At 33.1% G+C, this 52,661-nt stretch overlaps 1 protein-coding gene and 1 long non-coding RNA gene across 6 annotated transcripts; both read right to left on the bottom strand.

Annotated features, from left to right (window-relative positions):
- Positions 1-9,692: 9,692 nt before the first annotated feature.
- LOC127708079 (ras GTPase-activating protein-binding protein 2-like) lies at positions 9,693-42,880 on the bottom strand. 4 transcript variants are annotated; one of them, XM_052212884.1, is made up of 12 exons: positions 42,837-42,880; positions 34,998-35,113; positions 34,332-34,413; positions 25,468-25,569; positions 24,922-25,105; positions 23,447-23,531; positions 22,429-22,613; positions 21,560-21,746; positions 17,281-17,453; positions 15,162-15,235; positions 14,154-14,213; positions 9,693-12,076 (listed from the first exon to the last, which is right to left on the bottom strand). In XM_052212884.1, the coding sequence occupies exons 2-12, from the start codon at positions 35,090-35,092 to the stop codon at positions 11,837-11,839; spliced, it is 1,467 nt and encodes a 488-aa protein (XP_052068844.1). In that variant the 5' UTR covers positions 35,093-35,113; positions 42,837-42,880; the 3' UTR covers positions 9,693-11,836. The 4 variants fall into 4 exon arrangements, with proteins under 4 accessions (XP_052068844.1, XP_052068847.1, XP_052068846.1 ...); XM_052212887.1 differs by having other exon boundaries at positions 15,177-15,235; XM_052212886.1 differs by having other exon boundaries at positions 21,560-21,743.
- LOC127708081 (uncharacterized) lies at positions 26,214-30,932 on the bottom strand. 2 transcript variants are annotated; one of them, XR_007985144.1, is made up of 2 exons: positions 28,285-30,932; positions 26,214-28,122 (listed from the first exon to the last, which is right to left on the bottom strand). It is a non-coding gene; the product is annotated as an uncharacterized LOC127708081 (long non-coding RNA). The 2 variants fall into 2 exon arrangements; XR_007985145.1 differs by having other exon boundaries at positions 28,446-30,932.
- Positions 42,881-52,661: the final 9,781 nt, after the last annotated feature.

Raw genomic sequence — 52,661 nt, 5'->3', positions numbered from 1 at the left:
TGATGAGAAAAGCTCACTTGGCCTTTTATGCAAGGTGAGCTAAAAACAAGACATTGTCTATTACTTCTAATCCCAAAAGGCCAATATTAGCTATTGCAATCATTTTGAGTCTGATTTCTTCTGCTTGTAAAATGTTACAAAAATTCTTCCCTATAACCAATTTCAGCCAGACTTGACCTACATGATCCTTATGGTATCTAGTAAATAGTTTGGAATTAATTGTTCCTAAAACAACAAAATGATCACCAATACAATAAGAATAAAAATACCAAAAGACTGAACAGAATCCTTCAATGATAAAGAAGTTATTGCCCTTAAATTACGATTTTTAACCAATATTGGCATTAAAGATATAAAAAGAAAGAGAATAGTGTTAATGTCTATGACACAGCAACCGTTACTGCATTACAATTGGTATCTGAGAAACAGACTGCAGATCGAAAACTTAATGTTGACCAATGAATCATGAAAAGGAGGTCAAGATAAGCTGAATCCTGTCAGACAGACATTAACATTATTATATATAATTAATATTAATTAAATATAGTTGACCTCACGATTGCTTATAATATTTGTAAAGGAACTTACATGTATAAGTGACTAATGAACTATGAAAATGAGGTTAAAGTCTAACAAAACCTGTCAATCTGACATGTTATCCTTATAATCGGTTTATATATCTAATGTTGTTGGCTTATTACTTTATTATCGGAAAAAAACGAGCCTTATCAGGAAAACATAACTCTCACCAATGAACAATGAAAATTTTGCCAAAAAATGAAAAAATAAAAATGTCAACAACAAAAAAATAAATAAATAAAATGTAAAAAAAAAAAAAATATAAAAAATAAATAAATTTGAGGACAAAAATTTGTAATTTTTTTTAAAAAAATAAAAAAAATTTTGATTTCCCGAAAATTCAAAAGAACAAATTTTTTTTCCTGAATTTCCCAAAAATAAAGAAAAAAAGTATTTGACAATACGCAGCAACATCAACGTTAACAAAATGTTACACTGGAAATTTTTCATTAGCATTTTTCAATTTTACATCCCGGTTTAAAAACAAGAGTGCACACGCTGAAATGTCTCGCCTTCTTTACTGACCATTGATTTTATGTTGATAGTCCTAAATATAAAGCTTTACTAAAAGTATCACAAAAACTTAACATGATCTAAGAAAATGAGATCAAGGTCAGATAAACCAAACCGGAAATACATGTACACCTTACAATCATTCAATACACCAAATATAGTTGACCTATTGCTTATAGTTTCTAAGAAACAGACTTAAACAAGAAAACTAAACATTGACCAATGAACCATAAAAATAATGTCAAGGTCAGATGAACCATGCCAGACAGACATGTACACCTTACAATCAATCTATGCATTAAATATAGTTGACCTATTGCTTATAGTATCAAAGAAACAAACTTAACCATGAAAACTTAACATTGACCAATGAACCATGAAAATAAGGTCAAGGTCAGATGAACCATGCTAGGCAGGCATGTACAGCTAACAATTCTTCCATACAACAAATATAGTTGACCTATTGCTTATAGTTTAAGAAAAACAGACCAAAACACAAAAACTTAACACTGAGCAATGAACCTTGAAAATAAGGTCAAGGTCAAATCAAACCTGCGTGACTGACATATAGATCATAAAATATTTCCATACACCAAATATAGTTGAACTATTGCATATAGTATTAGAAAAAAAGACCAAAACTCAAAAACTTAACTTTGACCACTGAACCATGAAAATGAGGTCAAGGTCAGATGACACCTGCCAGCTAGACATGTACACCTTACAATCATTCCATACACCAAATATAGTAGACCTATTGCATACAGTATAAGAAAAACAGACCAAAACACAAAAACTTAACTATAACCACTGAACCATGAAAATGAGGTCAAGGTCAGATGACACCTGCCAGTTGGACATGTACACCTTACAGTCCTTCCATACACCGAATATACTAGACCTATTGCTTATAGTATCTGAGGGATGGACTTGACCACCAAAACTTAACCTTGTTCACTGATCCATGAAATGAGGTCGAGGTCAAGTGAAAACTGTTTGACGGGCATGAGGACCTTGCAAAGTACGCACATACAAAATATAGTTATCCTATTACTTATAAGAGATAATTCAACATTACAAAAAATCTTAACTTTTTTTTTCAAGTAGTCACTGAACCATGAAAATGAGGTCAAGGATATTGGACATGTTATTGACGGAAACTTCGCAACATGAGGCATCCGTATACAAAGTATGAAGCATCCAGATCTTCCACCTTCTAAAATATAAAGCTTTTAAGAAGTTAGCTAACGCCGCCGCCGCCGGATCACTATCCTTATGTCGAGCTTTCTGCGACAAAAGTCGCAGGCTCGACAATGAGTAAAGGAATTGTTCATAAGAAATAAAATCCTTATCTTGGTGTAATCAGGGGTGTGCCTCAGGGTGTATGAATTTTCAACAACGGTGTAAAATTCTGTACACTCCTGATTACATCAAGATAACTAATAATATCGAGGTAAATGCCAAACGTAGTTGACCTTATATTAATAGCATCTGTATAGCAATACGTGACGGCCGGTGCCACAAAATCGGGAGCAGGACATATACAAAGATATACCAGGCTTATAACTGTGTACGCCAGTCGTGTTTAGTCTACAAAAGACTCGTCAGTGACGCTCGAACCAACAAATTTACGAAGTAGAAGAGCATGAAGGAACCGAAAATCCGAATGGTTTTGCCAAATACAGCTTTATAACAAATACAGCTTATACGCCTGTCCCAAGTCAGGAGCCTCTGGCCTTTGTTAGTCTTGTATCATTTTTAATTTTAGTTTCTTGTGTATAATTTGGAGTTTAGTATGACGTCCATTATCACTGAACTAGTATACATATTTGTTTAGGGGCCAGCTGAAGGACGCCTCCGGGTGCGGGAGTTTCTCGCTGCATTGAAGACCCATTGGTGGCCTTCGGCTGTTGTCTGCTCTTTGGTCGAGTTGTTGTCTCTTTGACACATTCCCCATTTCCATTCTCAATTTTATTATAGGTGATTCTTTGGTTTTCTATGTTGTTTGATGTACTGATGTTTGTCTTTTTTTTTTAGCCATGGCGTTGTCAGTTTATTTTCAACTTATGAGTTGAACGTTCCTTTGGTATCTTTCGCCTCTCTTAATATATTCCTTGCCAAGTAATAAATAAATAAGATTTGAGACTAGTATGTCGGCAATAATCTTATTTTTCTCTGTCCATATTGAAGTTATTGCCATTTTAGATCTAAAAGGATGATGTATATGATGTGTTAGTCTTTTTGGATTATTGGGTCTGAGGACACATTGTCCTTTGATTTTCGTTGTCAAATAGAGTCCTTAGAGTGGACAGTGTATTATAACTTGCAAATTTTTTCATACACCTTACAAATTTCTTTCTTTATATAGATGCATAAAAAATTAAGATGAAGGTTGAAATAATATGCAAAAAAAAATGGGGCATGAATTTTTAGATAAAGTAGGGATCCAGTTTGAAAAAGATACTAAGTTCCAAAGTCGGGAAAATGATAAAAAAAAAATCCTCAAATAATTCCATGATAGCAGGTGCACAACTTTAATATATAGGTTTTAGGGATCTGTGTTGAAAACTGTAGGAGTTGATTACACAAAACTTGTACCCTCTTTCGTAAATTTTCCTGAAGAAAGACGTAAAAACCCCAGTCTGGAAGAAAATATTTCATCAAACAATTCCATAATAGCATGTGTACAACTTCAACATATGTGCAATCTTCCTGTGCAGTTTCAGGGATCTAGCTCGGAGACTGTAGGAGTTGATTAGACAACTTAGGTACCAACTTTTCCCCGCTCGCCCGCCCTGATATCACCATACTATAATCCAGTTTTAAACTTCGTTCAACCCGGTCAAAAACGCTTCATTGTGACTGTTAGGCGAAGTGACGTTTGACTTATGATTTTAATATTTTTTGGTGGGGAGACGAGATGATTGTTTAAATATTTTTATCCCGATTTTTATGCAAATTAATAATATGACCATGGCACTGATAAACAAGAAAAAAAAATATTCGCCGTCATTTCAATTTCAAATTCTACTACTTAGTGACCTCCGTCATCAAATTGAACATTATTTCACAGGAGGATAACTTACAAGACACACATTTATCTTATGCAAATTAAAAATATAAAAAATAAATTTTACAAATGTACAATATGTTTGATGTGAATAGCTAAATTTAAAACTGATGTTTGGAGATGTTTATCAGGTAATTAGTACCACTCCAGTCGGTTATTGTTCTAGGGGGAGATTAGTCTTTTCTGTATGTCTTGTTTGTTTCGTTTGTGGAAATAATTTGTTGTTCTTAGGTATTGCAACTTTTTCATGTTCTTTTTTATATAGCATTACCAATTGTGAGTCTTTTCTTCTGTCAGAGAGGCTGCACCATTCAAGGTGGTTTAACATGTTACCAATGCTTCCGGGGTTTCTATATTGAAAGTCTGTGTCTTGTTGTAAGTACGGGCCCCAAACTGAACAAGCATACTCTATTGTATAACTAGGGACTTGTATGCCTGTTCTCTAATAGATGTTGAGATTATGTTCAGGTTCCTCCTTAGAAAGCCTAGTGTGCTATTCGCTTTTTTGCCTATTTTATTTATGTATTTATCCCTTACACCCAGCTATTTTGCTGTTTATACGGGTTATAAAGAGTGATCATGTAATGAGTAATTAAATGATTGATTTTTTTTATATCTGGTAACTGAAATAACATTACTTTTCTGGGTGGAATGCCATTTTCCACGTAGTTTCCCAGTGTTCCTCAATATCTTATTGCATTATAGATACATCAGAATTTAATTTAATTGCGAAATAAACTATGGTGTCGTCTGCAAATTGAACCCAGTAGAAAAGCTGCAAGTGTTTTCCGGAAAAATCATGAAAAAGATGAAGAGCATTCAGACTCCTCGGAGCCTCTAATTTTAGATGTAAATCCAAATAACTGTATATAAGCCTTTTTGTTACATATCCTCTTAATGGTTAAACCATTGTAAATGGTCATGTAGATTCGTGACTATGAAAATCCATGCATCAATATTCGAACAGATTTTTGGCAGCTCTTTTGGTTTCGTGGAGTAGATTGGTTAATTGATTTATTGTCGCTTGCTTAACATACAGTGGCAATTATTTCAAGCATATTCAGGACGATCATGGAGTAAAAAATTCGTAAGGGTTCCGCGGAACCCAGTGTCTCGCCTACTTTTGTTGTTAGTCGCAGGCTCAACAAAAATGAGGAAAAAATCATTAAAAATTTTCCTCTGGATGTAAGAAGCTTCTGTCCAATTTTGGTAAAAATCCAGGATGGTTTATGAATCTAATAAATGTTTTAAAAACTTTAACTGCAAACTGTATGTAATGTTAACTGGACGAAAATCTAAGTCCATTTATAAGTAATATACGGAAAAACAGGAAATAAATTTTTACAAAATTTCCTTCTAGATACTAGCTTTTGATCATAAACAAGCTGCTGTCCAAGTTTGGTACAAATCCAGGATAGTTTAAGAAAGTTATTAAAATTTTTAAAACTTTAACCACAGAGTGAATGTAATGTTAACTAAGTCCATGTATAAGTAAAATACGGATAAACAGGATTTTTTTTTTACAAAATTTACTTCTGGATACTATCTTTTGATCATAAACAAGCTTCTGTCAAAGTTTGGTAGAAATCCAGGATAGTTTAAGAAAGTTATTAAAATTTCAAAAACTTTCACAGAGTGAATATTTGTGGACGACGACGACGGAATGTAGGATCGCTATGTCTCGCTTTTGCGACAAAAGTCGCAGGCTCGACAAAAATCGTACATATTTTATAAATAAAGTTTTTATCAAATTGGATTAGATATTTTTCATTTTATCATTTCTGAAAAGGGCTTTGGTGTCTTTACAATTAGGGTTTAACAAATAATGTTATTTTATTTTTATTTAGTTTTCTCATGGTGTACGTTTTCCTTTGCACATATCCTTACAATAAATTTCCATACACAATATTGACAACATATCATGCATAATGGTTAGGTGCCCAGTCTAATTGAGATTTGCCAAACCAATTATGACTGTGCTTAGAGTAACTATGCACTCCGTACAAAAAAATCTAGTCCAAATATAGACTGCCTATTACTTATAGTAACTGAAAAGATCAAATAAGCAGGAAAATCTTTGGACTTTTTTCTCAGTGAACCATGAGAATGAGGACAAAAATAAAAAAAAAGTCAGGCATAAACTTTACAAGTCAGTAAAAAAAATATGAATCATGTTGCACTTCTACCTTCTGAAATATGAAGCCCTATACCTCTGTACAAAACTTTTACCTTTTCACGTCACTTATTAGCATCCGTGTCTCTCCCTCTAATTTTCAACAAATATAAATCTTGTTGGTATTCTCAGTGAAAATTAGTGACCGGCTGGACAAAACATTATATGGAATGTGTATGCTCAACATCTTAATATTGACTATTGCATTTTTTAAATTCCTGCAGCAGTCTTTGACCTTTCAGAATACCAATAGGTCAAAGCTATATTTCATTCATTCATTTATTTAAACTAGGCGACTGTTTAGCTCATTTGAAAAGAAAGGTTGCATTAAGTTCAATTTATAAATGTAGATCAGTAAAATAATAAAATGCTCCACTGGGCGCAGATTGATACGACCGCAGAGGTCGAACCCTGAACAGTTGGGGCAAGTATGGACACAACATTCAAGCTTGATACAGCACTGAATTTGGATTGTGATTAAATATTTGACACAGCATAGGTTTCTGACACAGAATGAATGTGGTCTAAGAACTTAAAATTTTTTAATTTACCTATTCAAACCATATCATTATTATTTGATTTTATATATAAATCAGAAATAACCAATTTAAAATGGAAAATTTTAAAGAAGAAAAAAATCCCTCCCCTAAATTATTTGAACCCCCTTATGATTCATCACCCCCAAACTCAATCCCAGCCTTCCCTTTGTGGTATGGTACCTTGCAGTACAATTTCAGAGAGATCCATACACTTGAACACAAGTTATTGTCTGGAAACTAGAAAAATGCTTGTTTTAGGCCCCTTTTTGGCCCCAAATTCCCAAACGTTTAGGGCAATTACCCCCAAAATCAATCCCAGCCTTCCCTTTGTGGTATGGTACCTTGCAGTACAATTTCAGAGATCCATACACTTGAACACAAGTTATTGTCTGGAAACTAGAAAAATGCTATTTTTGGCCCCTTATTCCTAAACGTTTTGGGCAATTACCCCCAAACTCAATTCCAGCTTTCCCTTTGCGATATGGAACCTTGTAGTTCAATTTCAGAAAGATCCATACACTTACACACAAGTTATTATCATGAAACTAGAAAAATGCTTGTTTTTTGCCCCTTTTTTGGCCCCTAATTCCTAAAATTTTGAGGCAATTACCCCCAAAATCAATCCCAGCATTCCCTTTGTGATATGGAACCTTGTGGTACAATGTCAGAGAGATCCATACACTAACACACAAGTTATGTCTGGAAGTTACAAAAATGCTTATTTTTGGCCCCTTTTTCCATAACTGTTGGTACCATAACCCCCAAAATCAATCCCAACCTTCCTTTTGTGGTATTGAACCTTATGGTAAAATTTCATAGAGATCCATTCACTTAAACTAAAGTAGAGTGCGAAAACCAACGTGTCTTCGGACGACGACGACGCCAACGTCATACCAATATACGACCCAAAATCTTTTAATTTTTGCGGTCGTATAAAAATGTCCTTACCATATATATATATGTATTATACCAATCCAGTCAGATTTTACACAATTTCTTCACAATTAGCAGGAAGGCCTATTACCTTACCTTTACATTTTTTATACTGAACCTACCAGTCTTTGGTCCCAATTTTTGAGTATCATTGACATTGCCATGTTGTTCCCAAACTCACTGGTGATCTTTTTCGTATTGTATGTGACTATATTCAAGTTTGTAATCCAAAGCCAGATTTTTGGTTTACCATACAGCAATGTGTTTCTTCTCCAATTTCAGAAACTGTGACCTTGGTCTTGGTTGTAATTGACCTAAAAGTCAATTATTCCTCTGCTTTGAAAGTTACCATATATCCAGATTAAAGGTTATAAGCTTTTTTAGTAACTGTGACCTTCACCTTCACAAATCTGATCACAAATTGACAAGTCATCTGACTTTCATTACATGTCACTATAGTCAAACCTGTATATGAAGGTCACCCTCAAACCAGAGAAAATTGACATAAGATGCAGTAATACTAATGCATTTTGAACCTCAATTCAAAGGACACCTTAGTATTACTACATATGGAAAAGAGAAAGTGACCTGCCAAGACAGGTCTTTGTTTAATAGATGTGACCTTGACAGCTGGTTTGACTGTATATCTACATCAGATTCCAATCTCAAATAAGGAACTCCAGTATTGTATTCATCTATTCAAAACTTTGACTGACAAACTGATTGAAGGACATACCCAAACTTCCTTATTGCATGGAGTGCAATGAAAATGAAACAACTTGCTTTGACAAATTAATATACAAACAGGAAATAGTATAAATAGCATTTGTGCATTTCAAGAATGTTTAAAAATGTTTCAAAGTTGAAACAAACTGATTCGTTAATATTGTATCCAATGGCTTGTCAGACTGCAGCAAATCAGCAATATCTGTAGTGTAGGTGCAACAATTCTCATAAATTGCACCAGCACAAGTTCCCTGGATTTTAAACTTCAGTTGGAGAATTGTTATTAGTAGTTCATCAAATGTCAAGTCTGATGAAGGGCCAGATTGACTTCAATTTGATGTATTTTAATATTGCCACTTGCACGTGCTAAACAATCAGCATAACTTCTTTTGTCTCATTTGATTATTTGAGGAATACGTCCTTACAGAATTGTTTTTTTTTTTTTTTCTCTTAAACATATTTGTTTTAATAAAATTTAAAACAAATTTTAGAAAAAGCTTTTAATTAGCTAACCAAGACAAAATTTTATTAGGTACTGAAAATTGTGATTTACTTGAAATTAAGGCAACATGATACACTTCATCTGATTACAATTGGTAATACATGTAATATCAATTCATCCATAATAAATGTTCATGTACACAAGAGCTATTTTGAGTTCTTCAGCACACGCACTACTAGCTATGTTGGATTTTAGTTCTTTCGTAGAAGTGCAAGACAAAATTCATCTTATTACATTTTACATCATGAATGGATGGATTTTAAAAGAAAATAAACCATGTTTTGTACTTAACTGACATTCACAGCTGATTTTTTTAATGTTCTGACTTACAAGGTACATGTAACAGCTTGCAGGAAGACATGTCCTCCAACAAGAACACATTCTAATCCAAGGAGATCAGTTTTACTGTTACTCTTTAATGCTGCTTGCTTAGTTGAGATTTATAAAATACCAATTTTTGAGTCTTTTCATTTGACCCAGCCAGGGATCAATCCAATGTCCTGGTGTATTCAAGGTGATCATGCTACCACAAGGCCATTAGATACTTAGTGCTATATGGTATTGTGTGGGCATGTATTTACACTAATTTCATTGTGATTCAAAAATAACTGTACAAGTCTTAAGAATATATTTATATATATAAAGAAAACACAGTCATAAAAATCCTAGGAATTTTTCAGTTTTATTTTGAAAACATGTGCAGGGAGACAATACAAATGAAACTTTACAAGTAAACTTGGAACCTATGATGTCATCTGTACATACAATCACAAAGCAGCTATACTGCTGCCATATGTTTATCATTTTATCTAGAGCAATAAGCTATTAACACCACTTAACTAGTTCTCAAAATTAAAATGCAAATATATCACTAAATGCAAGTTGACACCGTCCAAATCTTTAATTTGACTGAAAATTTAAATTGGTAATTGTTTCATAATCACATTTTTAAACTAGAATTAATTGAAAATTTTGCAGTGGTTTATTTGAATTTTTATCAATATGAAACTTCATATTTTCAGACAAATAGGAAGTCAACGCAAACTTCTGATCTTTAATCTACATGTACATGGCTAAATTTGTAAGTTTTCACAGAAAAATAGTATTAAATCCAAATAAAAATTGTAAGATGTTAAAAATCTACTGCTCTAGATAAATACTATATATATTCATTAAATAATGAGATTTTCAACATGAAAGACTAATGGCATCTGTTTGTTAAACGTAAAAAATATTGTTCCATTTATTGTTTGAAGTCTTTGGCAAACACTGGTATCAGAAATAGCTTATTTACTGGTAGCACTATGTTACTATCGTAAGTTTTGAGTCTCATAAATAATTTGGGACTGAATATCACACACAGCTACCCTGCTGATAGATGTACAAAACATAAAAAATAGTTATAGGATTCCTGATAGGTACCCCAGTATGTAAAGTAGAACAGAACAAACAAAAACTATTGAGCCAGATTAAGCAATAAACCCGGTACACCCAACCCTGCACGTGTTGGGACTAGACAACCAGGAATGTAGCCATTTATACAATAATAAATTACAATAGGTATTAAAATACTGTGAACAGTTAATGATTATTTACAAGTGATGTTAGATGGAGGTCAACAACTACAGTTTTATCCAAAGTACCAAAATTATGTCTTCACGCAAGCCACAGGCCCTACAACCAAAAGTTCTAAAATTTCTATCGGCCTAAAAGAATTTCTATTTTAGACCAATAGAATCTGTACAATTTTTTTAAATGAGCATCAGGCCTGTTGCTGCAGGTGTTAATGGAGACAACTGCTTAATGTGTGAAAAATACAGTCATAGGTTTAAACCTTAAAAATATACACATTAGTATGACTATTTGGTTTAACGTGATATGGAATACATTTTGTTATCTGAACTAAATTAATATAAAAGATGAAAACTGTCTACCATAAACTTTTCATTCATAAAATAAATCAGAACAATATGAATATGGATCTGTTTTAATCTTTTTTATCTCATGTTCTGATATCACTGTATTTCATTATCACAATGCACATAGAACTGTACTATTCACATAACATTTTGAGTATTTTACAGTAAACTGCTAAAACCAAGAGCTATATAACAATTCTATTACTATAAACATAAATTATTGCTACATAAATCACAGGACCTACTCTTCTGATGTTAAATAAAACAGTCATCAGCTGTTCACAGAATTTTTGACCCAATTTCTAGTCCTTTTCTGTTGTAAACAAGATATGAACAACCCATGATTCACTGAATATAAAATTTTGCATAGTTCTTGCTCTGCTATTGAAAAAACTAAACAAAATTGCAACTGAAATTTTTTCATAAAAAATGAACAAATAAATATAAAATAGAACAACAGAGAAAAGGATTTACGACAATCTTGATTTACACTTCAATGTCTGCATTGAATACACTTTCAGCTAGTCATACTCTTAGAACACTTAGAAAATATGCAATTCTGTAAAAACAAAATAAATGATGGCATTACCAATGTTTCTTCACCAACTGAGACCCGTTCTGTGTATGTACAATAAGTCAATAAATTGGATATAACATTGATGAGACCATTTACAGGAATGATATAAATATATAAAGTCAAGGTCATGGGAACCCCAGCCCAACATTATCATTACAATAATGCATCTTCACGATTCTATAAATAAACACAACCAGTCACAAATATTATGACTAATCACACATTAATGTGTAATTTTACTATGTTTTTGTGTGTTGTCAGAATTGCATACCTTCTGTAAGCACCAATGGACAAATTACAAAAGTTCATCGCCTAGGGCCTGACATACCCCCTCTACCCCCCATGCTGCCTCTGTCTGACCTAGGACCAGGCCCAGGTCCACCTCCACTGCCTCGTATACCACCACGTCCCCCACTACCAAAGCTAGTTCCTCTTCCTCCACCCATTCCTCCTCGTGGTGGACCTCCTCTTCCACCTCCTGGAGCTCCTCCTCTTGGCTTCTTTTCTTCTACATTAAGTCTGTGTTCACCATTATATTTGATTGGCTATGTAACAAAATATATATTACAATTAGGACTCCACTATATTTGACATGCATTTAAGCTTATTTCAATTGTAATAGTTATATTGGCACCCACCAATTGAACCAGTCAGTCTCGTTACCTTTAGTCCCAATATTTGTTATACTAATAACTGCATCCTAAATGATCAAACATATCATAATAAACAGCTGCACCATGAGCGCATAATATGCCTGTCGTCTTGTGTGTGAATTTTTATGCAATAAGCATAAATAGTTTCTGACATACGGCGTGACATGCGAAAACCCCCTTTTTTTTTTTACAAAAAACTCAATATCTCTAAAATAAAATTTTGAATCAAAACCAAAAAGTATACAGATCTTTAGATTAATATAACTAAGAAGTGTGTAAAATTTTAAGCAATAATCATAAATCGTTTTTGAGATACGGCGCGACATGTGAAAACCCCCCTTTTAAAAAAAATTAAAAAAATCAATATCTCAAAAATAAAATTTTGAATCAAAACCAAAAAGTATACAGATCTTTAGATTAATATAACTAAGAAGTGTGTAAAATTTAAAGCAAAAATCATAAACTGTTTTTGAGATACGGCGCAACATGTGAAAAACCCCTCCCCCTTTTTTAACAAAATACTCAATATCTCTAAAATAAAATTTTGAATCATCACCAAAAAGTATACAGATCTTAAGATTAATATAACTAAGAAGTGTGTAAAGTTTTAAGCAATAATCATAAATTGTTTTTGAGATATGGCGCGACGTGAAAAAAAACACACACCTGTTTTAGTTACTAAGTCCCGTAACTCAAAAAGATTTAATCTTATTTTCACCAAAAAGTATACAGATCGTTTGACCATCATAAGAAACAACTATGTTAAGTTTCATGAAATTTGGATAAGTCATTCTCAAGTTACGGTGCGACATGTTTACGCCGGACAGACAGACGGACGGACACCGGACATTTGTATAACAAAATACGTCCCGTCAAAAATTGACAGGCGTATTAAAACTGCTTGTACCTTACATCTTTATAAACACAACCTCCAAGGTTTCTACATTTCCTGGTGTTACATTTGATTTTTTAAAAAAACAAGGCACTTGTGAGTACTGAGGTAGAAAAGATTGCTTTCAGTTTGCAATGTGAGAACAGATATTAAATCAAACATGACATTGTAATTAAGGGTCCCCATTAAGAAATCTAGGGGAGTTATTTTTAGGATTTCTCCCATGAAATTCATCTATTTTCAAGGATAGTATCACAACACAAAGAAGGGAGAAACCATCAGTTACTTCTGACCGGAAGAGTTTGGAAAATTCTACAAAAATTTGTGAAAGAGATGCCACTCTAGCTAGTTTTTGCTAATGGAATTGAGAAAATTGCAATTATATCAAAAGACCAAGTTCACATGCTACCTGTTTATCATTAACCTTCCTATAATAATGAAAAACAACCACAAGAATCATGTTTCAATATCTTAAATACTTTGGATTCATTATTATTAGTGGGATACCAATTTTCAGGGATTTCGTGGGTACAGGTAAACCATGAATCTTAAATGTTCAACGAATTACAAATATGCTAAATATATGCAGACTTTGGGAAACCATGCAATCAAATATCCACGAAAATGCAAGTTTTCCTCAATCTGCAGTTTCAAGGCATTCTCAAGGATTTCCCCCCTTTTCTTGGAAAAATTCAATGGAACAGATTGAAGAATTTTCTGCAATTTTTATTTATTACAATGATAGCCGAAAATTGTGTGATTTTACTATGGATAGAATCTAAAGGAATATACCCACAAAAGAGGCGTGTCCAATATAGCTAACCAGCTGGTGGAATTAGACAAGAGCATTTTCTATCCAAACAACTAATATGCTCATTTTATAAATGTTCTTAAAATTATCAAAACTATTTTACTGGTGTGCTCATGAACTTGAATATATTGAAAACCAACTAATTGCCCAGATTTTTTTTCAAATGTGAATTTCTTCAGTAAATTCAAGAAAATGCAATATTTTTTCATGTTGAAAAATGTTGTGTTTTATATTTTGATATTGAAAACTTTACGTATATTACCTACCTTTTGACTAAGAATACTTTGAACTGGCTCTGGACTATCAAATATCACAAATCCAAAATTCTATAATAATCATAAAAATAGTTAACTGGTCTGAAAATCTAATATATCAATAATTTACAACTAACTCAAGCATTTTAAAACAAAATAGAATAGCCACTAGCTTCTTTATTCTCACATAAAACTCTTAATAGCAATTGAATTAATTATCTTTTAAATTGATCACTTCAAAAGAAAGTTCATTAAAATCAATCAATCAGAAAAAAAAAAAAATAATAAAATCAATCAATCAGAAAAAAAAAATATATTAAAATCAACAGAGAAAAATAAATGTAGCAATCAATAATACTAAAATAAGGTCATATAACATTAAATTCCTGGATCTCAAGGTCTCTTGTATCTCGTTTTCTAACAATTTTTTGGTAATGAAAAATCTTGTATTTTTTTTTACCATACTGACAACAATTATTTTTCAAAATCAAGACTTCCATTGTTTTTGTGGATTCAAATAAAAGAGTCATTTATTGCTGTAAGATCCTGAATTCACATAAAAACTGGAAAAAAAATCCTCAATAAGACTGGAGAATGGAAGCTCAAGAACATCAAAATTCAGACCTCATATGATATACAATTAAAGAGAACTAGTGTTATCCACTACTGTGAAATTCCAACAAGCAGTTTTGAATGTAATTTACACGCCAGGGATACTTATTTCATGATACGGTGGTACCTGAGAACCAGATCGTTTACTGTATATGACCTGATACATATATGATGATGATGATGATGATGAATGAATGGACTGAAGGGAAGTGGTAGAAAATAAAAAGCAAAATGATCAGATATTCATTCTTTCAACATCTAATATAGCAAATACTTTGGACCAATTTCTCTACTATTTCCATTTTAATATTTGTATGACACACATTGTATGCCATGCATCAGAACACCATTGTATAAAGGCTGGGATGGACTGGGCTGGAGGTAATGAAGTATAATAATGTGATGTACCTTCTGGTTACTTACAGGAAGTTTTCCACCACTACTTTTGGTATTAATTCGTAATTCAACAACATGACCGAATTCTGAAACAATAATAAGAGTTATCTACTAAATAAACAATGAATAAATAGTATCAAAGCATTTAGTTTGTAATGCTAAATCTAAATGTGAAATCTTAAAAATAAAAGATGAACTTTCAAGACAACTGATGAGTAATTCAATGTTTGTGTGGAGGAAAAGGAAAAGAGATTGAGAGAGGCATTTACAAAATGTATAATAACCCAAACCATGAATAATATTAATTTTTACAATTCTATAAAATTCTTTAAAGATTTTGCAAGAAAAACACAACCATCTACCAATTGATAAGGCACCCCATATAACAATTCTGGACCAGCCTTTTAGCAGGTTCATTATAATCTGATCATATTTATATCTCACAAAGAATGCAAGTTCATAGAAACTTCTGACTGGATCATATACACCATTTCTATAATACAATTATTTCTGTTTTGCTATCTTGATTCTTTTTGTTGTGTTTTTTTAAACAAATAGAGTGTAGACAGACTGACAAAAAACTACTGTATTCAGGCTTGTAAAGTCCACACTGATTTATTGTCCGTACCCCCCTTTTCGTCACGTGAATTAAAGAAAAAAACTTTTTGTTACAGCTTGGAAAAGTTGTATGAAACTCTGGTAATTTCAAATCGTGTGTGATTGTTTATAACCTGTTTTCCATCATAAAGTAGAAGTTGAAAATGCTTGTAAATGATTCAAAAAAGGCAAAATCATGAATAAACAATTGGGAAAGTAGTATTTCGGATTAACTGGAAGTTCGTATAGCACGTGTAAATTGAAATTACAGTGAGAGTGTGCTAAAAATCTGTACTTCATAGTTATAACTAGAATACAACTTTGAAACTAAAACAGTTCCGTTCACAGAACGAATAACCGATATCGTTTTGTAGTTTATACATTGTAATGAAATAAGCAGGTTCCTGGCTGTTTTATATACTTTTTTCATTCCGGTAAATACAAGCGGATTCAAGTTTATGGTATGCAATGCTATGAAAAGAAACGAGTACTTTGTAATGAAGCATTTAATTTTGATATTTATCAGTTAATATTGGGTTTTGAATTAAAATTGCATATCATTATGGATTGGGTAAATTACTAGTTTTGAAAATTATAAGGGTGTCCATTACATTTTCAATAACAAACATGGCAGTATGTAAACAAATCTCGCGAAATTGAGTTATTCTCTTATTTCGTGCTTATCATACCTTATAATCTGCATCCCTGCCTGGCAAAATTAATTTCGGAGAAAAAAAAAAACGTGACTATACAAGCCTGGTATGATTCAATGTAATTTATACATATGTAGATAATGAACAGTATATAAAATAAATATCTACAGTTATTATGTATAGATTCTATCTATCTATAATTGTTTTTAAGATACTAGGCATTAATGCAAAAAAATGGTAAAAAGTGTCATTATAGGGCAATAACTCTAATAAGGAGTCATCCGATGATTTTGGTCATGTTGACTTATTTACAGATCTTGTCTTGCTGATAATTTTTGCTCTTTAAAAATTCTGTCTATTATAGTTTTCGAGATAATAGGCAAAAATTTTTAAAAATGGTAAAATTTGTCTTTTAAGGGCTATAACTCCTATAACACGTCATCTAGCAGTTTAGACATATACATATTGACAAATTATCATATGTAAGAGCTCAACATTCTGCACATTTCTGCCTCTGTCAGATTTTCTCTATTTATAGCAGTTTTCGAAATGATAGGACAAACTTGCATTTTACCCCTATGTTCTATTTGATCTGACTTTTGTGCTAATAAGCATTGTGAATAAGTATCATAATATTTGGTTGAGGCAAATTTAAGTTAGAGAACGGAAACCAATTTCCGGATGTACAGACGTACAAGGGTAACACTTAATGCCTCCTCCGATGCGACGAGAAATAAATATCCTCCCCTCCACGTCATATCTAAGTGGAAGGGATTTAAAATCTATGATTATATAAATCTGACATCAGTATCTTGACAAAATAATAAAGATTCTGATTCTGTATACAACACTTGCAAAGTTAGGAAAAGAACTGAACTTACTTGTAAAAAAATCCTCTAATTCTTTTTCAGTAATATTATGCGGTAAGTTTCCAACAAACAATTGATGACTGTCTGGAAAACGAGATCTTTGACGCCCACTTTGACTATCACTGTCACCATCATCACGTGACATGCTGACTCTTTCCCTTTCTCTTGGTCGATTATCTCTAGGCCTGAAAAATTATAGTTAAATTTCCTTTTTATTCCTTGATTTCAAGATATATGAGTAAGCAATATAATACTTTTGTCAATTTGTTTTAAAATACACAAAAATTTCTTCAAATGACATATATCCTAAAATCAAATCATTTAATGATAACTTGAGCTATCAGACTCTGTTCCAAGCCAAGGTGTTATTCTTTCTTATTATCAGACACAAGAACTCATTATTTGGCTTTTTGCTTGTTTCTCAAATCGCATAACTTTATCATACAATCATTTATAAATGACAGCTGTTCTTTTCTTCATTTAAATTGTTGAGTAATGACTACACTTCATAAAACAAAATAATTATATTTTTAAACTGAGCCAGTTATTAGCTAGCTAAAAATGATGGGTGCAGCTCCCCTCTCCTCTTATAGTCCTTGCCCTATCCATTTATGTTTCTGATGAAAATTAAACACTTCTTAATGAAAAAACAATCATTTGAATTATTGGAAAAATCTTTATAGCACTGAATATCATTAATTCTGAAAAATACATACAATTTTATATTTCTTTTTATCTTTAAACATAATAAAAGTGCCCCTTTTCAGACAAAAATAAAATGCTCCGCTGGGGCGCAGCTTGATACGACCGTAGAGGTCGAACCCTGAACAGTTGGGGCAAGTATGGACACAACATTCAAGCTTGATACAGCACTGAATTTGGATTGTAATTAAATATTTGACACAGCATAGGTTTCTCACACAGAATGAAAGTAGTCTAAGAACTTAAAATTTTTTAATTTACCTATTCAAACCATATCATTATTATTTGCTTTTATATATAAATCAGAAATAACCAATTTAAAATGGAAAATTTTAAAGAAAAAAAATGAAAAAAAAATCCCCCCCCCAAATTTTTTGAAACCTCCTTATGATTCATCACCCCCAAACTCAATCCCAGCCTTCCCTTTGTGGTATGGTACCTTGCAGTACAATTTCAGAGAGATCCATACACTAGAACACAAATTATTGTCTGGAAACTAGAAAAATGCTTGGGTTTTTTGTACCTTTTTGGCCCCAAATTCCTAAAAGTTTAGGGCAATTACCGCCAAACTCAAACCAAGCTTTCCCTTTGTGATATGGAACCTTGCAGTACAATTTCATAAAGATCCATACACTTACACACAAGTTATTGTCATGAAACTAGAAAAATGCTTGTTTTTTTGCCCCTTTATGGCCCCTAATTCCTAACATTTTGAGACAATTACCCCCAAAAACAATCCCAGCCTTCCCTTTGTGGTATGGTACCTTGCAGTACAATTTCAGAGAGATCCATACACTTGAACACAAGTTATTGTCTGGAAACTAGAAAAATGCTTATTTTTGGCCCCTTATTCCTAAACGTTTTGGGCAAGTACCCCCAAACTCAATTCCAGCTTTCCCTTTGTGATATGGAACCTTGTAGTACAATTTCATAAATATCCATACACTTACACACAAGTTATTGTCATGAAACTAGAAAAATGCTTGTTTTTTGCCCCCATAATTCCTAAAATTTGGAGGCAATTACCCCCAAAATCAATCCCAGCATTCAAACCCTCAATCAGCATCATTTAACAGTAATATCTAAAAATGGAAATTACATAATAAAGGTATTAAAATAGAAAATGACATCATAGTCATGGCTAAAAATAAACAAAATCCTTAATCAGCAACATTTTACAGTAATATCTAAAAATAAAATTCCTTTGTAACCATAAAAGCCCATTTAAATACATCATGACAGATATTAAAATAGAAAATGACATCATAGTCATGGCTAAACATAGCAAAAACCTTAATCAGCATCATTTAACAGTAATATCTAAAAATAAAAATTTCTTTGCAACCATAAAAGTAAAATAGAAAATGACATCATAATCATAGCTAAAAATAAACAAAAATTTTTTTTATTACCAAATTTTAAATGGAGTTTATTAAACTAAAACAATAAATTTGCAACCATAAAACCCCATTTAAACACATCATAAAAGTATTAAATAATTCAACTACATCATAAGGCTATAAAAATAGAAAATGACTTCATAGTCAAGGCTAAAGGTAAACAAAAAACCTTCATCAGCAAAATTTTATATTGGCAAATTTCCAATGAAGTTTATTATACTAAAATTGTTGGCAAATTTCCAATGCATTTATTAACAATAAAGTTATTGGCAAATTTCCAATTTACATAATTTAAAAGCAGTGTAAGTGAGATATTTAAATGAGTTTGAATTACCAACCTTACACTGCTTTTAAATAATGTTTTGTACTTATTTGTCTATTAACCTGGAAACCCTTGTTTTTTCACCTTTTTTTCCCTTATTATTTAAAGGTTTGAGCCATAACCCTACCCCAAAGCCAATTCTTAAATTCCAATGTAACCTAAATTTACAATATACATAACTTCAATTTAAGTTTTTGATAAAATCAAACCACATCATTATTATTTGCTTTTATATCTAAATCAGAAATAATTAACCAACTTTAAGTGGAAAATTTTCACACATCACGCCCCCCCAAACTCAATCCCAGCCTTCAGTTTGTGGTATGGTACCTTGCAGTACAATTTCACAGAGATCCAATTACTTAAACACAATTAATTGTTGGAAACTAAAAAAAAATGCTTATTTTTAACCCCTTTTTTAGCCCCTTATTCCTAAACATTTGAGCAATTATCCCCCAAACTCAATTCCAACTTTCTCTTTGTGATCAGAATTAACCAACTTAAAATGGAAAATTTTAAAGAAAAAAAAAGGAAAAAAAATCCCCCCCCCCAAATTTGTTTACCCACTTCCCTTTGTGGTATGGTACCTTTAAGTACAATTTCAGAGAAATCCATACACTTGAACACAAGTTAATGTCTGGAAACTAAAAAAATGCTTATTTTTGCCCCCTTTTTTGGCCACTTATTAATAAATGTTTTGGGCAAACATTTTACAATAATATTTAAAACTGAAATTAATTTGTAACCTTAAAATTAAATAGAAAATGACATCATAGTCATAGCTAAAAATAAACAAACTATTGGTAAATTTCCAATATAAAATTGGCAAATTTCCAATGAAGTTTATTATACTAAAATAATTGGCAAATTTCCAATTTACATAATTCAAACATAGTGCAGGTGAGATATTTAAATGAGTTTGAATTACCAACCTTACACTGCTTTTAAATAATGTTCTTTACTCAATTATTTGTCTATTAAAATGGAAACCCTAGTTTTTTAACCTTTTTTCCCCTTATTCCTTAAACGAAAAAAAATAATTACCTCTTTTTTGACCCCCCCCCCCCCTATGATTCATCACCCCCCCCTTCCCCCCCAAACCAAGCTCAATAACAGCCTTGCCTTTGTGGTATGGTACCTTGTAATACAATTTTAGAGAGATCCATACACTTGAACACAAGTTATTGTCTAGAAACTAAAAAATGCTTATTTTTTACCCCTTTTTAGGCCCCTTATTACTAAACGTTTTGGGCAATTACCACAAAACTCATTTCCAGCTTTCCCTTTGCGAAATGGAACCTTGTAGTAAAATTTCAGAAAGATCCATACACTTACACACAAGTTATTGTCATGAAACTAGAAAAATGCTTGTTTTTTGCCCCCTTTTGGCCCCTTATTCCTAAAATTTCGAGGAAATTAACCCCAAAATCAATCCCATCATCGACCCTTTGTGATATGGAATCTTGTAGTACAATGTCAAAGAGATCCATACAATAACACACAAGTAATGTCTGGAAGTTACAAAAATGCTTATTTTCGGCCCCTTTTTGGCCCCTAATTATTTAACTGTTGGTACCATAACCCCCAAAATCAATCCCCACCTTCCTATTGTGGTATTGAACCTTATGGTAAAATTTCATAGAGATCCATTCACTTAAACTAAAGTTAGAGTGCGAAAACCATTGTGTATTCGGACGACGACGCCGCCGGACGACGACGACGACGCCGACGCCAACATCATACCAATATACGACCACAAAATTTTTTTGCGGTCGTATAAAAACTCAAATGTGCCCTTCATCCTAAAACTGTGCCCCTCTATCACTAAATCCTAGCTAGAACACTGTGAACCCAATAAAATTTCTACCTTGTTTGTCTCTGTGGTTGTGGTGCTGAACCAGGTGCCGTTGATCCAATGTCTGTCTTCATCTCCTGTCTGTTTGGTAGAGACTGTGGAACTTTACCAAATGGAGGGGATGTAGTATTAGCTGGTACAGAGCTTGACGTAGCATTCTTACTGGCAATACCAGCCCAGGAGAAAGTCTTCTGTTCTGCTAACCAAAATATTTGAAATTAAGTACAAATATTTCAACTGACAGTGCTATCATTGGAAAGGCGGGAAGGTGTTGTTTAAGGATTAAGATCATCAAATTTCTTTATCTTCCATAAATACTATTTATAAAACAACTGGTATAAAAACATTGTATAAAGCATTAGAAGGCATTACAATGAATTGTCTTTCTTTTTTAATAATTGTAGTTAGTTCAACTACAACTATGGACAAAGGAAGATAACACCAATTTTAAATCTTAATTTAACAATGGTATTGATACTTTGAGAACAGATACATGCCATACATGACTTTTTTATGGTTAAACACATACACATCATTTAGCAACTTGAATATAATTGAAATTATATTTTGAAACGTTCATGAATATGATGTATAGAAGGTTGTGCTCAATGCATTATTTTTTTTATCTAAAAAGAGACAGAAATGTTTAAAGCCCCTTATTTAGTATTGCTTGGAAAAAGTTCTAAGGTAATTTAATTTGGCCTTTGTATGTTGATGGACATCTGAGGGATAGTCATTTGCACAAATGTATATTCTCTTTTGAGAGTAGTAAAACTGCCATCTGGTTTCAAAAATAAGCTATTTTGTTATACTCCTAGACAGGAAGAAAACAGAAATATGTAGAAGTTAAACAACATGACAATGAAAGAAGATGTTTATACCCATAAATTGGATGGTCATTTGACCGGATTGTTCAGGTTCTACTTCTTCTGTCTGTGTTTCTATTGTTTCCTCTTCCTTCAGGTCAAATATTTCCTCTGTTTGTGTGTTAATTGGTTCTTCTTTCACTTCTTCCTCTTCAGGAGAAGGTGATGGGGTATCAACTCGATCATCATGTGTACCATTGCTGAAATAAAAAAAATAGGGCATATAAAAATTTATTTTTAAATTCTGTTCATTGCCCAAGATGCTTCTAAAGCTTTTGCTTTCAATGTTTTACAACAACAAAATTAGAATTGTGTGCTTATCTTTTAGGGTAGGAGAAACTGTTGGCCAAATAGACAAATAACCATAATCAATTATCATAAATGGATATATATATATATATATGTTGTACATCATAAATACTTCATCACAAACCCACATAAGAAGAATTACTGAGGGGACAGGAACTCGTATACTGTCGCAATTGAAATGCTTGGATATTGATGTAGCTGCTTTCAAAATCTCTGAAATGTTTCATTAGTATTTATTTTGAAACAAAACTTATCAAAAAGCACATCATTAGGTGTTGATGAAAACTAATATAGTAAATGATGGAGGAAAAATAATGCCTACATTTGGACTCCCGCAATGTTCATTTGACGTGAAAACTTTGTCAGGACTATTCCATCAAAATGGATGTTGGATGGAAGGAAGTGCCATTTAATTTTGGACATGGGTCATACATGGTTGTATATTTATTTGATGTATGTAAAGATATTCCTAAAAAGTATGTTGGTTATGGTGTGTATTTGGTGTCTATTCCTACCTCCCACATCTATTTCATGGAATATCCCTCGGCACTTCTCATCGTCTTTTTGTTATACGATCATTTAACATAATTTAGTTAATTTTGTTGTCGCAGAACTTGTTTCTTCTGTGTGCCTTTTTTCTTTTGTAAAGGTAGAAACTGTTACTAGATAAAACAATATAATTTGAACTCCTGTTATTCATATACAAAATCCTTTCATTAATTACCTCAACTGTGGACTGGCATCATAGAACTGTTGTACAGGTTCCTGACCGTGATCCTGGTTTAGATCAACTGGATCTAAGTCAGAATCTATAATAAAAATTAACAATCAATTTAAGACGATATCTATGCACATACACTATACATTTGTAGGAGTATTCTTAACATTTTGGAAAAACTTTGAAATTGAAAAATTCTGTGATTAAGGAAAGGAAATTAATTTTTGTTGGATCTAATGTCCAATTAAACATACAGGCTTAATAAACATATACGTGTTCTGAAAGTAGCCTAAAAATATTTCATAACAAACATAAACTGTTAACACAGAGATATGTCTCGCTTATCGGCATAAAATTCAGAAAAAGACAATCTGATGGACAGCAACATTGCTTGTTAATTCAGTCACTGGACCATGATCTAGTGGGCAGGGCCTGAAAATGGTCAACAAACTGAGATGTACAGACAAAAATGTAACTTTATAGAAAATATCGTTGTTTATTATAAATAGTTCCTATCAATATAACTTAAGCAGAAAAACTTAACATTGAAAATTGCTAATTGATTCAAAGTCACTGGACTATGACAAAGGGGGCAGGGCCTCAAAATGTCATCAAACTGATATGAACTGATAGTAATGCAACTTCATACAAAATAAAATTGATCTATCACAAGCAGATCCTATCAAACTAACTAAAGCAGAATATTTAACATTGAAAATTGCTAATTAATTCAAAGTCACTGGACCTTGTCCTAGGGGGCAGGGCCTCAAAATAGTCATCAAACTGATATGTACTGATAGTAATGCGACCTCATATAAAATATCATTGATCTATCACGAGTAGATCCTATCAAACTAACTTAAGCAGAAAACTTCCCAACATTGAAAATTGCTAATTAATTCAAAGTCACTGGACCATGTCCTGGGGGCAGGGCCTCAAAATAGTCATCAAACTAATATGTACTGATAGTAATGCGACTTCATACAAAATATCATTGATCTATCACAAGTAGATCCTATCGAACTAACTTAAGTAGAAAACTTAACAATTGTTGACGCCAGAGCCAGAGGAAAAGCAATCCCTGTCTCGCTTTCCGTGACTAAAGTGGCGTTGCAGGCGAGACTAAAAATTGTTGCTTAAACAAATTCTTATAAAATGACTGAAATATAACAATCATTGTGAAGGCAACAACAGACTGACAACTGTTGATTGTATCAAGATGACTGCCATTTTGGATTTTAAAGAAAGTTTTCAGTCAAAATAAGTCCTTTGACGTTGTCTCTTCACTCAAAAACATAGTTCTCAATAGATAACCTATTCATCAGATCAGCCTGCTGATTTCAGAAATGACAACCATTTTAAACTTGAAATTGCCTATGTGCCCATAAAAATATGCACCCATAGACCATTAATAAATGCTGATTTTTTCTCATCACCTTAATCAATAGATATCCTTACTTCTTTAAGGAAATATTACTAACCAATTTCATCACCAAGACCCTCTTCAAGATTTTCCATATCACTATCATTATCATGGAATACTTCATCCTGGTACCGGAAAATATCATTATGAACATAATATTTCTTTGGTGACTGTGGTGCAAGAACAAATGTCTGCATGAATCTTCTCATTGGCTGACCGCTATTTGACAGCTCTCCTGTAACCTGAATTATATGAAAGATCTTATTCCATATTCAAAATTAGATCTATAATTAAAGAGTATTTCTATAATGCATTAACATTCAAATATCCCTCAAAAATAAATATTATCTTTGATACATAAAAATTAGTATCTATCTACCATCTTTTTTATTATAAAATTATTTTAGAGTACAGAGGAAAAGGATAAATTTAAACTCCCCACAAAAATGGTGACCACTATCATAACTATTTATATTCATGATAAACAGGTGATTGACTGTGGCCATTGAAATCAAATTAAAAGAACAAAACCTCTGGTCTGAATCCATAGAAAAGCTGACAAAAGATAGAACTGGAGTTCTCAGTGTCAATTAAAACTACTAACCTGGACAACAACTGCATTACCAACAGTAGCTTGGCTGTCAACCTGTCGGATCTTGGCATGGCAATCTCTGAAGTTTAGAGACATAATCTTTTTGTGTATTTCCTGGAGAAAAAAAATTACATATAGTGGGAATTTTAATGCAAGAGAAGAAATTTTCTCCTCATCTTGTAAATTTGTGTCTTCAATATTTAACAAGTTCTGAAAGAGGACATTTTACACTATTCTAGTAATAAAAAGGACTCTCAGCTCAATATTAAATATATCAAAGTGCTTGTGAGCATTGAAGCATAAGGATTGCTTTCACTTTGAAATGTGAATTAAAAGTTTAACATTGAATTTAGTAAAGCTGAATAATACGCATTTAGACAAAATTCTTAATTGGGAGTTATCATCCTTTGTTCATAATTCTAGCTTCTATTGGAGCAGATTGATTGTAGCCATGCCATATTTTTAAGGTGGACCCCTAATATGAGGCAGGTGCTACCGGATTAGCTCAGGAAGATTATTGTATTTTTTTACAAGTCAACTTGGCATGTTTGTTTAACTTGTAATAATGTTTTGATAAAATTCCTGAGAAATATGAATAAAATGCTTCGCTGGGCGCAGCTTGATACGACCGCAGAGGTCGAACCCTGAACAGTTGGGGCAAGTATGGACACAACATTCAAGCTTGATACAGCTCTGAATTTGGATTGTGATTAAATATTTGACACAGCATAGGTTTCTGACACAGAAAGAATGTGGTCTAAGAACTTCAATTTTTTTAATTTACCTATTATGGTCCAATGTCCAAAATCAAAATACATGGTTAGATTCAGCATATCAAAGAACCCCATATATTCAATTTTTGTTGAAATCAAACAAAGTTTAATTTTGGACCCCAACTTGGACCAACTTGAAAACTGGTCCCATAATCAAAAATCTAAACACATGTTTAGATTCAGCATATCAAAGTACCCCAAGAATTCAATTTTTGTTAAAATCAAACTAAGTTTAATTTTGGACCCTTTGGACCTTAATGTAGACCAATTTAAAAAACGGGACCCAAAATTAAAAATCTAAAAACACGGTTAGATTTGGCATATCAAAGAACCCCAATAATTCAATTTTTGATGAAATCAAACAAAGTTTAATTTTGGACCCTTTTGACCTCAATATGAACCAATTTGATAGCAGGCCCACAAAATAAATAAAATGCTCCGCTGGGGCGCAGCTTGATACGACCGCAGAGGTCGAACCCTGAACAGTTGGGGCAAGTATGGACACAACATTCAAGCTTGATACAGCACTGAATTTGGATTGTAATTAAATATTTGACACAGCATAGGTTTCTGACACAGAATGAAAGTGGTCTAAGAACTTAAAAATTTTCAATTTACCTATTCATACATGTGATGGACTGTGAAACTCAGATCAGGAGATTGGGAAATTTTGGTCAGGAGATTAGGACTCAGATCAGGAGGTTTTTAATCGACATTAATTTTGTTGTAAATGTAACCGTGTGCTGTAAAAATGGTCTTTTAAAGTGTGTTTTCTTCAACTTTCCAACCAATTTATTATGTTTATAGTACCCTTATAAAGTTTCTCCATCTTTATATTCTACATGTTCAATCTAACATTGTTTTTTTCCAGTATGTTCTTTAAATTTTTTACTTCATATTCTATAAAACAATCATTGCAACCAGAACATTTGTTTAGCTGTCTGCAAATAGTTTTTATTTTTTTTTTTTTCTCTTACAAATAGTTTATATTTGCAAACTCAGAAATTCATTCTATCTGTAAAGTTAGGGTCATAGTTATTATATAAATTTCAATTTAAGCCTTAAAAGGAAGTATAGAATCCTCAAATAATTTTCAAATTATTATTTTTTTATTTGTCCTAAGACATTTAAAATCATTTAATAACCATCCTTTTATGATTATTTGTTCAATTTATATTTTATTTATATTCTTTTAAAAATTTTCATTATTAAAAGGAAAGTAACTTAAAACAGGATAAATCAAGGGAAGTAACCCAATAAATACACAGTTTTTGTTACACAACGGCAGTTAGCCTGAGGTAAAAATCGTTGCTTACCAGTATGTTTGACACCCAAGCTGACAAGTGAAGCCATATAATTATGCATGTTAATTGATTTACAGGTAAAATATAACTTCAGGTAATGTCAGTTACACCAGATGCCTGAGATGTTATGTTGGGCAGAAATTTTTCATTCATGAAAAATTTCATACACGGGATTTTTTCAACGGGAGGGGGGGAGGAGACCCCTGAAAACGGGATTATTGTACTCCCGTCGGGAGGTTCACATGTATGCCTATTCAAACCATATCATTATTATTTGCTTTTATATATAAATCAGAAATAACCAATTTAAAATGGAAAATGTTCAAGAAAAAAAAGGAAAAAAAAAATCCCCCCCCCCAATTTTTTGAACCCCCTTATGATTCATCGCCCCCAAACTCAATCCCAGCTTTCCCTTTGTGGTATGGTACCTTGCAGTACAATTTCAGAGAGATTCATACACTTGAACACAAGTTATTGTCTGGAAACTAGAAAAATGCTTGTTTTTTGGCCCCTTTTTGGCCCCAAATTCCTAAACGTTTAGGGCAATTACCCCCAAACTCAATTCCAGCTTTCCCTTTGTGATATGGAACCTTGCAGTACAATTTCATAAAGATCCATACACTTACACACAAGTTATTGTCCTGAAACTAGAAAAATGCTTGTTTTTTTTGCCCTTTTATGGCCCCTAATTACTAAAATTTTGAGGGAAAACCCCCAAAATCAATCCCAGCCTTCCCTTTGTGATATGGAACCTTGTAGTACAATTTCATAAAGATCCATACACTTACAAACAAGTTATTGTCATGAAACTAGAAAAATGCTTGTTTTTTGCCCCTTTTTGGCCCCTAATTCCTAATATTTGGAGGAAATTACCCCAAAAATCAATCCCAGTATTCCCTTTGTGATATGGAACCTTGTAGTACAATTTCATAAAGATCCATACACTTACAAACAAGTTATTGTCATGAAACTAGAAAAATGCTTGTTTTTTGCCCCTTTTTGGCCCCTAATTCCTAAAATTTGGAGACAATTACCCCCAAAATCAATCCCAGCATTCCCTTTGTGATATGGAACCTTGTGGTACAATGTCAGAGAGATCCATACACTTACACACAAGTTATGTCTGGAAGTTACAAAAATGCTTATTTTTGGCCCCTTTTGGCCCCTAATTCCTTAACTGTTAGTACCATAACCCCCAAAATCAATCCCCACCTTCCTTTTGTGGTATTGAACCTTATGGTAAAATTTCAATGAGATCCATTCACTTAAACTAAAGTTAGAGTGCGAAAACTAATGTGTATTCGGACGACGACGACAACGTCATACCAATATACGACCACAAAAAATTTTTTGAGGTCGTATAAAAATCTAAATACATGGTAAGATTCAGCATATCAAAGAACCCCATATATTCAATTTTTGTTGAAATCAAACAAAGTTTAATTTTGGACCCCAATTTGGACCAACTTGAAAACTGGGCCAAAAATCTAAATTCTAAATACATGTTTAGATTCAGCATATCAAAGAACCCCATATATTCAATTTTTGTTGAAATCAAACAAAGTTTAATTTTGGACCCCAACTTGGACCAACTTGAAAACTGGTCCCATAATCAAAAATCTAAACACATGTTTAGATTCAGCATATCAAAGAACCCCAAAAATTCAATTTTTGTTAAAATCAAACTAAGTTTAATTTTGGACCCTTTGGACATTAATGTAGACCAATTTAAAAAACGGGACCCAAAATTAAAAATCTAAATACACGGTTAGATTTGGCATATCAAAGAACCCCAATAATTAAATTTTTGATGAAATCAAACAAAGTTTAATTTTGGACCCTTTTGACCTCAATATGAACCAATTTGATAGCGGGCACACAAATAAAAAATCTAAATACATGGTTAGATTCAGCATATCAAAGAACCCCATATATTCAATTTTTGTTGAAATCAAACAAAGTTTAATTTTGGACCCCAATTTGGACCAACTTGAAAACTGGGCCAAAAATCTAAAATCTAAACACATGTTTAGATTCAGCATATCAAAGAACCCCATATATTCAATTTTTGTTGAAATCAAACAAAGTTTAATTTTGGACCCCAACTTGGACCAACTTGAAAACTGGGCCCATAATCAAAAATCTAAACACATGTTTAGATTCAGCATATCAAAGTACCCCAAGAATTCAATTTTTGTTAAAATCAAACTAAGTTTAATTTTGGACCCTTTGGACCTTAATGTAGACCAATTTAAAAATGGGACCCAAAATTAAAAATCTAAATACACGGTTAGATTTGGCATATCAAAGAACCCCAATAATTCAATTTTTGATGAAATCAAACAAAGTTTAATTTTGGACCCTTTTGACCTCAATATGAACCAATTTGATAGCGGGTCCACAAATAAAAAATCTAAATACATGGTTAGATTCAGCATATCAAAGAACCCCAAGAATTCAATTTTTGATGAAATCAAACAAAGTTTAATTTTGGACCCTTTTGACCTCAATGTGGACAAAGTTGATAACGGGGCCCAAAAATCAAAAATCTAAATACATGGTTAGATTCAGCATATCAAAGAACCCCATATATTCAATTTTTGTTGAAATCAAACAAAGTTTAATTTTGGACCCCGATTTGGACCAACTTGAAAACTGGGCCCATAATCAAAAATCTAAATACATGTTTAGATTCAGCATATCAAAGTACCCTAAAAATTCAATTTTTGTTAAAATCAAACTAAGTTTAATTTTGGACCCTTTTGACCTTAATGTAGACCAATTTGAAAACTGAACCAAAAATTAAGAATCTAAATACACGGTTAGATTCGGCATATCAAAGAACCCCAATAATTCAATTTTTGATGAAATCAAACAAAGTTAAATTTTGGACCCTTTGGACCTCAATGTGGACCAATTTAAAAACGGGGCCCAAAATCCAAAAACTTAATACACGGTTAGATTCAGCATATTAAAGAACCCCAAGAATTCAAGAATAAAACCCCATTGAAATTGATCAAGAAATAAGCAATTTATACGAAGTATCTTCTTTTGCACAATACTGTGCAATTGAATATTTCTTGCTATTGTGCAATACTGTACAATTGACAATTTCTTGCTATTGCGCAATATTGTGCTATTGGATATTTCTTGCTATTGCGCAATACTGTGCAATTGAAGATTTCTTGCTATTGCGCAATACTGTGCAATTGAAGATTTCTTGCAATTGTGCAATACTGTGCAATTGAAAATTTCTTGCTATTGCACAATACTTATTATATAATAATTTACACATCCTGTTTGGTGTGTATCTCCTTCCATATCATTATTATTTGCTTTTAAATATTAATCAGAAATACCCAACTTAAAATGGAAAATTTTAAAAGAAAAAAAAAAAGGAAAAAAAGAAAACCCCCCCCCCCCCCCAAATTTTTTGAACCCCCTTATGATTCATCACCCCCAAACTCAATCCCAGCCTTCCCTTTGTGGTATGGTACCTTGTAGTACAATTTCAGAGAGATCCATACACTTGAACACAAGTTATTGTCTTGAAACTAGAAAAATGCTTATTTTTGGCCCCTTTTTGGCCCCCAATTCCTAAACGTTTCTGGCAATTACCCCCAAACTCAATTCCAGCTTTCCCTTTGTGATATGGAACCTTGTAGTACAATTTCAGAAATATCCAAACACTTACACACAAGTTATTGTCATGAAACTAGAAAAATGCTTGTTTTTTGCCCCTTTTTTGGCCCCTAATTCCTAAAATTTTGAGGCAATTACCCCCAAAATCAATTACAGCCTTCCCTTTGTGATATGGAACCTTGTGGTACAATGTCAGAGAGATCCATACACTTACACACAAGTTATTGTCTGGAAGTTACAAAAATGCTTATTTTTGGCCCCTAATTCCTTAACTGTTGGTACCATAACCCCCAAAATCAATCCCCACCTTCCTTTCGTGGTATTGAACCTTATGGTAAAATTTCATGGAGATCCATTCACTTAAACTAAAGTTAGAGTGCGAAAACCAATGTGTCTTCGGACGACGCCGGACGACGCCAGACACCGGCGACGACGACGACGCCAACGTCATACCAATATACGACCAAAAAATTTTCAATTTTTGCGGTCGTATAAAAATGGAAAGAAGATCAATCCACCATATTGTGAGAGGTTTTTCATGAATAGTAAATAGACCCAAATCCATCCTTCATATATTTATATTTTTTGTAAGGAGAAAATAATTTTATAGTAGAACTTGTCAAAACTTATTATTGAACCAGGACATACAAAATAAAATGCTCCGCTGGGGCGCAGCTTGATACAAGCGCAGAGGTCGAACCCTGAACAGTTGGGGCAAGTATGGACACAACATTCAAGCTTGATACAGCTCTGAATATGGATTGTGATTAAATATTTGACACAGCATAGGTTTCTGACACAGAATGAATGTGGTCTAAGAACTTAAAAATTTTAAATTGGACATTCACATATTATGGTCCAATATCCAAAATCTAAATACATGGTTAGATTCAGCACATCAAAGAACCCCAAGAATTCAATTTTTGATGAAATCAAACAAAGTTTAATTTTGGACCCTTTTGACCTCAATGTGGACAAAGTTGATAACAGGGCCCAAAAATCTAAATACATGGTTAGATTCAGCATATCAAAGAACCCCATATATTCAATTTTTGTTGAAATCAAACAAAGTTTAATTTTGGACCCCGATTTGGACCAACTTGAAAACTGGGCCCATAATCAAAAATCTAAATACATGTTTAGATTCAGCATATCAAAGAACACTAAACATTCAATTTTTGTTAAAATCAAACTAAGTTTAATTTTGGACCCTTTGGACCTTAATGTACTCCAATTTGAAAACGGAACCAAAAATTAAGAATCTAAATACACGGTTAGATTCGGCATATCAAAGAACCCCAATAATTCAATTTTTGATGAAATCAAACAAAGTTAAATTTTGGACCCTTTGGACCTCAATGTGGACCAATTTAAAAACGGGGCCCAAAATCCAAAAACTTAATACACGGTTAGATTCAGCATATTAAAGAACCCCAAGAATTCAAGAATAAAACCCCATTGAAATTGATCAAGAAATAAGCAATTTATAAGAAGTATCTTCTTTTGCACAATACTGTGCAATTGAATATTTCTTGCTATTGCGCAATACTGTACAATTGACAATTTCTTGCTATTGCGCAATATTATGCTATTGGATATTTCTTGCTATTGCGCAATACTGTGCAATTGAAGATTTCTTGCTATTGCGCAATACTGTGCAATTGAAGATTTCTTGCTATTGTGCAATACTGTGCAATTGAAAATTTCTTGCTATTGCACAATACTTATTATATAAAAATTTACACATCCTGTTTGGTGTGTATCTCCTACAATATCATTATTATTTGCTTTTAAATATAAATCAGAAATAACCAACTTAAAATGGAAAATTTTAAAAGAAAAAAAAAAGGAAAAAAGAAAAAAACCCCCCCCCCCCCAAAAAATTTTTTGAACCCCCTTATGATTCATCACCCCCAAACTCAATCCCAGCCTTCCCTTTGTGGTATGGTACCTTGCAGTACAATTTCAGAGAGATCCATACACTTGAACACAAGTTATTGTCTTGAAACTAGAAAAATGCTTATTTTTGGCCCCTTTTTGGCCCCCAATTCCTAAACGTTTCAGGCAATTACCCCCGAACTCAATTCCAGCTTTCCCTTTGTGATATGAAACCTTGTAGTACAATTTCAGAAATATCCAAACACTTACACACAAGTTATTGTCATGAAACTAGAAAAATGCTTGTTTTTTGCCCCTTTTTTGGCCCCTTATTCCTAAAATTTTGAGGCAATTACCCCCAAAATCAATTAAGCCTTCCCTTTGTGATATGGAACCTTGTGGTACAATGTCAGAGAGATCCATACACTTACACACAAGTTATTGTCTGACAGTTACAAAATGCTTATTTTTGGCCCCTTTTTGGCCCTTAATTCCTTAACTGTTGGTACCATAACCCCCAAAATCAATCCCAACCTTCCTTTTGTGGTATTGAACCTTATGGTAAAATTTCATGGAGATCCATTCACTTAAACTAAAGTTAGAGTGCGAAAACCAATGTGTCTTCGGACGACGCCGGACGACGCCAGACGACGACAACGCCAACGTCATACCAATATACGACCAAAAATTTTTTAATTTTTGCTGTTGTATAAAAATGCTTATTTTTGGCCCCTAATTCCTTAACTGTTGGTACCATAACCCCCAAAATCAATCCCCACCTTCCTTTTGTGGTATTGAACCTTATGGTAAAATTTCATAGAGATCCATTCACTTAAACTAAAGTTAGAGTGCGAAAACCAATGTGTCTTCAGACGACGACGACACCAACGTCATACCAATATACGACCACAAAATTTTTTTGCGGTCGTATAAAAATTTGTAAAAGGAACACCAGTAATACGTGGACGAAATTTTCAATCAGTAAGGTGCTAAGTGTAGACTAAGTTTTACTGTATTAGAAGATAACTGTGTTTTGTTTTTTTGAGGAGCAAAGTTTGCATGATAAGCTAAAGCCGCTGGCTTGCTACCTATGTTTCAAGTCTCATCTCTACCTTTAACAAAGTGCAGTGAGGTGAACATTCTTTAGATCATATCCATGCCCATTACGCAATTTATTGATAATATATATTCTCAAGAACTCTTTTAATACTCAGATAGATCAAAATCATTGTGCATGCAACATCAATTAAACTCCAATGATCATACAGATATTACTTACTGCTTGTCCCATGACAGGTGGTTGTTCTTCTCCTGGTTTTTCAACACCTCCATGAACAAAACTAGAATTGTGACTGTAGAATCTGTAATTATTCAAAAATATGGGTCAGAATTAAAATTCTTGGAGTATAAATAAAAAAAATTTTTTCTGAAACACACAATGCATATAACTTTTAAAATGCTGGGTCCAGCCATACCTTGAAACTTTCCAGGCGTACTGTTTGTCTGTACTCTTGAGAGTACATTTTGTGATGTAAACATGACCATACTTGTAAATTCATTTTGATAATCCTTAGTCAACTGATAATGAGCCCACCTTGACAACTATCAACATGTTCAGAATTTCTGCTTAGTTTGCATATTGATTAAATCAAGTGATTTGTCATCCAGTTTAGCATGGGGCATGATGCCTGACACAACTAAGTTTTCAAAAACTGGTTATTACTTTTGAGAATTGACATGTGAAAGGAAGCAGAACCTGATATAAATTACATGCCATTTCTTTTTTAACAAATGGATCAAAACATCTTTCTTATGGCATGGTAGAAATTATTTCAACAAGGGAAACTTGTCTGTAATCCTCTTTTCTTGGAATTGATGTTGGTTTTTTTGTTAAAGACATCATGGTAGAAAGAAATTTGGTATGATTTGTACATTTGATATTTACCTGTGAAGATGCAGTGGGGCCTCGTTTAGCAAGGTATAATATTGCCTCACAAATTCGCGGCCAACGCACTGTGGACTTGGGGTTTCCATAACCATGACTTTGTATTATCAAGTAATCTGAAAAATATGGTTTATAAGAATAAGTAGATATTTTCACTATTTCAGGTCTTTCTCATTAGGTTGTACCTTTTAAGTTCTAACTATTCCGTGTACCAACAAAAAAGGATTTGGTACAGGCTATCCAAAGCTAATTATGTATATACAACATAAGGTCAATGTCAGAAAAATAACTTTTTTGTATGAGGTTTAGAAACTGGGGAAGGGCCAGGATTTCCGGGCACTTCAACAGTTTGGTGCTGAAAACAAAACTAGAGGCTCTAAAGAGCCTGTGTCGCTCACCTTGGTCTATGTGCATATTAAACAAAGGACACAGATGGATTCATGACAAAATTGTGTTTTGGTGATGGTGATGTGTTTGTAGATCTTACTTTACTGAACATTCTTGCTGCTTACAATTATCTCTATCTATAATGATCTTTCTTGGCCCAGTAGTTACAGTGGAAAATATTTTGTAAAAATTTACAAAAATTTATGAAAATTATAAAAAATGGACTATAAAGGGCAATAACTCCTTAAGGGGTCAATTGACAATTTTGGTCATGTTGACTTATTTGTAGATCTTACTTTGCTGTACATTATTGCTGTTTACAGTTTATCTCTATCTATAATAATATTCAAGATAATAACCAAAAGCTGCAAAATTTTCCTAAAATACCAATTCAGGGGCATCAACCCAACAACGTGTTGCCTGATTGGTCTGAAAATTTCAGGGCAGATAGATCTTGACCTAATGAACAATTTTATTCTTGTCAGATTTGCTCTAAATGCTTTGGTTTCAGAGATATGAGCCAAAAACTGCATTTTACCCTATGAACTATTTTTAAGCCATGTCGGCCATCTTGGTTCGCGGGCGGGTCATCGGACACATTTTTTAAACTAGATACCCTAATGATGATTGTGGACAAGTTTGGTTAAATTTGTCTTAGTAGTTTCAGAGGAGAAGATTTTTGTAAAAGATTACAAAAATTTACGAAAAATGGTTAAAAAATTGACTATAAAGGGCAATAACTCCTTAAGGGGTCAACTGACCATTTTGGTCATGTTGACTTATTTGTAGATCTTACTTTGCTGAACATTATTACTGTTTACAGTTTATCTCTTTCTATAATAATATTCAAGACAATAACCAAAAACGGCAAAATTTCCTTAAAATTACCAATTCAGGGGCAGCAACCCAACAACGGGTTTTCAGATTCAACTGAAAATTTCAGGGCAGATAGATCTTGACCTGATAAACATTTTTACCCCATGTCAGATTTGCTCTAAATGCTTTGGTTTCAGAGATATAAGCCAAAATCTACATTTTACCCCTATGTTCTATTTTTAGCCATGGCGGCCATCTTGGTTAGTTGGCCGGGTCACCGGACACATTTTTTAAACTAGATACCCTATTGATGATTGTGGACAAGTTTGGTCAAATTTGGCCCAGTAGTTTCAGAGGAGAAGATTTTTGTAAAAGTTTACGGACGACGGACGCCAAACGCCAAGTGATGAGAAAAGCTCACTTGGCCCTTTGGGCCAGGTGAGCTAAAAATTTGATATTTCCCCGACATTGACCTTACATTATTTTCATACTGCAGCTAAAAATTGCTGCATGTACAATAACATTAGGAAAATGTTATCAAAGAATAAATTTAATAAAATGCTTCGCTGAGCGCAGCCTGATACGACCGCAGAGGTCAAACCCTGAACAGTTGGGGCAAATTTGGACACAATATTCAAGCTTGATACTGTCTTAATTTGGATTGTGATCAAATTTTTGACATAATATAGGTTTCTGACACAATATAAATGTGGTCAAAGATCTTATAAATCCATTGCGCAATACTGTGCAATTGAAGATTTCTTCTTGAAACTTTTCAAAAATTCGAAATTCTAAAAATTTTGAAAAAAAATATGAATCCCTTAAAAGAATTGGGAAAAATTCCCCCCCCCCCCCCCCCCCCCCAAGGCTTCCAAAAATATTTTTAGCCAGCCGGACATTTTATGTATTATCCCGATTTTAATCCCTCAAGACTAAATAAATAAAAGGCAATAATGGTAATCAATTGCCGAGTTGGCCATCTCAATGATTGACATTAAAAAAAAAAACGATATTAAACTTTCTTTGATTCAAATTCGAAGTTCTGACGTAAACTGTTAAATTGGCAGTGCATCATTCGAAGTGTGCAACATCAGTTTACTTATATCTGCTTAGACTCTTTATTTGTGCAAAATAACGTTGTCAAAAACTTTACTTTAGTTTTTAAATCTAAACCGGATGTTATCTTGACAATGGTAAAACATGGACCAGAGATGGAAACGTAAATTCTGTGTAAGTTTGCAAAGCATGAATGAGTGTAAGTAGCTCTTTCTACGTTATTTCTTCAAGAAAATATTCGAAATAAACGTGAGATAAAGGTATCAATGACAATTTAAGCATTTTTTGAAGAAATTAGGATGCATAATTAAATTTCACACCTGCACACATGTACTAGTTCAAACAGAGACATGTCTCTGGTTCAAACAACGTGGTTATGACGATTTTTCATTTTCACCTTTTTAATTTTTTCATAAAACATATTTGTAAACGTATTTCTGATAATTTAAATCTTTTTAACTAAATTGATTAGATGCAAACAGCTGAAATGTAAGAAAATAACTTTGAATAGACCGATCAATGGCCGGTTCAAAATAGTTAACCTGTCACCTGAACAGGTAAATTTCAGCTGTTTGACAACTAATTAGCCTTGATTAAAATGAGAAGGTATTAAAGTAGGGGTTGTTTTGATAGTACTTAATGATCATGTCACTTTTATGACCGGAAATGTGTGGCTGTTAAAGGCAAAAAGGTTGGGTCAAAAAGATCGTGAATTATGTTAAAATGACCGTCTCTTAAGCCTTGAAAACTAAAAAGTTGATGTCCGTTTAGCTTTGCCCAGCCGGACTTTTACCGGACATTATACAAATGTCCGGAATATATGACTGTTTTGGAAGCCTTGCCCCCCCCCCCCCAACTTTTTGAAACCCCCCTTGGAGCAATAACCCCAAAACTCAATCCCAGCCTTTCCTTTGTAGTATGGAACCTTGTAGTACAATTTCAGAGAGATCCATACACTTACACACAAGTTATTGTCTGGAAACTAGAAAAATGCTTGTTTTTGGTCCTTTTTTGGCCCCTAATTCCTACATGTTTGGGGCAATTAACCCCAAACTCAATCCCAGCCTTCCCTTTGTTATATGGAACCTTGTGGTACAATGTCAGAGAGATCCATACACTTACACACAAGTTATTGTCTGGAAACTAGAAAAATGCTTGCTTTTGGCCCTTAATTCCTAAACTGTTGGCCCCCTTACCCCTAAAATGAATCCCAACCTTCTACTTGTGGTATTAAACATTGTGGTACAATTTCAGAGCAATCAAAATACTTATACACAAATTATTATCCTGAAACTAGAAAAATGCTTGTTTTTGGCCCCTTTTTGGGGCCTTAATTCCTAAACAGTTGGGACCAGCATCCCCAAAATCAATCCCAACCTTCCTTTTGTGGTATTGAACCTTCTTAAAAAATTTCATAGAGATCCATTCACTTAAACTAAAGTTATTGTCCGGAAACCAATGTGTCTTCAGACGACGGCGCAGACGACGACAACATCATACCATTATACAATCCAAAAAAAAATTTTGCAGTCATATAAAAAGTTGCTGTACTATTATAACTTTATTGGGTCAAATATTTTCTTTGTTCCTTCTGTGAACTTGAACTGTAAATCACGGGCACACTTGAGTTGAAGAGGTTTTAAAACCAGCAGTACAACTGGGTCTTTTGGTTATTTTTGTTGCTGGGATGATGTTTAGTATATTTAAGCACCCATTATTCTCTCTTCTTCATTTATTTGCCCATTTTTCTCTTTCCTGAAGCATATGCAGACCATAAGCAATTATAATAAAATGCTCCGCAGGGCGCAGCTTGATACGACCGCAGAGGTCGAACCCTGAACAGTTGGGGCAAGTATGGACACAACATTCAAGCTTGATACAGCTCTGAATTTGGATTGTGATTAAATATTTGACACAGCATAGGTTTCTGACACAGAATGAATGTGGTCAAAGAACTTAAAAATTTTAAATTGGACATTCACCTATTATGGTCCAATATCCAAAATCTAAATACATGGTTAGATTCAGCATATCAAAGAACCCCAAGAATTCAATTTTTGATGAAATCAAACAAAGTTTTATTTTAGACCCTTTTGACCTCAATGTGGACAAAGTTGATAAGGGGGCCCAAAAATTAAAATACATGGTTAGATTCAGCATATCAAAGAACCCCATATATTCAATTTTTGTTGAAATCAAACAAAGTTTAATTTTGGACCCCGATTTGGACCAACTTGAAAACTGGGCCCATAATCAAAAATCTAAATACATGTTTAGATTCAGCATATCAAAGAACCCTAAAAATTCAATTTTTGTTAAAATCAAACTAAGTTTAATTTTGGACCCTTTGGACCTTAATGTACTCCAATTTGAAAACGGAACCAAAAATTAAGAATCTAAATACACGGTTAGATTCGGCATATCAAAGAACCCCAATAATTCAATTTTTGATGAAATCAAACAAAGTTAAATTTTGGACCCTTTGGACCTCAATGTGGACCAATTTAAAAACGGGGCCCAAAATCCAAAAACTTAATACACGGTTAGATTCAGCATATTAAAGAACCCCAAGAATTCAAGAATAAAACCCCATTGAAATTGATCAAGAAATAAGCAATTTATACGAAGTATCTTCTTTTGCACAATACTGTGCAATTGAATATTTCTTGCTATTGCGCAATACTGTACAATTGACAATTTCTTGCTATTGCGCAATATTGTGCTATTGGATATTTCTTGCTATTGCGCAATACTGTGCAATTGAAGATTTCTTGCTATTGAGCAATACTGTGCAATTGAAGATTTCTTGCTATTGTGCAATACTGTGGAATTGAAAATTTCTTGCTATTGCACAATACTTATTATATAATAAATTACACATCCTGTTTGGTGTGTATCTCCTACCATATCATTATTATTTGCTTTTAAATATAAATCAGAAATAACCAACTTAAAATGGAAAATTTTAAAAGAAAAAAAAAAGGAAAAAAAGAAAAAAAAAAATCCCCCCCCCCCCAAATTTTTTGAACCCCCTTATGATTCATCACCCCCAAACTCAATCCCAGCCTTCCCTTTGTGGTATGGTACCTTGCAGTACAATTTCAGAGAGATCCATACACTTGAACACAAGTTATTGTCTGGAAACTAGAAAAATGCTTATTTTTGGCCCCTTTTTGGCCCCCAATTCCTAAACATTTAGGGCAATTACCCCCAAACTCAATTCCAGCTTTCCCTTTGTGATATGGAACCTTATAGTACAATTTCAGAAATATCCAAACACTTACACACAAGTTATTGTCATGAAACTAGAAAAATGCTTGTTTTTTGCCCCTTTTTTGGCCCCTAATTCCTAAAATTTTGAGGCAATTACCCCCAAAATCAATTACAGCCTTCCCTTTGTGATATGGAACCTTGTGGTACAATGTCAGAGAGATCCATACACTTACACACAAGTTATTGTCTGGAAGTTACAAAAATGCTTATTTTTGGCCCCTAATTCCTTAACTGTTGGTACCATAACCCCCAAAATCAATCCCAACCTTCCTTTCGTGGTATTGAACCTTATGGTAAAATTTTATGGAGATCCATTCACTTAAACTAAAGTTAGAGTGCGAAAACCAATGTGTCTTCGGACGACGACGACGACGCCAACGTCATACCAATATACGTAACGACCAAAAAATTTTCAATTTTTGCGGTCGTATAAAAACAGGAACATTGATCAATAGATTCATTAGGCCAAAAAAAAATATTTGTCTGTTTAAGGTTACATACTTTAAAAAAATAGGGTAGGTAGGTCGGTATTTCCATTTTATTTTTTTTGACATGATTTTGAGTCATGCGATTTCGTCTTGTCGTGGTCCGAGTTAATCATGGGCAGAGTTTACCCATATATTTAATGATTGGATTATTTCCCTTTGTTATTGGTTGGAAAAAATGGTGGCAAAGTGTTTATTTCATCACATGAGTCGTGAATTTCCTTAAAACAGCTGTCATATTCACGATTGTGAACATTGGCATGTATCAGGCAATTGATTTATAACATTTTAAACATAAAAGGCATTTGAAATGTAATTAGCCAGTTCCTGCCATGCCTTAAAACTTTAACCAATGCACAGATTTGTCTGTTCTCCGAGTAAAATTTTGTGGTGTAAACACAGCCATATTTTTCAATTCCTTCTGATGAACCTTAATAACATAAACATGGTAATATAGAAAATTTACGGCAAGGTGCACAAATATGAAAGTCGTCTATTGAACAATCAACTCTTACTGTGGAGGAATATATCTGTAAATATCAAAAATGAAATTGACAATTTATAAAAGTTTCATAAATGAAGCACATGAATAGACCAATTTCACTTTTTTTTAAGAATTAGTTATGCCGTTTGACCCTGATCAATTGGATTAAAAGACATCACTGAACAATACACCTTATCGCTATTTGTCCGCCATTACTGGATATCACACAGGTTCCCGTAAAATTTTGACGTCATAAAACAAAATATCTGACGCCACAATGGAAAAGTGATTGTTGTTGACGTTAAAAGTTCAAGCGGCCGGGTCAGCCGGGAATAGCGATAAGGTGTATCCATGTTATAACTTAAAGCATGGACATCGGAATGTTCTGGAAAATGCACCAATGTGACAGTAATCTATCCAACAAACTTTTAAGTTAAATCTGAAAATGAATTTGGATTAAGTTCAAGATTAACTTTTGACAAAGAGTTGATTAAATTTAAAAAGTCGAAAATCACTTCCTTTCAGCAAGAAAATGCAAAGTATTCTTCATATACATTTTTATGTACATGATATAACTCACTAAAATTACATACTGTTTCGTGGAAATAAACTACAATATTTTGTTAAGAATTTCTCGTGTGTGAATAGTTAGTTTGATTTATAATCCTGATTGGAGAGTATACACAATAGACACAGGGTAATATTAGCTAGAAAAGATTTTTTTCAGAGTACATTGTACATTTCTTCACAAGAGTAAATAATACGGTTTTGAAGAGTAGTTCTAACAATAAATAATCACGATGAAGAATTGTATCACTTGTTTTTTCAAAGGATCAAGGAGATATTACACAAAAAGATTTAATATTCAAACGCTAACAAAATGTAAATTCTGAAAGTGAAAATACATCACGGAAGCCATGTCTGAACACACGAGGAAAAATACCGGTCTATAGTTTCACTGTAAATTATCAATTTTTTGACGTAAACTTACCTCAAAAATGGTGAATTTTTGGTGATATGTGAATAAAATATTTACAAATACATTAGAATACTAAATATATGGATCTTAAAATGATAAAATATTGGATTTGACGTCCGTAAAAACTACGAAGAATTGCACATGCAGTGTGCGCAGTGAGGTCCTAAATTAGTCAAATATTGCGCACATAACGGGGGCACCCTGTGTGCCAAAATGTATACCCCAAATCGGAATTACTATGTTCAATGTTCCATTTCTACAAAGAACATACTATATTTTTTTTATTTTAAACTTAAAATTTCGATAAAAAAAAGAATGGTTCTCTTGTAATAACTGAAAAACGACCACCGAAGTCTTACCTTTAACCTTCAATGAAAATGCATTTCTTTGTTTCTCTGCTAATAAGGATCAGAATGGGCACATAAAAAACAAAAACAGATTTTAAAGAACGGTTTATATGAGGAAATGCCTACCAAGTCAGGAATATGACAATTGTTTTCCTTTCGTTTGATGTGTTTCAGCTTTTGATTTTGCCATTTGATAAAGGCCTTTCTGTTTTGAATTTCTTTGGAGTTCGGGATTTTTGTTATTTTACTTTTTTTGTACACTCCCACCCGGATTAATAGTTGTTTGCTTGATGCCGGTCCACTGAGTGGCAAATATTTTATACATCAAATAAACAATTAATACAATACAGATAAAGACAGGTGTAAGTATGAAATAACCATCGTGAAATTATGTTCAGAAACTTCAAGTAATGAGTTCATTAAAGACTTAAAACAATTTTTTAAAAATGAAGATATCTTATATATAGAAACACAACTTGAAATGTAAATGTAGCCTTAGCCATTTTGTTTAGTTTATTCAAGAATGTGTTAGATAAACATGCTCCAATTATTACTAAACGCGTAAAAAGAACTCACTAATCAGATTTGCACAATGCCCGGATGATATTCGACAAGTTAGAATAAACGAATACGAATAATTTTTCTCATGAACATAATCGTTACAGAGATATTAGCATACAATTATAATACAATAATAATAAAGCATGCTTAAACAAATATGAAACAAAGACAGTACATCTAATTGTGTATGTTTAACACAATTTAACTAACCAGACGACACGATCGATATAATACATGTTTAATAAATCTTGCGACTTTTTATAATACAAATATATCAGTTGTTGAAAATAACTGATTAAATTTTACAGTATTTGCATTTTTTTTTACAGTATTGCGGTAATAATTTTTCCTCTTTGAACTAAAAAAAGTTACAGACTAGAATATAATGGTACTCATCACCTATTTTATTTGAGTCACATACATTACAGGTTCTTTCGCCTCTGTGAATTTTATGCCATCTGCCGGCCGATTCAATGGGCAAAAGATGACAGCTACATCTGAATTTACATAAAAAAATACATTAGATATGAGGGTAGTATCGACAAATAACACTCAAAACAGGACTCATTCTTAAATATTCTATAAAAAATTGTTTTACTTGTATTAAAAATGTCAGACGACCATTCTTGCTTAAATTGGGTCTTTAAGTCGAAGTTCTACACAGTTTTCTATCCAATCTGAGGAAAAATAAGACTGGAATCTCCATACATTTGATAGACCACAATTATCAAAAATACTTTTAACAAATTTCAACCATTTGCTTTCAATAGAAATAAGAAGATGTGGTATGAGTGCCAATGAGACAACTCTCCCTCCAAGTCACAATGTGTAAAAAGTAAACAGTCTTATGGCTGAGACATATAATTATACTGACCAAGTTAATCGCCTTTATTCAGATTTTTACTTCATACTTCTAACAGAAAAACTGTTGGGAGATCGATATTTTAAGCACACAATGACATACCGTAAGTATTATTTATAAACACAGATTCGAGCTTTGAATTATATTTACGAACGATGTATTCGTATATATTTTATGGGTAAAAGTTTCCATCTTTGTGAAATTAATCTTTGATTAGAGTAACTATATCTCTTGTCTTATGTTTAATTTTACGTATTGCTACCAGGCGCGGACCCAGGATTTTATGTTAGGGGGCGCTCCTGAGAATTATGAGCTATTTGGCCATATTTTGAAGGGGAAAAAAAATGGTTGTAATTTGATACCTTAAGAATACTTTTTTTTCGGCCGGGGAGGGGGGGGGGGGGGGGGAGGTTGCACAAACGACCCCCGTCTGAATCCGCGCATGGATACTGCTAGATAAGAAATATGTCAAACGAATTAACTCTATGTTCAATGTGCCCGATTCTTGTTAAAAATTTCTTCATTTGCATAATCTGCATTTAACTTTTAAGAATGTATGCAAGTGACGAAAAGACAAATAACAGCTAATATAAATAAGAAGATATGGTATGAGTGCCAATGAGACAACTCTCCATCCAAGTCACAATGTATAAAAAAGTTAACAATTATAGGTCAAAGTGGCTCACACCGAACAGCAAGCTTTAAAGGGCCCCAAAATGACTAGTGTAAAACAATTCAAACAGGAAAACCAACGGTCTAATCTATATAAAAAAAAACGAGAAACGAGAAACACCTATGAAACACACCAACAAACGACAACCACTGAACAACAGGCTCCAGATTTAGGACAGGTGCATAAAAATGAAGCGGGTTTAAACTGTTTAACAGCCGCCAACCTTCACCCTAACCCGAGACAGTAGACTAGTGTAACATTACAACATAAAAAGACACTCTATAAAATATCAATTGAAATGGCTTAAGTCGATCAAAAAGTCATTTAAACAAAAACAAGTAAACATACACTCAACGAATAAGTTTGATCTATAACACAATATAAATACAATATTAAAACGTAGGTGCCTATATAACATAGACGTTACAGGTAGTAATAAAAAAAGATGCAGGAAGAGTGTCAATAAGACAACTCTTACCTGGGACAAAATGGCGTTAAATAAAACAACGTACACATGCAGGTACATTTGAATATAAAAATTGTGTTGTTAGGGGTACGGAAGTAAACATTTTTACAAAATTAATAAATTTGTTGTTCAGAGTACGAGTACAGAAGTGAAAATTTATCGTCATACTAAATACGTATCAAAGGTGGTACATATTAAAAATAATGAGACGAGATATAACACAAAATAAGTAAACATTGAATTAAAGAAATGCATTACAAATTGTGTCAACAGGTCAAATTAACACGAAAGTACGATTTGAGAGTATTCGCAGTTACTGAAAGCTAGGTAAAAGCCAAAAACAATTAACAATAAAAAATCATGCATCAGAGACTAAAATCAATTTAACGCCATGGACAGTCAAAGAAGACATGACTTGTGCAATGCCAAACTAAAGTATCGACAGGCAGTAGGATCGCGTTAGGATATAACCTATAATAAATATGTATCATGTTATATATAGGTAAAGCAATCTCTAAATAGAAAATTAACATGGATGTGTATATTTTTACATCCCAAAAACCATTCGAAAAGAATACAAATTTAGTCATGTTTTAATTTGTTGATGACAAAATCGATGTTAGTGCCAATGTAAACAATATTCAAAGATCTTATTATAACATTAATAAGATAAACAAACGTTACTAATAAGTTTGTTTAAAGGGTCGATGAGTTTACACGGATCACATAGTGATTTCCGCGCTGTGCAATATTACCGTAAAATTAAGGATGTGAAATACCGTTTTTAATAAGTTTTCTACATGTACAGCCAAATTTACTAATCAAATCTTTGTATCTATGAAAGAGTTTAGAAAATGTTTTAAGCAATTTATGGTAACGAAATCACTGACTTAATAATTTACTAGTGATGCATTGATTAATATGTTCGTTAAAATCTATGACATCACTACACACACGGGCATAACGAACGAGTTAGGATATATAAACACCGTATAATGGAACCAAAGGAACATCGCCGTCTAAAAAAAGAAAATAAACAATAGGGAATTACTGAGTTTGTTTACTGAGTTTGGCCATAAACTGTGATTCATAGCAATACAGGAATAAATCTGCTATTACAGGGGCGCAATTAGTGCCCATAGGAATACCTACTACCTGTCGATACACTTTATCGTCGAAACGTACATATATGTTGTCCAGAAGAAAATTTAAAGCTTCAATCTTATCTGCACATTTCCAGTAAGTGTATCTAGCATACTTTCCCTTTTCGTTACAGAAAAAGGCTTTCAACGAGTTACAGCAAATAAATTTGCAATGAGGTTTTTCAAACTACCATTTAATTAAATATGAAAACTTCTTGTTCTTGATTAGATTGTGTGGAAGTGTAGTGTAGTGAGTAGAAAAATCATAACTGTCAACAGAATTAAAAAGACCACCAAAAGCACGTATTTTATCTAAAACCTCTACAGAATTTTTAACACTACAAAAATAAGTAATACCATTATTTTCATAAACTTTATTACAAAAGTGAATAATAAGTTCTTTTTATAGTAGTAAGGGAGGTAGATAGAAGCACTGATAGATTAGAAGTAGAACAATTACTAGATGCCGAGATGGAACGAAATTTAAATGGTTCTTTGTGTAATTTAGGTAACCAGTACATAGTCAGGACTTTCAAATGTTCGGAAGAGACTTTAAACTGGGTAGTGGCAGTGATATGCTTGTTTACAATTTGACTCTCTGTGGAGCGTACGGACCTGAATGTAGAAGAATTGGAGAACTTCCGTGTAGTATATGCGTCACACCACCACTACATTATTGGCTGCTTTGTCTGCCGATACGAACACAAACCGCTTTGCGAGTACTTGGAGTTTATTTTTTATTCTAGAAATGGGTATATCATGAACCCTATTATTCATTTCAGAATTGTTTTCAAAATGAGATATACGAATATCAACAGTATTCATAGTTTTATTCTGTTTAGAGAACGATGTTGAGGTCTCCTGTAATGACATGACCATTGGGAACATATCTTAAACTAGATGTTTCACAGTCCCAATATTTTGTCATTGAGACAGAGAGGATAAGCTGATTGAAGTCTGTTCATCCAAAATAGTTCGCGAAACGGGATTTTTCAAATTGTTTGTATGATTGTCCTGGTTGTTTCTGTACGGTTTCAAGTGGTTGGAATTTTATAAATTTTAGATTGTGATTATGCTTATCTAAATGTTGGTATATCAAACTTTTGAATTTTTTAGGTCTTCGAAAGCGGTAAAGGTGCTCTTGATTTCTTCTTTAATATTCTCGTCCCGTCTGTCCAACATATTGAATACCACACTAAGGCTGGGTTCAATTGCAAGATACCAGATAAATAAAATAAGGTTTGGGGTTTTTCAGGTAATGTCATAGGAAAAGGAGAGCGAAAAATCTCTCCCGTTCACTGTTGACCTAACAGTATTGTGAGAAGTTAATCTAGAACAGGTCAGTCATTTTCTGGCATTGCACGGGAAAATTTAGTTCACAAAACAGATATTTTCGATTGAACTGGTTTATGGTGAAGGATAATGCCTAAAGTGATCGCATCAACCTTTTGTTGGCCGAGGAAAGTTTTAGAAAGGATAATTTCTCCGTATTTTTCACGATATATCTTTCCTGCCTCGTAGAAAATAAAAATAGAGAGGAATCATATATGAACTACTGTCATTGTAACATTGTATGGATAAGAGCAAGAACGTATCAAATGAGTTAAAATAGGTTGATATATTAAAGAACATTTAGGTTACTTCATAAAAATTAAAACACAAAACATAAATATTTAGAAATGGGGGTCCATTCCACAAGTGCATGTGGAATCGACTCCCATTAAAGTTAATATTATTAGGGGTGGGTTCCGCTGCTGGTGAATAATCAGGACCCATAATACACAAATATACCATCAACAGACGCAGATCCCGTCCAACATTTTCATAAAGGAGGCCCGGTAGTTAAATTTTTTCTTAAAACACAAATTAAGTCGACCCCTGGATCCTCCTCCAATCCACTTACTTATCAGTGCTTCGGTATGGGTATGATTTGAGGCACGTGTTCCCTCTGTAAATGTCAACTGGTTGTTTTCCCTCTCTAAGAATCAAACTCATAAATCACTTCAAAGGAAAGAACAATGAATCATCTGCATGGGGTTGGAACCCAGTCCAGGTCTAAAACTCCAAAAATATCTCAAAGCGCGGATGAAAATGAAGCCAAAATAGTCGTTTACCTTACCTTAGGAATTAAGTTTATTTTCATAATCTTACTAAATACCGTCTATTTTAAGCGGATCTGTTAACGAAAAAGTAAAATAACAAAAATACCGAACTCCAAGGGAAATTCAAAATGGAAAGTTCTTTATAAAATGGTAAAATCAAAAGCTCAAACACATCAAACGAATGTAAAACAACTAACATATTCCTGACATGGTACAGGCATTTCCTTATGTAGAAAATGGTGGATTAAACCTGGTTTTATAGCTAGCTTAACCTCTCACTTATATGACAGTCGCATAGAATTCCATTATATTGACAACAATGTGTGACTTTCAGTGTTGATGCCCACAAACGTTTTATGTAGTTGACTTCTCAAACATTTGTCCTCGAGTGTAAACTAATCTATATATACCTGACGAATATCATTCCAGAAACACATTTCTCATTGGCGGATCCAGGGGTGTTCCGGGGGTTGGACCCCCCCCCCCCCCCTTTTCGATTTTTTTTTATCATATGATTGTTTCATCGTGTGCCGGAGTTTGGAACCCCCCTTTTCGTTTCAAAATGGTTGGATCCGCGCCTGTTTCTTGAGTACTACAATCGGTATAATACGTTTATATTGCATTCAACCTTATATTACTTGGTCTGCAAAATGTTCAATGAAACATCTCCCCATATTATCCCATCTAGATACTTACAATTTTGCATGTCATGAGTAACAATACGATTCCATTATAGAACAGGAGTTTTTACCCCTCCACGCCATGGTCAGTCTTTAGTAGAGTTTTGTGTTGCTGAATATTCAATTTTCGTGTGCAATGTTTTGGGAGAATTCATTGTTTGTTTGTCTTTTTCTTCGTTTCTTTTCGTTCTTTTTTGTTCATAGTGTTGTCCTAATCGATTTTCTTCAAACTAAGATAATTACTCTCAGCAAAAAGAAAACTTTACCAAGATCTTTTACAACATTTACAAAACATGAATAAAAAAGCTCTTCATTTTGTGACACAATAATATTATTATCTTGCACTTTGATTGCACATGTGCCTCTTCCTTGAAATTCATTTTCTCTGATTTTCTTTACAAATTTATCAAATTTCTCCTTTTTTCTACCATGATTTGTTATTTTTATTTAATTTGCAGATATTTGGAGGAATACATTTCCTTTTCATAGATAGCATTGATTAATTCTCTATTGATTTGTGTTTTTTACAGAGTTTTTGTCTCGCCTCGACGAAGTCGAAAAAGCTAGACTTAGGCGTGCTGTTTCTGCGGATGTCGGTGACGGCAGCGGCTTCAACAATGCATATGTTAAACTTTGTGATTAGGTCAGTTCAAGGGGAACCTAGTGATCAATGATACTTGGTATGCAGTTGCATAAGTATTGGCACACCTCATTTCGAAATTATATCAGTCATGGTATATTGACTTTGAAACTTTGCTTAGTTAATATGTTAAAGTTTGCGATTATGTCAGTTTAAGATAAACAACAAAAGTTAAGTCAGTGATATTTGGTTGTAATGTGCACGTCTCATTTCCATGGAGATTCTATGACCTGCCCCCTCATGATGGTCTATTGATTTTGAAACTTCTTCATGGTTTACCGGCATGTAAAAGTTTGTGTTTAGGTCAATTTTTAAGGGAACCACTTATGATAAGTCACTGGTATTTGGTTTGAAATTGTATAGGAACTTTACTTAGTTTACATGTTAAAGTTTGTGATTATGTCAGTTTAAGATAAACAACAAAAGTTAAGTCAGTGATATTTGGTTGCAATTTGCACGTCTCATTTCCATGGAGATACTATATATGACCTGCCCCCTCATGATGGTCGATTGATTTTGAAACTTCTTCATAGTTTACGGTATTTCAGTACCGTTTCCACTTTGGTTATGTGCATGGTCTAATCATGGTTCATTGACTTTGAATGTTCTGCATAGTTTACATGTTAAAGTGTTGCCATTTAATTTCGGCATTTGCATTATACATGTACTATCAAATTAACATGAAGGCGAGGTATATCTCTGTGTCAAAAGTTTATCAATGGAATATATTTATCAAAGGTGTTATGATAACATCTGACTCAAATTATTGATAAACCTCATTGATTATATTATCATATCCAGTACATCTAATGTCTATATTTTATAAATCTTGATTTAGTTCTTCAACAGTCAAATCTTTAAAACTTTTGTATTTTTAAAAATGTTTGCTTTTCGTGTACTGGGATTGTATTATTGTATATTGATAACCGTGACTGTATAGTATGATAGTCACTTATTCCAGAAGGAAAATTTAGAGTCTTCATAAATAGTGAATAAACCCATCATAGATACCAGGATTCAAACTGTGTACGCCAGACGTGTTTCGTCAATAAAAGACTCATCAGCGACGCTCAAATCAAACAAGTTAAAAGGGCAGAATTACGAGTTAGTTAAAATCACGTCTACATGAGGATTTGTCTATTTTTTTCATGAAACATGTAGGTCTTTATAAGATTCAACAAAGCAAATAAATCGGTTATAACTATACTAATGTGCGTACTCTAATCTGGCGGAAAAGAACGTAATGTATGTCTCCAATCAGCATACAATTGTCGTATTGGGGTATGCCATTGTCAAGCATAATATTATAAGGTCATCGCTACAATCCTAGGAGGTCTGTAATTGAAAACACATGTAATTAATACACCATTAGTTTTGTTTAAAATGCCAGTTGATAGTTTCGATGTGTTTATTCTCTCAATCAGGCATACATCTAGCTGAATGGTCAGACCACAGAGACATATAATACAGTTGTATTATATTATATGTCTCTGGTTAGACCTTATGAATACTTATCATTTGTTTGTAATGACGAAACAAAGCCCTGGCTTGTACATTGAGTAAAAATATCATCTTATTCTAAGAAATATTTTGTCATAATTATTTCTTTTATTGATTAAACTGATCCTCCGTTCAAAGGATTTCATCATTATCTGGATGGGGTTTACAGAATAGAGAATAAAGGGAAAAAATAAAGAACTTACGAAAAATAGGCCTAAAAAATCATAAGAATAGTGAATATATAAAGGGGCGCTAAAATAAAAAGAATAGAGAATAATGGGTAAAATAAATAAAGAAAAAATGGCCTACAAAAATTAAAGAATAAAGGACCCCTCAGCCATAACCTCTTTACTGATGATAGCTCATCCATAACCTCTTTACTGATGAGGTATTACAAGAGAACTTTTGTATACATATGTCTAGATATCGAGTATTACTACTACTACGGGTGTGTTTAACGACTTTGGCTACCCATGAGGGTCATGCACGATCGACAGACAGTCGGCATTTGATAAGAACAACCTTTACTCCTATTCTCGTCGAGTTGTTCCCTTTTTCAAACATGTTGACTAATGTATGGAGGGACTTAATTGGCACTGGGACATAATATATTGTTAGTATAATAAAGAGCTGCGCCATGAGTACATGATACACCCGTCTCTTCTTCAAAGAATAAAGATCTATAATAACTCATCAATGTCATACCAAAATTTATAAAAAAAACTACAAAAAAAACAACTGAGAGAGATTATTTGAATAGATATAAAGCAGTCACCACAGTTTAATGAAAACTGTTCAAAGCACTTTTGAGTTATTGTCCGCATACTGGTTTATAGTATAATCAGATACATATATACACACATATATAGCTCTGGTATAATAGTTCCAGATTGGCAATACTAGTATATTCAACAAATTTAAAATTGATTTTTTTTTCAATTACCTACTTATTCACTGTACTTACTATTAAACGAATTTGATAGTTTTAAATTTTAAATAAATTTGTGGAAAGTTTGTTTCATGGGTTTCTCCGCAGGCACTGTGGGTTTCTCTTTACCTTTTGTAATTTTGGCAATTCGTCTCAATTTTATTTTGCATACATATTCTATAGGCCTATTTCATTTCATATCTCTCAAATGAGGCAAAAATTGTTTGGTTATTTACTAATGAAAATTTGTCTGTACTTAAATATTTAGGGAACTATATTATTA

The sequence above is a fragment of the Mytilus californianus genome, unplaced genomic scaffold (genome assembly GCF_021869535.1).
Source record: "Mytilus californianus isolate M0D057914Y unplaced genomic scaffold, xbMytCali1.0.p SCAF_7, whole genome shotgun sequence".
Classification (NCBI taxonomy): domain Eukaryota; kingdom Metazoa; phylum Mollusca; class Bivalvia; order Mytilida; family Mytilidae; genus Mytilus; species Mytilus californianus.
This window is presented reverse-complemented; position numbering and strand designations above follow the sequence as displayed.

What these genes read in the sequence shown, in the direction of transcription:
- LOC127708079 (XM_052212884.1), bottom strand. Translation starts at nt 35,092, where the DNA reads ATGGTTATGGAAACCCCAAGTCCACAGTGCGTTGGCCGCGAATTTGTG. An exon ending in GATGCCAGTCCACAGTTGAG is followed by an intron (nt 22,614 to 23,446) that starts GTAATTAATGAA and finishes TTTTTATTTCAG; the next exon opens with CAATGGTACACATGATGATC. An exon ending in AATGACCATCCAATTTATGG is followed by an intron (nt 21,747 to 22,428) that starts GTATAAACATCT and finishes TATTTTGGTTAG; the next exon opens with CAGAACAGAAGACTTTCTCC.